Source organism: Phyllostomus discolor, chromosome 5, assembly GCF_004126475.2.
Source record: "Phyllostomus discolor isolate MPI-MPIP mPhyDis1 chromosome 5, mPhyDis1.pri.v3, whole genome shotgun sequence".
NCBI lineage: Eukaryota > Metazoa > Chordata > Mammalia > Chiroptera > Phyllostomidae > Phyllostomus > Phyllostomus discolor.
The window spans coordinates 81539215-81611303 of NC_040907.2; the positions used below are offsets into that span (position 1 = coordinate 81539215).

The 72089-nt window shown below is 40.6% G+C and overlaps 1 long non-coding RNA gene across 1 annotated transcript; it reads right to left on the reverse strand.

Annotated features, from left to right (window-relative positions):
• Positions 1 to 10207: 10207 nt before the first annotated feature.
• On the reverse strand, positions 10208 to 31171 carry LOC118500717. The gene is made up of 3 exons (XR_004903295.1): positions 31049 to 31171; positions 14546 to 14550; positions 10208 to 10218 (listed from the first exon to the last, which is right to left on the reverse strand). It is a non-coding gene; the product is annotated as an uncharacterized LOC118500717 (long non-coding RNA).
• Between the last annotated feature and the right edge of the window lie 40918 nt (positions 31172 to 72089).

A 72089-nucleotide genomic window follows, 5' to 3' on the forward strand; every position in this document is an offset into this window, starting at 1 on the left:
AAGACAAGTGGGGTGTTTGTTTGTATCAAACTGGGTCTAAAATCTAGAGTTAAGTGTACACGCTGTCAAACCTTCGGGGCATAACATTGCTGAGCAGAATAGAAAATTAAAGTGGGAAACTGGCAGGATTAGCCCAGAAAGGACGAGAAACATCCCGGGAGCTCAATGGTTGTTTCGGTGGGGCGGGAGGAAATGGTGGATAATAATATACTGTAGAGATAAATTAATAATACTAAGCTACCTCGCCAGGGTGTTATGAGTGTTAATTAATTAATTATTGTTTGCAAAGCACTTTGAAGGTGGAAAGGCTCTATAATTATTATGAATAAAATGTCAGTGATAATAATCCCGCAGAATGCGGTGACCTCATCAGCACCTCATTTGCATGGCACGAAGTAGAGCAGATTCAAGGATTCTCTGCCAAGGGGGAGACCTGCTGGGGAAGACAGATGCCTGTCTCAACGCCCTGCCTCTCCTTGCTGCATCTTCTGTCAGCCCCAGAGCTGTGGCCTCTGCTCCCGGGGCAGCAGCAGGTTCACGGGAAACTGTGTGAGGTGGTATTTTTACGAGTGTGAAAGCTACATCTGTAATCAGCTGATGACTGGGCTACTTTATGACAGGCAGCATTCTAATTTCATAGACCTGAGGAGCACTCTCCACACTGAGTAGCTTCCCATTTTGTTGGTTGTTTTGTTTCAGAGGAGATTAGAAATAGGGCAGTTTGGGTCTGCTCTTCAGGAGTGGGATGGGCAGGAACTGTTAGGAGACAGAAGCGAGGGACTCTGTGAGACAGTGGTGGGCCTTTATGCCTGCTCACATTTGGGAGAATTGGCTGTGAACAAACCATGTCCCTGGTTATGGAGTTGACATTCTAAGTGAGGGATACACAGTGTTTACATGTCATGTGTCAGGTGGCAATCAGGCAAAAGTGAGTAGAGTGCAGGGAAAATGCTGAGCACATGAGCTGCATTGCAGACCAGTGTTGGGAAAGCATAAAGGGTTGGTGTGAGGTCTTTGAGGTCTTAATCCAGGAGAAAAGAAGTTTGAGGACAGTTGTTTGCAAGCTATTTCCCCACCCCCACCCCTGAGGTTTGTTTAGATGATGAGGAAAAGGAACCTCGGAGAGTTTACGGAACCTTTGCCCTTGAGTCAGGGAAATGGCTCTGCCAACAGATTCCCCCTCCTACCCCCGTGGAAGAGAGAGAGAATGGGGCTTTAACATTAAGGAAGTGTTATCAGAGTTACATGCATGGGAAGGAAGTGACTCAAATCTGTACAGTTTCCCACCAATTTGAATCAGAAAAATAGAAGAAACAATGAACATTCCTTTTACCTGCTTGAGATAAGAGGACTCACCTTGTTTGTCGGGTGCACACCTTGTGAGAGATCCTGAGCTAATTCTAAAACTCAGTGTTGCCAGTTGAAGGGGCAGAAGGCCCACAAACTTGCATTGTCAAATCAGAAGTTCAGAGCTTTTTATCCAGCCTAGAATGTCCTCATGTTACAGGGTGCAGCCAAGAGGGGGGACCCCAAATGGGCATTTGAAATGGGGTCCAGAACTCAAGGTGTCCAGGAGATTTTAGGATGTCTTCACCCCTTCCCCCACAGGTGTGACTTGGGGGAAAGGACACACAGAGCAAGAACCTGCAGGGCTGTTTTGTGCAGCAACAGCTTTGCAGCTAATCCATGGCATGGTCATTTAACATACCTATAGCCTTTGGATGGTCGCTTAGATATGCTAAATAGCTGTGGCCTTGCTCTGGGCCAGGGGGATAGAAAGGGACTCCCCCCCACTGCTGCCCAAGATGTGACTGGGGGCAGATACCCTGAGTTATAGCGCCTGTGTGGGAGCTCGGAGAAGATCGGCTCCATGACATGGGGCCACACTTGCCCAGACCCATGATGGCAGCCAGAAAAGCTGGAAAGAATGGGAGATTGATGGCAAGTGTGGCCGAGTGTGGGAGGAGTCGGAAATGGGGCTGCAGAGGAAGATTGGTGCAGGGATTTAAACCGAGACACAGCAGCCATTGAGGAGAGAAGCATGCAGTTTTGGCAGAGTGGAGACTCCCATGGCCCTGGGGGAGATAGGACCACATGGCTGGAGTGGTGGAGGAGGACCACGCATCTTTGCCAGAGTGGGGACTCCCGCAGCCATTGTGGGGAGAATCACTCGGCTGGGGCAGTGGAGAGAGAACCACTCAATCTTTAGCAGAGTGGGGACATCCACAGCCCTGTGAAAGAGAATCACTCGGTCTTTAGCAGAGTGGGGACTCCCTCGGCCCTGGGAGAGAGAACCATGGGGCTTTGCCAGAGTGGGAACCCCCACAGCTTTAGAAGGGGGAACCACCACCTGGCTTTAGCAGAGATCCCAGTGACACAGCTGATGGTGGTGGGAACTGAGGGAGGCCTACCAGTTGAGACAGATTACTGGGAAGAACTGGGGGCTGCCTGAGCCACGGACTTCTATTTCTTTTCATGAGATATGGTACCCCAGACTGGGAAAAGGGGGAAGGAAGGACTGAGTGTGTTTGTGGGTGTTTTAAGGGACTTTGGAGTTTTGATGAAGACATTGGGTCACTACTTTAAGTTTGTATAGCATCAAATAAACGTTTCCTTTCTTTTTCACAAATCTCTGGCATTGAGAGATGTCTTTCCTCTGGTGGCGGACATAACGGACCTGGGGGCTTCCTTTTGGTAATAGCATATCATTCCAGTCCCCCTTATTGTTCTGTAACACTCAGGCAGATGCTCTAAATAGAGGTGGGTGGGAAGGCAGTGGCCTCTCCGCTCAAAGAAAGTGTCATCATTTTGCCCTCACACCCCCATGGCCATTCATTAATCTCCTTAAGCCTCAGCTGAACGAACCATTGGAATATTTCTTTTATGAGGAAATAAATCCCTATGGCTGTACAAACAATTGGGTCCTGTTACTGTGGCCTTAGGAAAATGCACACCCAGCTCCAGGCACTTTTTGCCGCACGGTGATTCTCAAATATCAGAATGCCATGGTGGTCCCCTTAAAATGCAGCTTGCGGGGTCTCACTTCCCAAGTTTCAGATTCAGAAGGTCTCAAGTGGGGCCCAGACATTTGCATTTCTTTTTTTTAACTTTACTTTTATTGTTGACACTTTACAGATGTCACCTCCCCTCCTTTGCCAACCTCTACCCAGTCCCCACCCCACTCACCCTCTGGCCATCACCACGCTGTTTCTGTGTCTGTGGGCTATGCATACATGTTCTCTGGCATCTGAATTTTTAATAGCTTCCCAGGTGATACGGATGGTGGTCTCAGGCCCATACTTTGAAAAAATCACTGTGTTAAGCACTAACGAACCTGGCTTTGGAGAGAGGCTCTAGGTGAAGGTAGTACATACAGATAAAAAGAGATGGAGGTAGAGAGCAGATGCAGAGAGTGGCGTCCAGATGAGGGGATCTCAGAGTTATGGACTGGCTGAGACTCAGGCATGACTAGGAGCTGGTAAGGAGGTGGTCCCGGGTGGGGACTCTAACTTTTCTCCCCTCCCACTCTGGGTGTGGCTGGTGTCCCCTGCATCCATTTCTCCCACCCTCTAGTAGCAGCACCTGCAGGTGCAGGGATACACTCTCCATTCTCCAGCCTCCAGAAATGTCAAATTTTGACATTGCCTGCACCTTGCAGGTATTTCCAGCATTGATAGGTGAACTTATTTCCTAGGGCTGCTGTAACAAAGTTCCATGATATGAGTGGTTCACACAATACTAATTTATTTTCTCACAGTTATGGAGGATGGAAGTCCAAGACTGAGGAGTTGGCAAGGCCGGCTGCTCCTGAGGGCTGTTGAGGGAGAATCTGTTCCACGCTTCTCTCTCAGCTTCTGGTGGTCTCAGGCATTCCTTGGCTTGTCGAAGACCTTCTCCCTGTGTCTTCACTTTATTTTCCTCTGTGTGTGTCTGTCTCTGTGTCTAAATGTCTTCCTGTTATAAGAACACCAGTCATATTGGATCAAGGCCCACCCTATTGATCTCATCTTAAATTGACCATCTGAAAAGATCTTACTGCCAAAGAAGGCTGCCTTCACAGGTACTGGGGCAGGACTTCAGCATCTTTTGGGGGACACAATTCAACCCTTAACAGTGGGGTTTCCTCTCCTCCAGGATGGACCCTGGTTGTGCCCTTGGTGGCCTGATTTCCACCTGGGAGTGGGGAGATTCTAGGGAAATACTCTCTACCTTAAAAGCCTATGTTGAAGGTCTGTGTATGCAAAACTGAGAGACTGCTGGGAGGCAGACCTATTCTGTGCTATTTCTTTTTCTTTCCATCCCATCACCAGCTCCTGCAGCTTGGTGCTGCTGAGTACAACAGAATTGGCCTTTGGGGTTCATGTGGCAACTTAGCCTGTGTACAGTGATAAAAGGCTGGACTTTCATGGAGTGGAGGGTAAACCTGTTTTGAAGTCAGACTGAGGGGTAGGGGTTGGATCCCTTTCCTCATCTCAGTTGAGGGTGACAATGTCTACCACCCGGGCTCGTCAGTGTTAAATGAGATAGTGTACAGAAAGCTCCTGGAACAGACGGGGTGCTTGGTCAGGGTGGCTGTTATTAATAATTGGGAGCTCAAAGGACATCTAACCAAAAAACTGTCCTCGGGTTCTGAGGCATTTATTTGCATTGGGAGTTTGCTAAGTTCCTCCTGACTTCTCTTCCCCTGCCATCCCCCACAATAGCTGGGAACCCTGCATGTCACAGGCTTTGAACTGGGACATCAAAGAGAAGCCAGCTCTGTTCTTCAAACAGGTTTATAAAGAGATTTTGATACAAGACAACAATACTTGTCAGCAGTGCCCAGTTATCATCCTTCCCTTTGTAGTTTTATTAGGAAATAATTTCCCAGCTGGTGAAGCTCCTGCTGGCACGTCTTGTTTCTCTATTTGCAATTGGATCTGCCCACCAGAGGGGCTGCCTCACTCGCTCCATCAGTTTTGCCAGCTGGGGGCCCAGAGAAAGACATCACCAGAAGGGTCTCCGCAGCCAATTCACCATCTGCCCCTCCCCTCCCCCTCCCCTTCTTTGTAGCAAAATTGTAATTTCTTTGACCTCTGGGGATGTTTAAAATCTCAGCCTCTTAATTACCCCTCCCCCACTCATTATTTTTTTGAGAGGGAGGAGAAAAAGGAAGCCATGGCCAGATAATAAAAGAACCATCTAAGCCCTCCTATCATGCCCTGCATTCTAGGCTGGCCATAAGGATCCCCATTAGATTAAAACTAAGGAGCCCAGTTCACTGTGGGGAATGAAGCAGTAACTTTTGTCAGAGGCCAGCTTCTTCAAGCAGAGTAGGGCGTGGTTTTCTAAAAGTGATTATTCCTTGGTGCTGTCGTGTTCTTATAACTTAGAACACATGATGAAGAGTCTACGACATGCCAAGCACTGTGGTAGGTTCTCAGATACAGACTTGAGGAACACTGGATCTTTCTAGCCGTGGGCCATGGCTCCCAGCATGGGCTGAGTGAGCTGGGTTGAGAAAAAGACTTTTCAGGGACTCTTCCTCACCGGGGCTCTGAGCAAATGGCGGAGTTTTCCTGTGCTGCTGGGCAGAAAACTCCAGGACAACTTGCCAGACCTATACTAAAGGTAGCTCTTGACTGACACTTTGAGGGAGAAGCAGGGTCCAGGGAGGACGTTTTTGGTGGTGGTTTAAGAATGGGGCCACTGGGAAGAATTCCCACAGTAAGGAAAGGGGACAGGCAGAGAGGGAGAGTGGAGATGCAGGTGGGAGGAAATAACTAACAGAATGGGGCTTGGAGAGGAGAGACGGAACAGACCTGGGGCAGAAAGGGTTATTTTGCTGCAGAGGAAAAGATGCTTCACTTCCTTTTTATGAAATTGAGAGAGATTGTCAACCATTTAGAGGGAAGGAGAGAAGAGGATGTGGGTGATTTCAACTTTCCTGCCCTTTATTCTCTCTGGGAAGTGAGTGGAAATTAAGGGCATCCACTGGGAATGGGATAGGGTGGGTTGCTTTAGTGGAACTTAGAAAGTTAGAGGCAGACGTTTCTTAGAGATCATTTTATACAATGAGGGTCAGAGGAATTGAGAAATTTCCTAAAATAACATGTTGATCAGTGGTGGAGCTGGCACTCAGACCCTGGCCTGCTGGTTCCCAGGTCAGGGACCACTGCTCTGCAGGATGTTCACTGCATCCCTGAGGATGCATCACTGATCTGCATCTACCTTGGAGGATGGAGTTTCTGTGGCAGGCTGGACCAGGCCCTCTAGGATTCCTCACCAGCTGGGTGATGAGGTTGGTTTCAATGCCTTTGGTTTGCAGGGGTGTCCAACTTGCAGCCCACAGGCTGCATGTGGCTCAGGATGGCGGTGAACTCAGCCCAGCACAATATTGTACATTTACTTAAAGCATTATGAGATTTTCTTTTGTGATTATGTGTTGCAATGTATTTAATGTGTGGCCAAAGACAATTCTTCCAGTGTGGCCCAGAGATGCCAAAAGTTTGGACACCCTTGGGAGAGAAGAGGGGTCAGTGCAGAGCAGAGCCTTGTGTGGTCAAGGGTCACCCCAGATCACTGCACAGTGAGTAGAGCACTCCAGGGATGGAAGTGGCAGAGCCCATGCCATCCCCAGACTCTGAAGCATAAGGGGGGAACCCCCAAAATGGAATCATCTTCTGGAAATCAGGTGCCTTATTTTACAGGCTTCTCTCACTAGGTCAGTATTCTAAGAACCCATCTGCATCAGTGTACCAGCTGGCATTGTTGTGAGACACTGCATTTGGCGTCAGTGAATTTTTCTGAAGACACTTTCAACACATTTGCCATTTCATGGTGGGTGATTTACAAGCATACCAGCCCACACCACACTGAGTGTTCAGCAGTTTTTGTCCAAAAACAGAATGACTCCCATGCCCCACCTCCTTATTCACCCAATCTCACCTTGAGCAACATTTTTTTGTTTGTTTCCCTGGATGAAAAAAGTCCTCAAAGGAAAATGTTTTGCTGATGTGGAATAGGTAAACCAAAAAAAGGAACAAGCACTAACAGGCATCAAAATGACTGAGTTCAAAAACTGTTTTGAGCAGTGGAAAAAATGTCTCAATAGGTGTATTGCATCAAATAGAGAGTACTTTGAAGGTGACTGAAGTTTAAACATGTAAGAAAAATATGCAATTTTTAATTTTTATTTTTAAGATATGTTATTAATTATGCTATTACAGTTGTCCCATTTTTTTCTCCCCTTTATCCCTCTCCACGCCCTGCATCAATCAACCTCTCACCTGCATTCTCCGTGCCCCCCCGCCCCCCGGCCCCCTTAGTTCATGTTCCTGGGTCATACATACAAATTCTTTGGCTTCTCCATTTCCTATACTATTCTTAACCTCCCCCTGTCTATTTTGTACCTACCATTTATGCTTCTTGTTCTCTGTACCTTTCCCCTCATTCTCCCCCTTCCCTTCCCCACTGATAACCCTCCATGTGATCTCCATTTCTGTGATTCTGTTCCTGTTCTAGTTGTTTGCTTAGTTTGTTTTTGTTTTTGTTTTTAGGTTTGGTTGTTAATAGTTGTGAGTGTGTTGTCATTTTACTGCTCATATTTTTTATCTTCTTTTTCTTATATAAGTCCCTTTAACATTTCATATAATAAGGGCTTGGTGATGATGAACTCTTTTAACTTGACCTTATCTGGGAAGCACTTTATTTGCCCTTCCATTCTAAAGGATTGTTTGCTGGATTTTTTTATAAATAAATTCCGGGGGATGGGGTTGGTGCCCCCTTGTATTTTGCTGACTAAGGATTACTCACTTTCCCATTAACAATATCCTATTGTTGCCAGAGGAAATAGTAAGTGCTTCCACTGAAAAGCAACAGAGTAAGAGTTGACCTAAAAACTAACAGATTCTGAGCAGAAAGTTCCAGACCATGAGAACACAAGTCGTCTATTGGTTACTGCCCAGGATCAATGCCAATGTTATTAAACCCATTATACAGATAGGGAAAACAAAATGGAAGGATGAATGATTTCCAGAAATTCATCCAAATACAATAAAAACCTCATAGTTCAATTTTTTACATATATTCTTGAATCTTCCTCCTGCTGATTACTTCACATTTCCATGGAATGTGCAGGAAACCTTGACTGGGATGTTTAGGGTAGATTATAGGCCTTTTTTCATGAAGTCTGGCTGGGGTCTGGAGGACCGCAATCCCAGCCACTCATATAATTTTTTGAGGCAACCAGTGAAAAAATGAAGCTGTAATAAAAATGGTTGTAACATATTTTATATGTTTGAATTTAGGGGATGGCAAACTATGACTTGCAGACCACATTTGGCCTGCAGCTTGTTTTTAAACAGCTTGTGACCTTAGAGTGGTTTTACATTTAAAAGGGCCATAGAAAACAACCCCCCAAACAAAGTAGAATATGCCACAGAGATTATTTGTGCCCACAGAGATTATTTGTGCCCACAAAGTCTAAAATCTTTACAAACTGGCTCTCACAGAAAAAGTTTATGGGTCCTCAATAACAAATGAATGCTTTTATCACAAAAGGATGATGTAGAATTGCATTATGAAGAAGACAATCATAAAACATATTAAAATATTTATTTATTGTATATACTGTATTGTATGTAATATTATAAATATTGTATACAATATTGTATAACAATATTGTAAATATTGTATTTATTGTAGTGTGGCCTCGTAATGAGATATAAATTCCAAGTTGTTTAACCCATGTTATTTTTTCCATTTGTCAACTAATCTCTTTATGTTCACTTGGACATAAGGCCAAAGTGAACAGTGGAGGGCTTTGAGATCCTGAGGCTTGGCCATGCAGCCCTTATGACCCCTGGTTCAGGGTAATATGCTCTGGGTTTTCTTTGAACTGGAAAGGAAAGGCTGCAGGGCTTGCCACTCAGGTGTCTTCTGTGCAAACATTGGCATCTTAATTTGCCTGGCCTGCAGGATGAAGCTCAGCCATGCATGGGGAGAGGGCCCCCAGTCCCAGAGAGGATGAGCCATGGAGTGCAGCAGATGGGACCAGGTCTGTTAGGAGGGCCTATGACTAATCTACATCCTGACTCCCTGACCAGCATGTGCACCAACCCTAGGGATGTCCATTGTAAATGAACTGGAAAGCCATTATGTATTGGTTGGCCAAAAAGTTTGTTACTTTTTTTCTTCGTAAAATAAAAGACACACTTTTCATTTTCACCAATAACTTTATTGATTTGGATATTTTGAGTATGCCAGCTATCTCCCACTATTGGCTTCTAGTGGGTAGAGGCCAGTGGTGCTGCTAAACATCTTCCAATGCATAAGACAGCCCCATAGCAAAGAATTATTTGGCCAAAATGCCAATAGTACCAAGAAAGTTCGCAAACCACATTTGATGTTTTATCAGTCACAGAACCTTCTCCATACACTTCACAATTTTTTTTGCATTTCAGTTGCATTTTTACCTTTTTTGAAATTATAAAGTATAATATTCCAAAATGCTGTATATCTTCTTCTACCTTCAATATTAAAATGGGTGCACAAAAAGTCACTAATTTTGATGTTTTTTTAAATGCATGCTGATATGATAGATGTCACAGTACAATCTAACAAAATTGTTTTGAATGATGTTAAAGACAACTAAGCACTACTAGAGCCATTGTACAGGAAAAACATAATGGATTTTTTTGGCCAACTCAATTTGGAACTGCAGACAAGGAGAGCTGTGATTCTGAACTGCCAAGCCCACTGGGCAAAGGCTGCAAATATGTTCTGGAACTTCCCCAGGGAGATTGCCAGGTGAGCTAACACACAGATACCCAGAAGCTGGCCAGGAGGGAACTGGGCACAAGCACACTGTATCAGGGTCATGTACAGGCTGCTGGCTCAGGGAGAGTGCACATATAGGTCTCTTCTTCTGGGAGGCAAAAAGGAAGAGCAGCCGAGGTGAAAGAACATAGAGGTGAAATCGCACTGAACTGAGTACAAATTCTGCCTTCACCATTAATTAGTCATAGGAACTTGAACAAATGACTTAATGTTTTGGACCTTTAGTTTCCTCATCTGTAAAATGCAATAATAATAGTCTTACCTCAGGGAGTTATTGGGAGGCTAAAAGAGGTATGGGATGCAAAGAAATCAGATGAGATGGCAAGGCCAAAGTCATCAGGGTCTTTGTCCTATTCCATCCTCTAAACATTGGGCTTATTTAATGCTTCACCTAAAGGTCTGAGGGTCTGAGGGTAATCTACAATAAGGAGAATGAGAGAGCTGAGATAGACAGAATTTAAGTGCTTTGCACTGTAGAAATGTCACAGAAGAGACAAATTCTGGAGGGGGAAATAGTAACTGAACAACTAAAGTTAATGAGTACTTCTTAAATTATAAGAGTCAGAGGGAAACAGCTGGCAGGTACTTCAGTGATCATGTGGTCTAACTATCTTTAGATGTTTGAGAGTGTATATTGCTTGGTGATATGTAGCCCCTGGCAGACAGCCCTGGGGATACTCCAACTGTGCCATTAGCTTGCTATGATTGGGCAGGTGATTAGAATTCTCTAAGGCTCAACTTCCTTGTCTTATAAATAGGAATAATAATAATAATAATAATGATAATAATAATACCAACCCACAAGGTTTGTTGTGAACATTAGTCATTGGCCTCAAGGCCACAGTATGAATGAAGTTGAGGACCAGGTGCCTGCATGTGCCAGGTGTGCCTCTAAACATGGGAACTGGTCATGAGACTCCATTGGTATCCCTCATGTCTAGGTCTCCACTTAATGGTGCTAAATAGAGGCCCAAACAAGGTTTTTCTTTGTTCAGAGCCAGCAAACCCTTGGAGATCGAGTTCCATTAAATGACGACAGCAACAGCTCAGAACCATCTAGTCTACGTCACTGAAGTCAAATCCATGCAGTTAATTTCCTGTTTCTGTTATGGGTTGATTTCCCTTGCTTTTGGGTGGGGAAAAATCAGTTTTGAAAACACTCCTTGTAATGGGTGTCTCACAACCCTTGAGTATCAGTATGAGCCTATTAAATTTTAACAGCTCTGTTGGCAGGTAAAGCACTTTTATAGACTTAAAAAAATAACCATACTGTTTGCCTTTCAGACTGCTACGCTATTCTGAAGAGATTTTATGCTTAAGGTTTGAGGGATGGATTTTGTTTCTCCAATTTGCTCTCCTCATGTTGTCCTTCTATGCAGTATAAATTGCAGAATTGTTTATCTGCCTCTAGCCAAAACTGGTCTTGCTAAATTCATTGCTCCTCTTCAACCAAAAATATTTATTTTTTAGTTGTCAACACCTCAAAGGGATTATGCTACCTCTGGGCTTTTCCTATTCTAACTTTGCCCAAATATTTGAATGTTCAAAAACTGCTGACAAAAAAAATCAATTCTGAGATCCCACAGGGTAGGATTTTGGCACCAAGTAAGGTTATTTGATTGTGCAAATAAAGATCCTAGGCCCAGAACTTTTTATTGAGGGAGAAGGGTGTAGAATATAAGATAGAGAGGTTAAAACAAGGTCTAGCTTTCTGGGGCAGATGGTAAAGAAGAGAATATATTGAGAACAGAAAGTGCTTGCAGGGACTCTAGGTTAGACAGAGGAGGGAAGGAAGTGGTAACACAGGCTGCCAGAGCCTAGCATAATCTGCAATATTTGGCAGAATGACCTTCTGGGGCAAAGTATTTCAAGGCATTCCAGAGCCAGAGGGAGTGGGGACAATGACATGTGAACTGTAAAATGTTGGGACTTAGAGAACTGCTTCCTAGGAGACTTAGTTTTATCTCTCTTGTTGACCTGTGGTTTTCAGACAGTGAGGCAGAAGGAATGGTCCATCTGAATACCATTTGAAGTTTTCAACATGCTGTAGAGTCATAAAATGATGTCGGAACAGAAAATGTGTTTGGACACCACTCTGTTTTACTTTGTGAGAATTTAGTACAAAGAATCAGTATTTTTCATATGGCCAGTGTCATTAAAGATATAAAACCTCAAAATCAAATGCCCGCTCTGACCACAGAGTCAGACTGTCTTAAACCATCTCTTTTCATGAACATAGAAAGATGCATCTCTCAGCATCCACTGAAAACTTGTAGAATAGATTTTCTTTCTTTATCCCTTCCTGTTATTGCTGTCAAAGTAGGTTGGTAATCTCTTCTCCTCTCTCACCCATGTTAGGTGTGTCCAGTACAAAGTGTAGCATGGCCATTATAAGTGAATGATGAGGTTGGTTGTGGGGGTTACTTCCTGACTCTACTTCCTAGAGTCAAGCTGTAATGTTGTCACCTTCATGTATGTGACCCTGAGGACTATAAAGGTTCCAGCTCTGTGAGATGAGAGGGAGACAGGGTAACTGCCTGAAAGTGCTCTTCTAGATGGCAGATGGGCAACCTCTTGGATTTCTGGTGGCTTCCCAGGAATTGCTGATACCATGTTTTTCCACATATCTCAAACCTGGTGGCAAAAAGCTGAATAATGGTCTCTAAGGATATCCACATCCTAACTGCAAGCACCTGTGCATATTGTTTTACATGGCAATGTTTTGAAGATGTGATTGCATTAAAAACCTTGCAATGGGGAGATTATTCTGGGTTGTTTGAGTGAGCCCTAAAAGTAAGTAATCATATGTATTTATAAGAGGGAGACAGAGAGACACTTCACTATAGAAGAAGTCAGTATGTTGATGGTAATGGAGATTGGAGTGATGCAGCCACAAGCCAAGGAATGCTGGCAGCCACTGGAAGCTGGAAGAGGCAAGGTATAGTTTCTTTCCTGGAACCTTCAGATGGATCCGGCTCTGATAATACCTTGATTTTAGCCTCATGAAATTCATTTTAGACTCTTGTTCCCCAGACTATAAGAGGATAAATTGCTGTTGTTTTAAATCATTAAGTTGTGGTAATTTGTTACAGCAATAATAGGATTTCCTAAGTGAGGAAGTATATCTCTCTGGTTCTCATTTGGTTGCTAATGGCACACCGAAGAACTATGTAGAATACACCACAGTGTGATCTTGGGGAGATAAAAGCAAGGGTTCCTAATTGGTACACTCAAGCCATTTTTCAGAGCAAAGTTCTGCATAGAGCAATGGCAAAACTGAGCAGATGATGGCTCTTCCAATAGAATAAATCAGTATTTGTGCTCTGATGATCTACTTATGCTGGCCCAGGTACAAGGCTTAGTTGTTCAAACATATCTTAGAAACAAATCTAATTTTAAAACTAATAATAACAGAGAATTCTTCCAAAATACAAAAACCAAAGCCCCAAAGCTTTTCAGACAGTCTGTCAGTAGGTTTAAGAGTCACCTACATTTGAAGATGCTTCATAAACTGCTAATCTTGTCCAGGGAGATACTTGAGTTTTTCTGGGGGTGTCTGAACTTTCTGAGGTAAAGAGCTACTCTCAGGAGTTGCCGTGGTGCCTCTCTTTCCTTTGTAGAATTATTTTTGCTTCTTCTCCAGTTCTGCACTTACTCCCCAATATCCCATAACACTGTCTGGTTCTGTGTTTCATTGCCTGAGAGGCCAGCATGATTAGTTAACTGACCCAACTGTTCTATGCAGCTGAGTGAAGACTCCTGTCCCATCTTCCCATCCCGGCAGCTTCTTTCTCAGCATGTTAACCGTACCCTTTACCGCTTGCTTTTCAGAGGTGAGGTTATTCTGTTTGCTTGTCAGAGTCACTGAATTTCAGAGTTAGAAAGGAACTTTATTAAGCACATCAATTCCAACTCCAGTGAAATAACTAAGATTGGGAGGTCAATGGAGTGGAGACAAGCAGTTGGGACCTTTGATTTGGGAACAAATTCTCCATGACAGCTCCTCCAGCATCTCCCTCTCCTTGTTCTTGCAGAAGTAGAAAGCAACCCCCAGACCACTGTTATAATCTGGTTGGGTTTAGTTAAACCTGGGACCCATGGGAAAACCTGGGTGCTCACTGTATTTGGGCAAAAACAGCTAAATTGGGACAACACTTCATGGAGATGCTGGGCTATATAAGAAAGGAACAAGAAGTCAGGTGAACCAGAATGTCCCATTTAACCAGCTTAGAAGATGGGCATTTTTGATGGGAGCATTAATCTTCTCTGGTCTGGCTGTCATTTCCAAATGACGGCTGTGTGCATGGCATTTCCAACAAGTCTTTCATCCTTAAGAGAAGATGGGTCACATCTAATATATTAAAAACAGAAAGAAAACCTTTAAGCAGTTTGGTACCCTTTGACCTATGGTCCTCCCCCCTAGCCCTGTCCCCCACAATGAGATGGTGCATATGTTAAAAGCCAAACCCAGAAGATGTTTTGAAAGAGCACGTTCAAAAACAACTAGCCACGACTTGCCTTTAGAAATGTCAGAACTGACTGCCCTGGTGGTTAGGCAGGGGATAGATTCTTTTGGAAGTTAGGCCCTCAATCATCTAGGATTCTTTTGGTTGCAAATGACAGAAAGCCACATTTGTACTTCCTTCATTATATGTCTCTGGCATCTGAACAGTCTCATTACAGATGTGGCTCCTAGTACGGGTGTACACAGGCTTAATGATATAACAGCATCTAGCTGGTCTCTCTCTTCCTCTGTGTGAACTTGATTTTCATGCAGGCTTTCCCTTTCTGCTTGCAAAAGACTGCCAACACCTGGGAAATACACACTTCAAGGTTCAAATCCAGTCACTGTGAGAATCTATTTCCCTGTCTGCTAACATAAAAGTTTGGAAATTAGAGCCCTTTGGTCTTAATTGGACTAATTTGTTATCTCTGGGACAATTACTAGGAAGGTGCATGTGAGTCACCTGTGAATTTTGTTAAAGGACACCTGCTCACTCAGGCCTCAGGTGGGACCTGAGATTTTGCATTTCTGATAAGCCCCAGGTGATGCTGATACTGATAATCCAAGGACCACACTGTGAACTACAGAAATATAGACTAGCTTGTTGGCTTCATCTAGGTGTGTTTCCCATCCCTGTGGCCTAAGGATAGACTCAGGTTCAGCTGAGAAGAGCTGAGAGTTGGGGTAGGGAGTAGAGGGATCATTTCCTCAAAGCAGAATAGTATTGTCACCATGTGAAAGATAGGGTGGATTCTGGTGACAAAAAAATTTCTGCTATGGGCTCTCTGGGCTTTTTTTGTGAGCTGCAACATATACCTCACCAGTGATGTTTGGGATGTCTGAGTCAGTAGTACCCCTCAAAGCAATGAAGGAAATGGCCCTTAGACGAAAGACAGAAGATAAGCAGTCTTTTAAAAGACAAGCAGTCTCATAATTATCATCACTACTATTAATTATTAATTGAGGAAGGACTAGCATGTTCTTGACGTGGGTAGAGGATGTTTAAGGACCAGCCTGTAGAGACCAGGAAGGAAAACCAAACGAGAAGCATGAATTATAAATAAAGATCCTGCCAGAGGGAGCTGGTGGAAGCATGAGCACCTGGGATGGAGAAGGCGTCTGGGGGGCTGCAGGCTCCGGAACTGTGAAGTGGCATTAATGCGCAGTGCAGGAACGTTGTACACAGCCTGTGTGTATGCTGGTTGGGGACCAGCACTCATCCTGCTCATGACAGACAGTCAATGGAAAGGCAGGAAACACAGCTTTGAGAATCCTTGGAGGAACTTATGTTTCGCTGACACCTATTATACTTTGTTTTTTTATGTAATTGCTTTGAATATCATGGTAAACAGGTAGGTGGACCTGGGGTCCTATATAATTAGTTGAAAAACTATGATAGTGAGAGAGAAAGGTGGTATTCAGGAAAGCATTTATTTAGAATGTGGCATTTAAGAAGATTAGTTGCATAATTTAGATATTTGAATATCAAAATGTAATAAATAATAATAATAATCATAGTCCCAACTTGATGGGGACCCTGCTGGTTCTAGAATGTTCTAGTTAGGTTACCAGATGGAGAACTGTAATTAGGCTTAGTCTCTGGTAATTAAGAAATGAAGGCAGTATTGCTTTTGGCCTCTCATCACCTTTCCTTTGCCTTTATTTCTCAGCATCCTGATGCCTTTTGGCTGTGGCAAGCCATCTCCCTCCCTCCTTTTATCTCTTGTTCTCTCCTGCCTTCCATACCCCATTTTTATTTCTCCTGGAGCCTAAGCTATTAGTGTTTTGCTGCCAGGAACCCTGCATTGTGCAACTTCCTTTCATGCACCTTAGCAGGTGAGCCCTGCACCATCTCTTACATCCCTGTGGTAGAAGGACGTCAAGATGTGAACTATAGCAGCTGAGTTGTCAAGCAAGTTTCTAATGCTGTAGATTTGTGTTTGGAGTGATCCTTTTCTGTCCCCCAAACCCATTCTGGTTTCCACAGGAGGCCAGTTTAGCCAGAATAATTTTTTCCTATTTTGTATTCAATCAGGAAGATAGCTCTGGAGCCTTCTTTTCACAGGTTCTGAGAAATCAGAGACCGGAGCTCAGAGACCTCCATGCATCTAGCTGATGCCCTCTGACTTCCTTCAGGGCACAGGCTTCCTGCTTCTGCTTGTGTCTCAGCAAGGCCCCCACTTTTTTTCTATTGAAAATTATCTTTCTTCATAGATGTTTCTCCCTAATTCCTCCTTTCTCTTCTCACCAGGTATTTTAAATGATCCAGCTCTTGCCCAGAATTAAGTCCATCAGGAGATACAGAATCAGGCGAATTCCCTATGCTCAGTTGGGGTGATGAGTTAACAACAGGCAACAATTAGAGGAAAACTGAGTGTTCCTGCTCTGTGGTATTAACTCTAAATAGAACCAGCCTTCAAAAATGGGATAGAAATGTGGTCCCAGGGACATGAGAAGAGACATCCACCCTGCTGTGCGGCATCCTGAGCTTCACTTCCTCACTTCACCACTCTCTCCGACAACTGCTCTTAACTGTAGGTGTGCCTCCGTAAGACAGTAAACTCCCTCAGGCCAGCACAAGCCTGCCCCTTTCACCTCTTTACTTCCAGAGCCCAGATCAGCACCTGAAACATGCACATGCTCAAATACATGTATCAAATTATTTATTTATTCCTTCATTTATTTATTTAAAAAAGATTTTATTTATTTATTTTTAGAGAGAGGAGACCTGGACTGCAACCCAGGCTTTTGCTCTGACCAGAAATCAAAGTAGCAATCTTTTGCTTGGGGGAACAACATTCAACCCAAGTCACACCAGTCAGGTTAGTTTATTAACTCATCTTTTAGGGCAAGTATACAAGGATGAGGAGTCAACTCTTCCACTTTTAATCATTCCAGAATTTAGAAAATAAAACTGAAAAAAGCAGTGGGGGGAAAGTAACAGAAATATTGAGACACTAAAGGATCCTAAAATGCCACATAATTAAAAATTAAATCACATATTATTTTTTTCTCGGGTAAATATCTTGTCAAAATACAACACAGTGCAGAATACACAGAAATTTGTAGAGTATACACATCTTGATGAATGTTCACAGAGGAAACAAACATGGGTGAAAGCCCCAGGTGAAGAAACAGAACACTGCCAGTATAGCACAAGGCCCTCACATACCCTTCGGTCACCTCCCCTACAAAGATAACTCTTATGCTGACTTCTATTACTCTACATTAGTTTTGCCTATTTTGAATAATATATAAATGGATTCATATAATATACTCTTTTGTGCTTAGGTTCTTTTTATGTGTGCCATTATATTTAACAGTTCATTGTTTTTCATTGATGTATAATTTTCCTTTGTATCAAAATGCTGCTATTTAATTGTCTACTGTTGATGGCAATTGTTTTGTGTCCAATTTTTGCCTGTTAACAACTGCACTATTATGAACATTCTTGAATGTATTTTGGTGCTCATACATTAGGTATATCCCTAGGAGTACTAATGCAGGATTGCAGGGTAAGTACATTTTCAGCTTTAGTAAATATTGCCAGTTTATACACCTACCAGCATTTAGTAAAAGTTTCAGTTTTCCCATTTTCTTGCCAACAAATTAATCTTTTTAATTGGGCCAATCTGTTGGGTATGCAATGATATCTTTTTTATGGTTTGATTTGCATTTTCCAAACATCTAATAGAATTGAACACTTTTTATATGCTTATTGGCTATTTGCAAGTCCTTTTTCACTATGTGCCTGTTTATGTCTCTGTATATTATTTTGCATATATTTTTGGCATTTAGCAATTGTTCATTTTTTTGAAAGTTGAAAGGAGAATTCCTGTTGAGGGACTTTAGATCTCATAACCTTGGCTTTCTTACTGAAAAATATCTCTCTTATAACACCAGAGCCCTTTCTTCAGATGAAATCTTAGGGAGAAAATCAACATGCAAAGTAGATCAAAGCAGAGAAGTTCTCATAGAAAGAGGGAGGAGGATCTCAGATCCTTTCCCACCTTTGTATCCTAATGGATTCCACTGAACCTGAAAACACTGCCTTATGGCAAAGACAGTTTTTAAGAACCAACATAACAAGCGAACCAATAAAAGTCCTCATAAATACTTTATAAAATATTTGCTAGAACTGAACAATAAAGATGACAGGAAGAGTAAGAATATGAAAGGCATTTACACCACATAAATGGGTTATAATGGACATTATAATATTAATTCTCATTTACACTCTCTTGCTCAATGGAGACTTTTCATAATCTCTTCTGCTTAGTGTTACAGAGGCTTTCAAATTTATTTTGATTCATTGCTGAAAATATGCATACCATGAGATAATATGTGTGCGTGCATACTCCCACACTCCTTTCATCTGCATGTTCAATGCTTTTCTGATTTTATAACTTAGACTTGGTTATTCCCATGTCCTGAATCCTTCCTTGGTCTCATAGACACAAAAGTACTTGGCTATTTCAAGTGGAAAAATTTCCAGTAAGCCTTATTTAACACAGCTGGGTAGATACTTTTTGTTTCCAATTGCGGAACCCAACAGTTGTTAGAGTGAAGAACATTTACTAGTTAGTCCCTTTTAAACTCACCTGATCTTGCTGCTTCACTACACCCCAGAGGCCAATGCAGGGGCTCCAGCTTCCTTCTTACCTTCCCTTTATCTCTCCCAGAGCTTCATGCCTAAACTTCTACTTCTTTGCTGCCATCTGCTTTACCTCCCTTTCCATTTTCTCCATCCCTAGTTTCCTTTTTTCTAATTATTCCCAACTGGAGTGACTTGCAATATGTAGATATAAGAAGCTAAAAGAAGTAAGGAAATAAATTTGCACACATTGGAATTTGGTAAAGCAAAGGAGCTTGAAGGTAGGAAGGGATTATTGCAGTCTTTCCAACAGTGAGCAGTCTGTGATACCAATGGTGGTACTGGGAATGATTTTAGGTAGTACACTCAGTGAAAAAATCTTTAAAAATTTGAGTAGTTACATATTTATTTTAAGGTTATTAACATATCTTACCCACTTGTACTAAGATATACTCACTTTTCAGTTTGATAAAGGTCCTTTTAAATATTTAAGTTTAAAAATGACTGTTTCTCTGGCAAAACTTGTAAATTAGTGGCATTTGAGAAATGTTTGAATATTCATGCTCAATAAATCAAAACAATAATTTTATTAGAGGATGTCCTTCTCTCATCAGATCTAGATAAGCAGAAATGAGTACACAGTATAATGAATCTTGTTCCCTCAGTGAAGTAACAACTTTTGTTATTTAACAAATATATATAACAATGTATAACAATGGTTTTTAAGGTATAGTTCAGATCCCTTGGGGTCCCCAAGATATTTGTCCATGAAGTGAAAACTATTTTCATAATAATACTGTTTTTTCTTTTTTTTAATTAAAGATTTTATTTATTTATTTTTAGAGAGAGGGGAAGGGAGGTAGAAAGAGAGAGAGAAACATCAGTTTGTGGTTGCCTCTTATGTACCCCCTACTGGGGACCTGGCCTGCAACCCATGCATGTGCCCTATATGGGAATCGAACCAGAGGCCCTTTGCTTCTAAGTCCAGCAGTCAATCCACTGAGCCACACAAGCCAGGGCTAAGGGGTTTTTCTTTTTGAAGTGTGTTGACATTTGCACTGTTTGTACAAAAACAATGGTGGGTAAAATCCTGATGTCTTGGCACGGGTCCAGACAGTGGCACCAGATTGCACTGGTGATAGGAAAAAGAGAAACTAGTGTCTAGTGATGCTCAGAAGTGACTTTGATAAAGTAGTTAAATTATTAATTTCATTAAATCTCAACAATTTATATCTTTGTACCATTCTGTGTGACAAAATGGATGTGTGAACCAAACATTCTGCTGTGTGCCAAGTACCACAGTTGTCTCCAGGAAAAGTGCTCATTTTGAGTTGAACTAGCCCACCCCCTTTTTAAAACACTATTTCTGTTGAAAGAAAAACTGACAAACTATGGTTAGTTCTCAAAAATGAACAAAGTGGGCCCATTACATCAAAAAAAATAACTGACAGTATGTATAGCCGATGATAAAATTTGATTTTTCAAGTGCAAAGTAGAATTTTGGAAAACTTATATTCTCTACCATAAAGCCACTTGACTACTTTTTAATTCCTAAAGACCAACAGTGAGATTGTTTGTGATATTTACATCTGTGATTTTTTTGTTATTTTTTAACAAAATGTGTCAACATTTGGAATATTTGTGTGTTTCAATGAATCGATGTTTTTTTTCCAAATGTCCAGTGTGTGATGTTACAAATCATGTATTGATAAAAGGTCCATTTTAAGTGTAAGACCAGTGAATTTTAATGTAACAGAATATTTAAAAAATATATTTCCCTTGAAATAGTTTCAGGTTCCGTCCAAAGTCTATAACCCTTAAGAAACTAGCATTGTCAAGTTTTGGTGTGGTATAAAAAGAATATCTCCAATTACATTAAAAGTCTATTAAAATATTTTTCCTTTTATAGCAGCATACCTGCATGACTGTATGAGGCCAGATTTTCTTCCTGCACTTACACCAAAACAACATATTATAAAGTTTGAGTGTTGAGGCAGGTAGCAGAACCCAACTATTGTTGACTAAGCCAGAGACATTAAAGAGATTCTAAAAATGTAAAACATTGCTATTCTTGTTAATATTTTTTATTTTGAAAAACACAATATTTTACTTTTCCCCAAAACATTTGTTAACACATAATGGCTTTAGTATTTTTAAAAGAACAAATACATATTTAATTTTTTTCAGTTTATATTTCTAACATAGTACATATGACTAGATATAACCTAAATAAACATAAGCAAAAGCTCTTTAGGGTTCTCAACAATTTTTGAGAGTATAAAAGGGTCTGACACCAGGAAGTATGAAAACCAGAGTCCTGCAAGACAGGATTCTTGTCCTGTGTGATTAAAACACTCCACTTAAGTGATCATGGACAAGAGAGAGAGAGAATGTGTGTGTAGTGATGGAGGTGGGTGACAACATAGGATCTTTGCATCATAAATAATTTAAAATAAGGGGATATAATGACTGTTAAAGGTGAGGGGCTAATTCTAGCCAATTTTATACAGAAAATTTCTATTGACATGTGAAGATGTAGATGACTTTGGGTGACGCTGATAGTTGAGATAGAAACAAAGAGAGAATATGAATGTTGATTCCAAAATAAAAAAATATCGTGAAAGACATGAATCATCTTCCTGTTAACAATATATTGGGACAGGCAGCCTCCAAGATGACCCTTAATCCCTGCCTCCTGCTTTTTATGCCACGGTGTAACCTCCTCCTCTTCGTATGGGCTGGACCTAGTGACTTGCTTTTAATCAATACGATACAGCAAAAAGAATGAGGTGTCCCTAGTGAGATTAGATTATTAAAAAACTATGACATCTGTCTTGCTCACCTTCTCCTATGCTGTGGGCTGGTCCTGAGGGAAGGAGCTGCTCTGGGAGAGGCCCATGTGGCAAAGAATGAGTAGGTCCCTAGCTAACAACTCTTGAGAAACTGAATCCTTGCAACAATCACAGGAGTGAGTTTAGAAGTGTGTTTCCTTCTTTAAGGCCTTCAGATGTGACCAAACCCCTGACTGGCACTTTGATTGCTACATCATGAGAGTCAGAGTCACCAGCTAAGCTACATCTGGATTTCTGACCCATAAAAACTGTGAAATAATAAATGTTTGTTGTTTTAAGCTGCTAAATTATGAAGTAATTTGTTACACAGCAATTGATAACACATGTATATATGCATATTCATAGAAAACTGGCATGTAATCGTAATAGACTTTGAGAAATCCCGAAGCCCATTAATCAATAGTGCTTGGGCATTGTCAATAACCCCTAGTCTAGGAAAACATAAAAAGCAGCAAAGAAAGAACAAAAATAAGAACAGAGAGTAAATAGTAGAAGGAAAAATCTAGTGAGTATAATCAGAGATAGTTACATGAGGGAAGTAAAACAATAACCCAGTGCCTTAATGAGAAAAAGATTTCACTAGAATTTTCCAGGGTACAGATCCCTGAGGAGAGCAGCTAAATTGGTGAGGCAAGCACTTTCATCATGAAATGAAATTGGCTGGACCTGTTACTAAGAAAAGAAAACACCAATATTTTGTGTTTGGGTATGTGGGAAGGAAGTTTTCAACCCAGCTTATGGGCGGATGTGTTGAATAACAAACTGATGTGCCTAAAAGTGTGATCAATTGACTAAAAAATATGAATGTCATAGAAAGTTGCAAAAGGTCTTGTAATGGTCTGTGTAATTTGAAAGTACAGAGGTTGAGCTGACCTCAGGCATGACTATATCCAAAGATTTAGATGAATGCCATCAGGTTTCCCTACTTATCTTTTCTGTCGACCTTCAAGCAGAAGGCCAAGGGTTGGTTGTAGGGTATGCAAGTCTGCAGGGAGAGAGAGATCCAGATTTTATAAAGGCACAGAGAGTGACACTCCAAGGAAAAGACTGTCTTCTCTCAGTATCCACATGTGAAATCTAGGGAAGGGCTCTGATGACCCTACCTGGAAATCCTTTATCTCCCCACACACCCAGCAGCACATGGAGTGGCAGAGGGTAATTACCTAAAGGAAAAGGGGGTCTTCTTGTCAGAAAGGAAGAAACAATGATAAGATGACATATGTCTACTGGAGTGACTGACAATAACCAGAGGCTGGGAAGATTGTTTAATATTTAAAGTTATGCCAACTAATACAATAACTTAAGTCATAAGTTATTAAGCTGTATGTTGTTTGTGTCTCAGCAGTCCCTCATTACAGGAAATTTGTGTTGTGTATTTGAATTGACTTGGGATGATGGAATGTAATGAATAGGGTTCTGTCTGGCAGGGGTGGCACTGGAGAAGGGGTTTTGGGATGAAACCATGAATTCAGAGGCTCAGATTTTTAAGGAAAAATTTGGCCCTTCCCCTTTGTGCGTCAGCATCTGTTGTTTTTCTTCTAGAACACCAAGTTGCTCGCAGAGCCCATATTCATTTGAATAAGTCTAAAAAACCACTGCAGCAAAGGCTTAGTTGCCAGATGCTCTCTGATGTGACTCAGTTTAATTTCTCCCACTCCAGTTTCTCTGGGTGAGGACTTGGCTTCTCTGGGGACTCGCAATTTATTGTAATTGGGAATTTGGCTCCAAATGGCAGAGATTTAATTCCTAAACACACAAAAAGAGATGGTGACTGCTATTCAATTTAGATTTTTTAAGTTGCGAATAAAGACTTATGATTTACTAAATTAGGAATCATTATGAAAAAAAAAAATGACCATTCAGCTGAGACCAACAGTAATGTAGAACTTGGCAGGAGAGGTCTCTTTGGTGGGCCATCTTTCTTCCCAATTTGCCTCCAAAATGTGTCACAATGGGGTTTGGTTGAATATGGGAATATGCTAAATAACATGTTAAATAATAAATATATAATAAGGTAACAAACTTCTAACTTTTGTAAAAATTTTCAAATGTTAAGAATCACCATCATGACATGTAGACAATATTAATGTTAGTGATCAACTTAAAAAATTACATTGTACTGAATTCACATACTTCAAGAAATGAAAATATAACTTTTAATTAGAAAGATATGTCCTTGATTGCATTCAACACCCTTGTCCTAAGGCCAGTCCCTTCTGCAAGTAGGTGGCATTTTATTGATAGCTCTGTTTATGGGTACTCTGCCTTTCCCTTGTTGTCTAAGGCCCGTTGTGGGGACACACCATTTTATCTATTTTCTCAACACTTGGGTTAAGCAGAAGCCTGTGTGTATCCCTGATACAAAGTCAAGGAATCTGATGGCAGTGTTTCCCACTTGACATGCCTATCCTGAGAATCACGTAAGACATTCATGATGTCCCTCATGTAAGCTTTGCCCTTTATTCAATATCTATGTGTCAAACTCTACTTTTGTATTTTTACCAACAGTCTGCCCAGTATTATGGTTCATAAAATAAGTGTTTTGAATACATATATTTGTGTTCCATGGCCTGCCTCACATTTTCCATGCATGAATACCCCAAAATTATAAGAGGAAGAGGCCACAGAAGTGATTATTTGTCAGTAACCACTCTTTCAAAGCTGGAGGAACTTGCCTTGAACCTTCTGAAATATTCCCTTTGATTTCTGGAAATTACTGCCTTGGAAGTTCTTTCCAACACTGACTTTTGGGAAGGTGGGAAAGAAACATTCACATGCCCCCCTAAATGTTCTTTTTGTGGCTTTTCTGGTGGTCAATTTTGGATCAATAATGATATATCGAATGAACAGCTTGCCACCACATTGCCAGGCACCAAAGACACAGATACAACTCTTGCTTTCTGAAACATTATGATCTGTAGAAACAGAATTAGGGGAAGGGGCTGAGGGAACTGGCACTTACTGGTTGTCTAACTGTAGGTGAAGTTCTCTCGAGCACTCACATGTATTGCTTCATATCACCTTCAGAAATATATTATGACCTTGGACATCACTGTTCTCATTGTAGAAGCTCAGAAACATTAAATATTTTTCTAGGCCATACAACTAATATGTTGTGAGTTAGGATTCAAATAATATTTAATTTCATGTTTATTTTTACTATTTTATACTATTCTTTCCTCCAGTACTGCTCAGTTTGCCCTACAATTAAGTCCTAGGAATTCTATATCTCTCTCACTGCTAAAGTTGAAATCTGATAATGTTAAGGATAGTTGGGAAAATGTTCTTCTTTAGGACCTAAAAACTGGCCAATTCTTATAGGTTGTGAATTTTAAATCTCATGTGAACCTTTTGGGATTTCAGTTCATTTAAAGCTGACTTCCTATTTTTGAAGAAAAAGTATATAATGATAACATGCACACATATGGCTTTTTCACAAAATATGTTTTTAAAGGAGTACTGTTATGTTAAAATTGAAAGAGCTTGTTGGGCAATAAATAAATTTGCAAGGTAACATTTGGAAGCATTAAAAATCAGAAATTAAGGACATAGGTGCTGGGAAAAATTTCAATATATTCTACAAACCTTAAATCACATCTGGATTTGACTAGCATTGTCAGCAGTATTTTAATTTAAGCCTAGTTTATCCAACAGATTTTGTCAAATTAAAGGGCTCAATCACATGCCTTAGAATTAACATTAGAGAAACTATTTCTAAACTAGGGAAGGCAAGCAGAGTTCACGTAAGGCACTGTTTGATTTGAATATGGATTAATCAGCAATTTGTATTAGTGAACACAATGCTAACATTCATTATTTAAACAGATAGGAATAATTGTATGACTACAACTATGTAGCATGATGGACAATTGGGCTATTTCATGAATAATATATTAGTTAGTGAGCATTTAGTTTTATTTATCATTCAAGCTTAGGAGTCCTGGTCTGCTTCTCTGGGTCTAGCCTGCAGCTGGCACTCATCCATAACTGTCACCGAGTCAAAGAGAAGCGTGTCCAGGCTGCAGGATGGAGCCTGTGTTTGTTTAAGAAAGAGCCTGATGACATCACGTCGGCCTCACACTCCAGAAGGCTCAGGAACCCGTGAAAGAGCACAGCCTCCCAGCAGAGTTAATGCAGACCTACTGCAAGGATTTCCGTTCAGGTCTAATTTCAAGGTGAACCAGGTTGGAGAATTCAAGGAGAGACTATAGATTTTTTCGCTTCCCACATTGGTTGATTAGCCCTGTACCTGGTATTTGATTAATGTCTGAGAGCTCTAATTAGTTATGGCTAATCAGGTCCACATACACCAGCATATTGATTCCTGTCTCCAGAAAACTAATCTAATTGTGCTCCTTAGCAAATGACTGGCATATTGAGATGATGACCCATCTGTATGTCAGAAAGACTGCTCCATTATGACGGATTTGGAATGGTGTTGGGGGTGGGGGGTGGGAGGAATGGAGGCTAGTCTAGAAATTACCATCCAGTGGTGTTAGGAAAAAACCTCCTGTTTTATCTCTTTGATACTGTTTTGATTCCCAGAGGAGAAGAGCCACAAATACTCAGGATGAAATTTTCTTTTTAACTTCTTCCCCCAAGAGGAAAATGAGTGTAAGAATCAAATGCATCATTTAGACCACAGAGAGGAGGAAGAAGAGCAGAGACTTTGCTGACATCTCCTGGTTTCTCAAACAGTTAACTGTTGACCCGTGCCTGCCTTCCTGCCCTTCTCAAAATAATGGCACTTATTCTACAGTAATTAAGGCCCCTACTCTCCTCCTTTTGGCGGCTCCCTAGTTTTCAGGGATTGTAATGAAACATATTTCTCCCAAATAATATTAACAGTATTGTTACAGGACCTAAAAATGCGTACAAAGAAAACAGTTCACGTTACTAGGTTTTATTTTTTTTATAAAATTTGCAAACAGATTTTCAATGGCACTTTAAATAAAGAACAACATCCAGTAAAGATGGTCTGCTTTGTTTCTCTAAACATAGCACTGATTTTCCTCCAAAAAATATCAAAATCTAAAATCTAATAATTTGGAATGTTTCTGTGGGAAAGCCCAAAGGGGCCATAATCCAGCCACAGCAGCCTAATCCTCTGATAGCCGTGTCTGCTTAGCGCCACCCTGGAGCGAGTATTACCCGCTGCTACCCTTGTGCCATCATTCAGACTAACACCTATTCCTCTGAGAACACTTATCACACTGTTTGCAATTATTTGTTTATCTGTCTGTCTCTCCTCCCAGGTTGAAAAGTCCTGGAGGGCAGAGGCTCTATCTGATTCATTGGTGCAAAGACTGAATGTCTTAGATGCTTGTTACCAAGTGGTAAGGTCACCTTTTTATTAACTCTATAGATTGCATAAATAGGTAAGAGCCCTGTCTCATTGGCAGCACCCTTCCCCCACTCCCTGATGTCCCCTGGCCTCTACAGTGTTCTCAGAACATCTCACGATGTCCCATGTTCATGGTGCTCAGTTCAGGTAAGTCTGTGATGCTCCCTCTGTCTCACCTTCATCAGGGTCTTCCCTGAGTTCCCACTGTTGTCTTCCAGCAGGTTCAGGACCACCCACTGCTACAGCATAGGGGGTATAGTGGTGACACTTTCCTCCCCTAAATGGAAGTCATTATGGCAGATGTGAGGGGGAAAATGGTATAAAATGAAAATAAAATTCAAGAGTCAGTTGGGAGCTAGGCCTGCAGACATAGCAAGTAGTTTGGTTGTTAGTCCAAATGCAGCAGGAAATATTACTCTAACCGAGTCATGATTTGATAAAATTTATGTAAAAGATTACTCTGCTGAAAGACTAGTGGAGTAGTTCAGCAATATGTTAAGCAGAGACACCAGTGGGAGATTATCAAAATAGCCTTTGAGGCTGGTGGAAAACAGTGGGTGTGCATTGGAGATAAAACTGATGCAACTTCATGAGCAGTTATGAATATGGAAGAATAGGGAAGAATTCTATTCGAATCCTACCTTTCAGTTGAACAAATGAGGGGGTGAAGGCACCAGTTCCTTAGAAGGGGAAAATTGGTGGAGAAATAGGTTTGGGGCCAAATCAAGTCTTTATAGATGTTGAATTTGAAATGTCTATTGGGTGTCCAAGTGGCCATGTCAACAAGGTAGTGGATATGCAAATTTTGAGTTTAATGAAAAGGGCTAAGGATATAAATTTAGGAGCCAGCAAAATACAGATAGAAATAGAGAAGAGAGAGAGAGAGAGAGACTACAGAAGAGAGAAGGGCCTGCAACCAAGCTCTGAAATAATTGAACTTGAGTGGACAATAAGACTGAAAAAGAAGTCTGGACAAAAGCATGTACTTATGAAGGAGTAGATTGAAATGGGGTGGTATTTTAGAACTTGGGAGAGAATTTCAAGAGCGAAGATGTAGTCATGTTGAATGTGAGAAATTTGAATGAGAAGACAGAGAAATGTTCATTGTTTTCCTCTTCAGCCCAGCTTGAGGCTACTTCCCAGGCTCTGATTTTATATTCAAAGGTAGTGGGCATGGTCCTAACAGGGCTCGCACATTGGAAATTCATGCCACATTGATGAATTTCCCAAGGTGTATTTTCTTTGGTTTTAAATAACAGTGTGCAGGACACCCACATCCTAGTACAGCCTGAACTACAAAGAGACCTTCATTCTTTCATCCTAATGTTAGGATCATGCCTGAATGTCCTTCTCTCCTCAAGAGAAACAAAGATTTACTGGCACAGAGTATGCTAGAATCATAGAGAGAAAAAGCATATTCCAGCTGCTCAATCTCTAAAAAAATAAAAAGAACAACAACAAAAGAAGAAAGTCAACAAAAGCTTTGGCTCAACCATAGGTAAAAATTTACAATTACAGAAGGCTTTTGTTCTCATTCTAAAACATGGTATTATTCTCATTTCCCAGCTTTAGCTCTGAATAATGAGTGTGTGTTTGCTTTGATTTTGGTAATTAAAGAGTCCACCCAGGTTGTTTATTCTGAATGTGGGAACAATCAGACCCAAAGGTGACTGGATTCCTGTCTCTGGCTCTTTTGCTGAGTTTGAAAATGACAGTTTTTGCAGCTTCAAGCCATGTTATTTCCTAAGATAGTGCCTGGAGTCTAGTATGTAATCAGTTGCTATTTGTTGAATGAATGGGTGAACAGGAGGCCAAGAGATGAAGTGGGAAAAACACTTGATTTAATTAGAAGATCTGGATTCTTGGGAAGGTCATTTATACTCTCTGCATCTGAACATTCTCAATGTGCCACCTTAAAACCCAGGAGTTTTAAAGTGATGTGTTGAAAAGCACAGTTCAACAGTCAAAAATAATTAAAACAAATCCTATTAATTTCTCACATCTCTCAAATGAATTTAAGGGTGATGTAAATATACTGTTCATAAAATACATTAAAACCCTCTTCTATCCCATGCTGCGGCAACTCCAGTGTCTCTCTCCTTCACCGCCTCCTCTCGAAAGAACTTCTCTTCCCTCCTAACTGGAGCTGCTAGGACTCTCCTTCATCCCATCTTGTCCATCCTCGGCACTTCAGGTTGTGCCTTTTTCTGGAAAGAATGCTACATCATTAGGAGGGGAAAGAAAGAGCGATATTGGACTTGCACATAGCAGGTTAGTTTTGGCAGTCTGGAAGAGGTTAGTCCTGGATGACTCCCAAGTTAATAGTTTTTGCACCATCACATATGCATAACGGGAAAAATAATGCCTGCTCCCTGGGATTGTTGGGAGCATTAAATGAGACCTGTATGTGTCACTGTAAACCTTCCACAATACCTGGTGTCATTGACCTATGCTGCACTAGTGTTAGTACCCTAAGTGCAAATTCTTTGATTTCATTCTCTCAAAAGATGTTTTATTTTCACAATAAACATGCACTTGCTTTCTTTAAAAAAACACCTTTCTTTTTAAAAAAAGTAATCCTCCATTATTTTATCTTTTCTTTAAAGATTTTATTTATTTGTTTTAGAGAGGGGAAGGGAGGAAGAAACATCAGTGTGTGAGATACATTGATCACTTGCCTCTCTCATGCTTCCAACCTGGGATCTGGCCTGCAACCCAGGCATGTGCCCTGACTGGGAATCAAACTGGTGAACTTTCAGTTTGCAGGATGGTGCTCAATCCATTGAGCCACACTAGCTAGGGCTAAAAATAAATTTCTTAAGGTAAAAGCAGAATGATGTCCTCCTAACAAAAGAGCCAATACAAGTGTCTAGGAGAAGTTTTAGATGCATTGTTAAGAAGTTTTTCAGTGTCAGCCATACACATAGCACAGTTTAGAGTAGTGAAAAATCTGTGCTAATTTTACCACACATTTAAAAATAATTTTAGTTACCATGTGAATTTATTGAGTATACATAGTACCTTTGATGAGTAATTGATTTAAAGGGGCCAGATTCAGAATTGTTTCTTATGTGAAATTCAATGATAAAAATCTGAGTGCTGTCCTTTACATTGAAAAAGGGATTTTTAAAAAAATAAAATCACTGATTTTATGAGCATTGCTGATTATCTTAATAGACAGAGTAGAAAACCTGTTCAATTCTATATTAGTTCTCTATTTTCGCAAAACAAATTAGTCTAAAATCTGGTTAAAACAACAGACATTTCTTTGTTCCTAGTTTCTATGGGTCAGGTATATGGGAGCGGCTAAACTGGGTAGTTCTGGCTTGAATTCTCCTTTTGCAGTCAGACTACCAACTAGGGTTTCTATCATCTGAAGGCTTGACTGGGGCTGGGAATCTGCTTTCAGGATGGCTCATTCTCATATGGCTGCTAGCAGGAGGCCTCAGTTCCTCACAGTACGAACCCCTCAGGGATGCTTGTGGGTCCTCATGACATGGAAGCTGGCTTCTACCAGATGGAGTGATCTGAGAGTGAGGGAGAAGCCATGCTGCCTTTTATGTTCTAACCTTGGAGGTCATGCCCTGTCACTTCTATACGTTCTATTTGCTAGAAGTAAATTGCTAAGCACAGCCCACAATGAAGGGAAGGAAAATTAGACTCCACTTTTTTGACAAGATGAGTATCAAAGAAATTTGTGGACATATTGTATAATGAGTACAAGTTATTTAGCATAAATTGCATTTTTAGTATTTATGTTCCAAACAAAATATGTTTTTTCACAATAGAGATCTCTATTTATATTATTGGGTTCTCAGAACATAGTACATAAATCTTTTTACTGATTAGGAAGAAATTGAGTTCAGAAGCATAAGTAGCTTCTTTCAGGTATAGAGACTTCAGGTATTTAGACTTGGATCTAGATTTTCTGATACATGAGGTCTGTCAGGAAAAAGTCCAATCATTGTTAATGTAATGAGAAATGCTTGCATGATATTGATGTAACTGGGCAGCCAAGGAGACTGGACTGGAATGCACATGCATGAACAATGACAACTTTATCATACTAGCCATTGAGTGAGCATGTCTACTGTGTGGCCACCATATTCAAAATGACTGAGCAAGTAGAGCAATGAATCTACATCAGATTTTTCATTGTGTCAACATTCCTCTGTGGAAACTACCCAGATGATTCAAAAGGCCACAGCTATGGGAAACTAGTAATTGGTGGCTTCATTATGACAACGTGCCCACTCATGCATCACATTTCTCATGCAGAATTTCTTGGAGAAACATCAAATCACCCAGGTGATTCAGCCCCTCTATAGCCCAGATTTGGTGCCCTGTGACTTCTGGCTTTTTCTAAAACTAAAGTCACCTTTGAAAGGGAGAATATTTCAGACCATCAGTGAGATTCAGGAAAATATGATGGAGTGGCTGATGGGGACTGGGAGAACTATGTGAGGCCCCAAGGTGCCTACTTTGAAGGGGACTGAGGTACGATTGTCCTGTGTATAGTATTTCTTTTATCTTGTATCTTCTTCAATAAATGTCTCTATTTTTCATAGTACATGGCTGGATACCTTCTGGACAGACCTGGTATAATTCTGTGTTCCATCATCTCACATCTAAATAATGATAGTAAAAACCAGACTCCTTTGCTTTACTGTAATTGGTTTTTCCAACTTTTTTCTACTTACATGATCTCAAACATCTGGGTTTAAGTTGGAAACATCTCATTAAAAACCTAGATGTTTCCAAATATAGTTTAAAAAAAGCTATTTAAACTCTTTGGTAAATAAGTAATTCTACATGCTGAATGGCTATTCTTTTAAAGAATTAACTCTCCAATGTATGTTAATTTGTGTGGAAAGTTTCTAACGTAATCAAACGTTAAATTGGAAGTTTGGACTGAGGCAACAAGACATCACAGATAGCACCTAGCAAGATGAGGTGTGAGACAAGGCACTGAGATGCAAAGACTGAAAGAAAATGCCTAGAAACTAATTTCACTACTTCTGTGCCCCTCTTCCAGGGTCCCCTCACCCAGGTTAGTCAGTGGGGAGAAGAGGAGGGTTTTTGATTAAAGCAATCAAGCAAGGAAGAGTTTCAGTGAGACAGCTTAAGGTCGTTAAGTGTCTTCTCAGGCAGAAGAAACAAAGAATGGTCCCTGGCTCCTGATTATAAGACATGACCTAAGAAAACTAGAAAAATCATGGAGGGATTGAACAAAAAAGAAAAAAAATAAGAGAAAAAACTCATGGACATGGATAACAGTGTGGTGATTTCCTGGGGCAAAAGGGGTGGGAGGAGAAGAAAGAGGGTAAAAGGGAGATAAATGGTCATGGAAGGAGACTTGACTTGCGGTGGGGAACACACAGTACAGTGTAAAGATGATGTGTTGTGAAACTGTGACCTGAAAGCTATATAGTTTTGTTCACCAGTGTCACCCTATAAATTCAATAACAAGGAAAAAAAGTCATGGAGATTTTCTAAAGTTTTTTCCAGGAACAGTTAAATAGTAATCCCACAGAACAGGTTTAAAGGGGTAGTGAAAAGTGAAAATAAAGAAGCTTTTATGGTTAACTAATCTGTTGAAAATATATCATAGGCATTTCCTGCCTTTTAAACAGTGCACAGTGAGTTATTTAAAAAGGGTTAATTTTTCGATTCCCAGCAGGGGTACATTCCTGGGTTGCAGGCCATAACCCCCAGCAACCGCACATTGATGTTTCTCTCTCTCTCTCTCTCCCTTCCCTCCCTAAAAATAAATAAAATCTTAAAAAAAAAAGGGTTAATTTACCTTTAATATTATCATGGGCAATGCAATAATGAAAAAAACTTGAGCTCATATACAACACTGTTTTAAAAAATAATCAATATAGTGATGTCCCCAAGGTTTATGGTGATATATGAGGTAGTCACTCCAAAGTCACCATTCTTATAAATTTATTTCCAATTTTCCTGCCACTTTATTTGGTTTGGTATTGTTAGTTGTCACTTCTCACTTTTTTCTGCATGCCTTTCGATTTCATTTTCTTTCTCCTTTTAATTGATAGTTGGTGGGGAGATAAACTTGTTGGAACTGTGAATTAAATAAAATTAAATAAGACCATGATCTTGTTTTTCTTTGCTTGTTCACCAAAGTTCTACAGAGAAGGTTGATGGAAAACTGGCTTACGGATACACAGTTTTGACTCAACTTATGTATTAGGTAAATCACAGAGACAAGTACACATTAGGTAGTCACCGATATTAAGTATTTGTTGAAGAAATTTGCCTTTATTTTTAACAGGATTTTTCTCTACATGGTTTTTATTAATTAGTTGATACATCAAGTGTATGTTGCATGCCTATAATGTGTCAGATGCTGAACTTGGATCACTTAATGCTAGCATGAATTGAGCTATTTATTCAACTGCTTCTATTCAATTTCCTGTGCTTAATCATAAACACTGTTTCTTGTAATTGGAACCAAAAATGGATTTTCCATGCTATTTATTGTTTATTTATTTATTTGAGAGAGATTTATTTCTTTTTCCACTTATTTATGCATTCATTGATTGTTTCTTGTATGTGCCTTAACCAGGGATCAAATCCTCAACCTTGGCATCACAGGATGATGCTCTAACCAACTGAGCTACCCACCCAGGGCTGGATTTTTCATGTCTTTTAAGAAAGGCCAATCTCTTATGCCACTTAAACAGATGAAGAAGCAATGAATTAAGTACCAGATGGAGAATGAATTCTAATCCCACAAATGACAGAGAATTTGCTGGGTGGCCTATTAGTAATAAAACTAAACACTTTAGTATAAAATTTTAATTTTCCCTATTGTTTTAATAACTATCTTCATATTGTACTTTCACAACAAATTTCTGAATGAGGTAAGACAACAACTCTGAACTCTGTTACAAGTGAGGTTAGGGAACCTACTGGCTGAAAGCTAGTGGCCCACTTGGGGCTAGAGCTCATCTTTATTCTCTGAAATCCAGTCTTTTCTCTTAAATCAGTGCTCTCAATGTCACTTCTTAGTGCCTTAATTTCTGCTTATGTAGTATTGGGTTGATGTTGATGCATTGTAAATTAAATATTTGGAGACGTGAGTGAACATCCTTACAACCAATGGTTTCCTCAGAACTTGAAATGTATCATCAGTGCCTCTGTTTTGGAGCCAATACATTTCTGACTTTCTGTTCTGCTTAAGCAGAAACAGAGTTGAGATACCAGGAGTGGAACTGGAGTTCAAGACTGATTTTTGTGCATTGAGTCCTTGGCAGCAAACCTCTGCCCTTCACATGCCAGGAAGCTAAGGAAAAGCCCCCAGTGGCCAAAGACTCCATGCTTTGGGAGGAGTTACTCTTCACCTCTGGGTCCTTATAGATATCTCTGCTGAGGCAACAGGGAAGGACTGATGCTGGCTCCAAACCCCCCTAGCTTCCAAAGTCCTGGCTTCCACGGTAGAGTGAAGCCACAGGGAAAAGAATATTTGCCAAATAAACTGTGATCTATCCAGGCAATGAAATATTATTCAGGGCTAAAAAGAAAGAAGCTATCAAGCTATGAAAAGACATGGAGGAAACTTCACTGCATATTACCAAAGCAAAAGAAACCTATATGAAAAGGCGACATACTGTAGGATTCCAACTCTTTGACATTCTGGAAAAGGCAGAACTACGGAGCCAGTAAAAAGATGAGTAGTTGTCAGGAGCTGGGGGTAGAGGGATGAATATGTGAAGCACAGGGGAGTTTTAGGGCAGTGAAAATACTGTGTATGATACCATAATGGTGGATGCATGCCATCATACTTTGTCCAAACCCATGGAATGTACAACACCAAGAGTGAACTGCCATGTAAACTATAGACATACAGACTGTGGTGACACTGATGTGTCAATGCTGGTCCATCAGTTTTAACAAGTGCACCACTCAGGGGGATGTTGTTAATGGGGAAGGCTGTATATGTGTGGGGGCAAGGAATAGATGGAAAATCTCTGTACTTCCCTCTTAATTTTCCTGTGAACCTAAAATTGCTCTAAACATATAAAATCTTTATAAAGAAAGAGAGAGTTTGCCTGCCCTAGTAGTGTCCCACTTTCAGAAGCTCAGATTCTACCTAAGGAGCTGTTGGGCTCCCCTTTCTGGTCAGCACAGGAAGTCAATGACGAGCAAGCCATCCAGGCTGGAACACATTTTGGGTTTGCAGCCAACTCCTGCATTTCCCTCATTGCACATATTGTTTTGGGACAATGGTCTGATCAAATGTTTCCTAATTTTATTGTGGAATTTCTCTCTAATGAATTCTTTTCTCCCAGCTCTAAATAAAGAAGATGCTAAAAACGTGACACACTACAGATGGGTCACCCACATCTGGGCTTTTCATTTTAAAGGCTGGTGGGGGTGGGGAAGACAGTAAAGCAAGACGTGGCTGGCTTTTCTTATAAAAGGGGTGAGTGGGAGGGGCAGGGTAAAGAGATGAGGGGGCAAGACTGAATCATCCACCATTGTTATTGAATGATAGACATATCCATTGGGACTAATTATGATAATGATCCTAGTCCATAACTGACTCAAAGACTGAGTGCTCCTCTGTATGCCAAGTTCTCAAATTTGGGCACCTGTATTGCACCTATGAAGTTGGCATTTACCAAAGAAACCATGTACAGATGGATATTTGCATATGAAAACTGGGTAATTGTGCATGTGTGTGTGTATGATCAGGAGCTTCTGCTCACAATTATCAGCCTCTCCTTGACATGTTGGGGGCAGTTTCTGGTCTTTGGAAAACTAGCCTGCAATTCATTGGAAGGCTAGTTTCTAGTTTTGGAAAACTAGACTGCAATCAGATTTGAAGTCTGCGCATGTATGAGATATATGCCCACATTTCAGAGAGTACCTCTGATGTGTTGTTATGTATGTGTTGGCCAGGGCTGTGACTTAGTAAGAGTTCAGACCATCAAATGGAACTGGATTCAAATGCCATCTTAGCTGCAGCATTAACCAGGGTGAGTCAGTGGGTAAGAGTGGAGTTTGTTTGAGAAGTTGAAAATAACTGAATATACTTGAGTATTGGGTCTGAGTGGTATTGTAGCAGTCTCATGTAAGTCCCTAAGGAAACTGAGAGTTGGAGGAGTGAAGTTAAACCTGTGCAAAGTAGAATTTGAACTAGTACTGTCCCTTTGAACTGTCTTGTGCTCTGCTATCTCCCAAGAGTGCTCACTGGGTACTTGGTGAAGATAGATGAGGTCCAAAGGACAAAGATGTCTGTCTGTCCAATGTTCTTCCCCTCAAGATTTTCCCTCTTTTGTGTATAAGCCACAGTGGGTCCCAAGGAGAAGAAATCTTTAAGCCCAGCATTAGAGGCATGTTTTCATGCCTCTAATAGAGGGCCAATTTTCACAGCTACTAATTCCTGTGGTCAGCACTGAGGATCATAAAGCCACGAGAGCCAGCTGGAGTGTGTCAATCTTCTACCTTGTATTTGACTGTGCCTTTGGCTGACCACTTTGCCTGGAGTGCTCCTGTCTTTCCCTTTATTTTTTATGTGTTCTACTCTTTTTTCAAATTCAGATCAAAGTGTATGCTTTCCTGAAAAAACTACCCCATAAGAGAGGTACTATTCCTATCCACATTATGTGAATGAGGAACTGAGCCCCAGAGAGGTTAAGACTGATCAAAGATTGTACAACCAGAAAGTGACAGAGAAGCAATGTGAATACTGGCAGCCTGCCTCCAAAAACCAGTGCTCCTAACCATTACACCATGCACCTGCTCAATTAGAATAGTCGTACTTTTATATTTATAAAACAAGCGCTAAGGCCCCTTGGTAGTTTTAGACCACTTGGCCATCCTGACAAGCTCAATCTCTTGGTAGTTTTAAAGCTTGTGGTGGAGCTAGACACTCAGTGCACTCAGTGAATTTGTCACCAAGAAGATGAAGAGTTTGTTCTGGACCTGGATGGGTCACTACCAGCCTTATGTTGAAGGTGCATTTTGACAGTTGTATAATGTTACTAGAGAAATTCAGTCAACAACTGGGAGGGATGGGGGACTGTGGGCCTTGCAGATTGTTATCAGCTGGCTACAGACAATGTACTAGGCCAAAGTAGTACTTGGCAGAGGAGCAGCCAAGCCCAAGGGAAAAGTGACATTATTCGTGCTGCGTTGTAAGAGATGTTGCAGACCCACATACTCTTCTGCCAATTTTGGTCCAACTTTAAGATGTATTTTCTATTGCAGCTCTGGGTTTTTCCTAAAATCCTACTTGGTTTCCCACGGTCTCTTTTCCCCACTCTGCAACATGCTCCAGGAAATCAATTCACTTCTCTCACCTTTGAAAGCTGCCACCATCCTTTAGAGTTTGTTTCCTTAATACCCTCTGAAGACAGACATGAAGGGCCTTTTTATTTTTAAGGTTTCTACTGATGATGACAAAGGGAAAAAAGGATATCAGAAAAATAACAAAGATGGGGAAGCAGTAAATAGTTCAACATCTTACAAAGTCTTTATTGTCTTGATCTTTTGGATCTACTTTTAAGCTCCACCTGGGATCATGACTTGGAGCCTCCAAGGTACCTGGTCTTATCTGAAGGTTGAGCTCACTGAATCTTCTCATAGTCTTCAGATTTCTCCCTTAGTGACATTATAGGGATCATTTCCTTCACACGACTCATTCCCAGACTGAATATGCAGCCTATCTCTTGGTTTCTAGTAGGCATTTGAATTTTCTGAAGACCTCTAGAGTAAGTTACACTTACTGGGTTAGTTGACTATTGCCTCCCTGGGTCTTTTCCTGTACTCACATGAGCCCTCTATGGGCAGGAGCCATCTTTCTGCTCTTCTGACTCCCTGTTTGTTGATGGGTTCATTGCCCAGAGCCCGTGCTTATTGTCTACACAAACAATGTGTACATAGTTTATGGCTTGAGTTGGGGCTTTACCATTGAAAGGCACCTAATTCTCTGATGACAAATTTACACTTGTATTCTTATCATGAACAAGGACATTTAGGGAGTTGTATTTTCTTTATTTTTTAATTTAAAAGCCATCTGCTAGTTCTATACTAGCAAAATACAGGAGTAGACGAGTAGGTTAAGCTAGACTGTCCGGAGTGAGTGTCTGCTTAGAAATGGCTTACTAGGATTTGCTGTCTTGAGTAAGGAAATAAGGAATCCCTGGGATCAAAGGAAGCCCAAAGAAAGGGGAGGAGCTACAGGAAGAGAACATAGTAATGTCATTCCTGTTTTTACATAATTCCATGTACTTGATGATTTGGTGTCAGAAAAGCGGCGAGACACAGCTGGGAAAAGGCAAGGAAGAAGAAAGTAGGGTCAAAAGATTGAGGGAAGAAGCAGCCAGGTTGGAGAGGCAAGATTAGGGACCAAGCATCACACATAGGCTGGGAAAGACAGCATTTCATGAGGCAAGAAAAAGGGGGAAGCAATTAAAATATGACCACATACCAAAAGGATGTCAAGTGAAAGCCAAGAGCCGTGTGAAGAAAACAAGGAATATCAGTCCCAAGATTTACTCCTCTCTCAGTATGGGTGGCCTTTCCTGTTCTCTTGGCTGCACTTCCTCAAGCAGTTGTGAATGATGAGGCCACCCAACAGAGACAATAAGTCCCCCAAACCTTGCTATTGTTACAGTCTTTTCCAGCTAAGAGATTTCTTGACAATAGGGGGCAGAGGGTTGTAGGAACCATTCCCAGCAGACCACCATGAGCTTCCCTTGGAAGAAGCTGCTTTGGAGAGATACAAGACTTAGAGCAGATTATGATAATAAATATCATCATTTGGCAATCATGGAGGATTGCACATATAACACTAAAACTCTTACAGTGCTGATGATTTATTTTCTGGGAAATTGGCATTGATTCAGAAGACAGTGATTCTGAGCATTCTGCAGTCAATTCTAAATCTCTAATTTCAACAATTTAACATACATGCCCACTAAAAATTATGTCAAGACTATAGTAAATGAAATAATAATAATAATAATAATAATATCATAATTTGAATGTGAATTTATTATCTGCTCAGCACAGGGCCTTTAGTCCATGAAGTGCATTAACATTGTCTATTGTACAGATGATAACATGGTGATGCAATACAATGAGCCACTTTGTAGGTTTCTCATTAGTATCATGAGATGTCCATTAAATATATGTAAGACCAGTTAAGTGTTTCTCCAGTGCCTTTTCACTTAATAAGGTCTATATTTTAAGTCAGTCCATTTATGCCTCATTAGGATTGACATCTTCCTCAGGGTCCTTCCTTGAGGGATTCTGATATATGGTCTCCTGGTCTTCTCCTTAGCCAGCCTCCTTCTTTTTAACATGGAAGCCCTATCCCTTATTTCAAGCTCTAAATTAGTCTTCATTTTGCTTTAGGTGCCTTGTACCTCATAACTTGTTTTGGATGTGTGGTCCAGCTCTGACTAGCTACCAGATTCTCTTTCCTGAGTATCTCCACCTAGAGTCCCTGGACCTTCAACTCAGAATGCTACCTTTTAATTCTCTTCTTACCCAATCAAAAAGCTGGGTGCTTACTTCTCTCTGAGCAAGATGATCTGTAACATTGGATCCTGTGGGGAGGTCCATGGAAGTTGTTTTTTAGAAATTTTATTTTAGAGTATTGTGATATGTATATAGTTTAAAATGCAAACAAAACTCTTACTAGTGTTAATAAGATTCAACCCCCCTCCACTTTCAATTCTTGATACCTTAAAGCAAACATTTTCCACTTTCAGATGTTTCTTCTGCTGTATTTTGTTATATGTTTATGTCTCTATAATCTGATTTTCAGCTTCTATACTACTTACTGACTTTCTTCTATGAAAAATAACTATCTTTTTGCACTTAAAACAAACACACACTCTCACACAGAGCATATTCTTTGTCCTCTAATTTTCCTAATTTCATTATGTATCAGCTATCTACTATTGCATAACAAATTACTGTAGAAGTTAGTGCCACCCTATAATAAGCATTTATTATCCCACAGATTTTATGGGTCAGGAATTTGGGGGTTCTGGAGCTGAAGTATCTGATTTCAAGGCCACTCATATGGATAGTCCTTTGGTGTTGTTTGGTGGCCAGATACCTCGTTCTTCTCTATTTGGGCCTTTCTACAGGTTGCTTGAGCATCCTCATGACATGACAAGCAGCTTCCCCAAGAATGAGTGCTCCAGGAAAGTGTAAGCCAAAGGTCTAATGTATTTTGTGACCTAGCCCCAGAAGCCATACACCGTCACTTCTAGTTCCTTCTATTCATTGAAAGTGAACCACTAAGGGAAGACAATTATTAAGAGAAGGAAGGTCAAATAATTTGTGGATATGTTTTAAGATCACCTCAAATTCTTCAACATTTTTTATTAAATAATACAGGGGTGGGCAAAAGTAGGTTTACAGTTGTTAGTATGTGAAACAGTTTATTCTTGTATTGTTATGTATTCATTATTGTATTATTTTCCACATGAACAACTGTAAATCTACTTTTGCTGAACCCCTGTATCCTTTGATTATATTATTGTGACTATTGTATTAGTCTTGTGTTTTTGCTGTAACAAAGTACCACAAACTTAGTCGCTTCAAACAATATGGATTTATTTCCTCACAGTTCTAGAAGTCAGAAGTCTAAAAAGTCTGAAATGGATCCTGCTGGGCTACAGTCAAGGTGTTGTCAGAGCTGCATCCCTTCTGGAGGCTCTAGAGAAGATGTTCTGGCCTTTTCCAGCTTTTAGATGCACCTGCGGTCCTCAGCTTGTAGGCTCTTTTCATTTAGAAAGCCTGCAATGATGGGTTGAATCTTTACTCACGTTGTAGCACTCTGACTTCTGCTTCCCTCGTATCTCCTTCTCTGACTCTGCCCCTCTGCCCTGCTCTCTCACTTGTGATTACACTGGAACCAGCCACATCCTCCAAGATAATCTCCCCATTTCAAGATTAATTTAATCGCATCTGCAAGTCCTTTTTGTCATGCAGATAACATTCACAGGTTCCAAAGGTTAGGACATAAACATCTTTGGTGGCCATTATTCTCCCTAATCCAACTATGTCAATAGTGCTCTCTTTATTATACTATAATGTGTGTTATAATAAATCACAATTATAGGTCCTTTCTGTATAATTTTAATTTTCTTTGGAGAAAATAACTACCACTTTTCTACCATCTACTTATTTTTTAAAAATATTATCATTAATTTACCCCTAAGCTGTCTCATAGAGCTGATAATCTTCTCTTAATTCCTAATCACTCCAACTCTTCTTTTAGCTTTACTTTCTTTTCTTGGCACCACTCTTCAAAAGCACTCTGTCTTCTCCAATTTGGAATTTTGCTCATTCTGGACACAACATAGCTATTTTCTAGGGGATTCTCTTCACTGTCACCCTGGGATTTTCTTCAATTTTGTTCCCAGGATATTGTGTTCTTTTTCTTATTTGGTTTGTTCTCCCATTTTACTGAACCATCTCTCTCAGTGGCCGCCTGAGCAAGAATACACATGGGGGTGCTAAAAGCTCTCCAACTGGCATTCCAGGACACTGTGCCCTGGAGACTGGCATTTATGGAGACTTCATCAGTAGGCTCCTTGCCTTCTGCCCTCCAGTTGACTTTGGTCCATGGAAATTATGAAAGTCAAGTGGGAGGAAAAGGAAGTAGTATTTGCTCCCCAGTCTATTCTTGTTGAGCTGTGAGTTGGTGGTGACCCCAGCTGCTGTCAGGTGGTTGACTCCTATGGCTGTAGCTGTCTCTCCAGGTTCAGGAGTGATTCCTCCCTTTGTGCCTTCAGCACTTAGCTTTGTAACAGCTCCCTGCTCCTGCCGGCTTTGGGTACTTAGAGTACCATTCCTGGATGGATTCCCTTAACCCCGACCATACATTTGTAAATAGCTACAATAGCTTCCGTCTGAGTGAGCCCTCTGCACATTGAATGAAACAAGTACATTTCTGATCCATTTTTGAAAATGTCTTTATTCTACCCCCACTTTTGAGTAGAGAATTTTAGGTTGAAGTTCATTTTTCTTTAACACTTCAGGGACATTCTGCCTTTCAGCTTTCAGTGTCACTTTGGATGACATGAGTGTGATCTTGATTTCTGACCCTTCGCATGTGACTTGGTTTTGCTCTCAGGAACACCTGAGGACCTTTTCTTTATCCCCGGTACTCAAAACTGTCGTGATGAAGTACGCACATTTTATTTCGTTTTATTTATAGTGCTGTCCATTCAGCGCCCTTTTTAATCTGGATAGTTCTTGACAGTCTCATTAAATTGCTTCTCTGATAATTTTCTCCCTCCCTTTTGGTTTCTCTCTCTCTTTTGAACTTTTTCAGTTGAAAGAAAAATCTCATGGAGAAATCATTAATTTTCTTAAGTTTCCTCTTCTATTTTCAACTCTTTTTTTTGGTATTCCAAGAGTCTTTACCATCTAATCCATTTCATTTTTTTATTTGCCTATCATAATTTTATACACTCAGTTTCCTTTCATGAGTGCAACATATGTAATAGTACCTGCTTTTGTCTCTTCATGGTTGGGAATTTCCTCATTCAGAATTGCCATTTTATCTTTAAGAATAAGACACCAAATTTGTGACTGCAAGCTCTGTTTGCACGAGTGGGGCTTGTTAACTGTTGGATTTCATCTGGGTGATCTTTCTGCCAGTCTCTGCAGGTCTTTTCTCTCAGCCTGGTCAGTCTCCTCAGCGCAGCATGCTTTAGTTCACTGCTGTCCAGCAGAACCTGTGGTGATGGAAACATCCAAATGGTAGCCACTAGTCACATGTGGCTACTGGGTAATAACAATGTGGCTGCTGCGAGTAAAAAAGAATAAAGTTTTAATTTTATTGAATTTTACTTAATTTAAACTTAAATAGCTATCATATCAAACAGCTTCACTCTAATCTTTTACCTTGCTGCCAATCTTCTCCCACTCAAGGTGGAGGAAAATGAGGGTCTCTCATGTTCAGAGTGCAGTCTTTCACCTGAATTTCCTTTTTTCAATAAAGCTCTCATTGTGCCTCTACCTATTTGGAGTAGAGGCACAAAACCTGTCTTGTTCAACCTCTCTAAACTTCCCGTCTTTTGAGGCAATAGGGAAAGGATAATCACCTGAAGTTGGGTTCAGAGTTTGGGGATGTAAATGCTCCTTACAAAGAAACACCTAGGTCTTTCCAGGATTTTTCAGGGGGGAATCAGGTAGTTTTTGTGGCTTACTCTGCTGAAGGCTTAAGCTTTCTGTGGGTCTACAGAGTCAGCTGCAATCTACCTTCCAGCTCGCAGCTTTTGTTGACATCAATTATGTGCTGTCATCTCCTCTCTAAGTCTCTTTGTTCATGTGGGTTTGAGCCACATTTTATTTCTTGCCTCCATTTTAGTGAGGTTTCAGCAGGGAGAGAAGAATGGGTGTGTCAACACCTCCATACTGGCAGCTGATTACTTGGTCCAACTTTTCTGCCAAAAGCATAGGATTGTTTATTTTTCCTACAGATTTTTTTGATGTTCTAAAATGGAGCTATTGTATTAGTTGCCATTACATTATTTACTTTAGTAAGTTGTGAGCTATCTGGTCAGATAGCCAGAGTGTGTTGCTCTATTTTTATGGCATTATCCTCAGACTTCATCTAGTGGCTCTAACAAGATAGTCTAGGGTGTTTGTTTAACAGAAATGTCTCAGTCTCACTTGTCTGCTCATACAAGTGAAACCATGCTTATAAAAAGACTCTTCCTAACTGCAGAAAATGGAATTGCTTCCAAGATTCTTTTCTCAATTATTTTTTTTCCCTGAAAATCTCTGGGGATGTTCAGAGGTGTCCAGAAATCAGTTCTGGTCATTTATGAACTTATTGCTGGCCAAGTCAAGACCACACAATAGCTCCAGGCAGGAAATTTCCACTAGGGTGTCACTCTGCAGTTAGAATCTTTCTTCCACAGCTGGTGCAGAGAGTAGTGACATTGTTGGTGAAAACAGGCTCGCCTTCACCCTCTCCTAAAGGCAGAGAAACTGGGGCATCCCTCTTAGCCCCCAAATCAGTCACCCTCAGGAGGTGAGAGACAAGTTCCAAGTTAAAGCACTTGTGACTGGAAGTTCTCAGATCCTTCTGCATTAAGACTTACCTGGTATCCTGGTGTGGCTGAGCTTTGACTTTCCAGGTGAAGCCCTGATAGACCTGTAGGGATGGGGCTCTGACCAGACAGTGACCCCTACAAGCTCTCAGTAGATCTTTATCAACCTGTCCAAGTAATGTCTCCACAGTAAGATAGAACACTCCCTTCCCAAATTCTACATTATATCATCAGGAATCGTGCGGCAAAACTGCCTAGACTGAATATAGTCTGGCTCTATCAACTCATACAGTACTTATGCCTCCACCCCAGCATTTACCTTCCTCCCACTCTTCACTGAGTTCCCTCTCTGAGACCCCGTGCTCTCTACCCAGCTTCAACCTGGGGCTGCTACTGATTATTGGACATGCTTCTGTATTCCAGAAATTCAAGGGACATCAGAGTCCAACTGACCTTGTCCACCATGGAGCTCCTTAATAGTTCCTACATGGATATCTAAGTATGAATAGACTAAGGGAAGACTCCCTTACTCCCAGCCCCTCTGACCCAATGCCACCAGCCAGATGTGTCCCACTGGTAAGTCCAACTGAGTTAAGTGGAGGGTAATTTTATCTAAGGCAATGGTCTCCAAAGTGAGCTTCATAAGCTGATATGATAATTAAAGAATAGAATTTATATTTATTTTTAATATTATGTTTTAAAATTTTCTGCATGCATATGTAAACAAACATACATAAATGTTATAATACCTGGTCAAAGGTTTTTCCCAATGGGGTACAGTTTTATTAAAGTAGGCAAATCAGTAGTGTTCACAATATGGACTTGGGGGACCCAGAGGCCCCAGACACTTCATTATGTTAGTGTACTTAATAATTTACATTTGAAGGTCACTGTGATACAGTTTTGTGTGGATATTATGCTGTTTACCCTTTCATATTTATCAATAGGATGGCAAAACTATTTTGCATTCAACTTTCAGAAAATTTACACAGTGTTTGTCTACCAAGAATTTTAGGTACGTAAAACAACATTAGAATTTAAAACATAGCATCTAAACTTACGCTATTTTTACTATTGATACCTAAATCTCACTGCCTGCACTGAGATAAATTTTCAGTATTTTTTCAACTTGTGAAACAACTGTTTCCTTTATGTTTCTTTATACTTACTGTGTGGTTAATTCTTTTCAGTTTCAGAAAGCCTAGATGTTTATCATTTCCTCTTTGAATTAAAGCTTCAAAAAATTGGGACAACCCTGACAAATGAACCCATTCATCACAGTAAGTGGAACTCTATCAATATCAAGGTCCACTTGTGTACTGCTGAGCAGAGGTTGCTGACTTACCAGACTCTGGGGCTAGCTTACCGGTGTAGAATCATGTGAGGTCACTCGGAAGCATGCAAGAACTGATTAGGTAGAACAAACCCTGAGCCACAGTACCACTATGACAAAAGAATGTGTGTGGAAAGAATGGGAAGGGCTTGACTTTGTTAGTTACATAATACCTTAAAGTCGATGACTTATGCCATCAAGGACGAAATTCAGAGTTTCTTCTGTCTAGAAGTGGTGTGTTTCATTCCTTACCAGCTTCTAAGAGAGCCCCCAGGAATCCCCACATCCTGAGACTCAGACCTTGTGTTGTCTGTCTCCTTCCACACTGGACCGCGGGTGATCTGTGCGAGCAAGACAGAATGTGGCAAAAGTGATTGTGTGCCACATCCAAGATGAGGTTCTAAAAGACACTGTGGATTTTGTCTTGTTTGTTCTTCCTCATTTTTTTTTCTCTCAGGCCATCTATTCCAGGGGAACCAGGCAGCCATGTCACAAGTAGCCATGTGTCAAAGCTGTGCTAACCACAGGTATACCAGGTAAGACACATGCCCTCTTTTTAAAGTAATTTAGTCTCATGGGAGAAGCAAAATGTTCTCAAGCAAATGCAGTGCACTCTACTAGATACTATAGCACTGGAATGGACTAACCATCCACCGAGTCTTAGGGAAGCCATGTTGCAGCTCTGCTTTTCTGGAGGATTGCCTTTTGAATGGGAAAAGAAGAACATAGATGCCCTTGAGGCAAGTGAAGAAATGGGAGGAAGAAGGATTCCTTTCAAGCAGACACCTGGGTATACAAAGGCAGGTAATTGGGTTCAATGAATATTTATTGTGAATAAAAGAAGTTATTGAAACTTTTTCTCATGACCCCCCCTTTGAAAAAAATAAATGACGTGTGAGAGAAAAATGTCTGCCCTCTGAATTCATGTATGTTACCAAGACTTGAGGCCATGAGATCACTTGAAACTCTTAGACTGATGCTGTTCAATATGGTAGCCACTAGATACACGTAGCCATCTGTTCTTGAAGCGTGGCTAGTCCTAACTGAATGTGATGTAAATATAAAGTACACATGCAAACTTGAAAACTCAACCCTAAAAAAGGTAAAGTATTCAATGAGTTACTTTTTATATTGCTTTCATGTTGAAATGACAGTTTTGATAAGTTGGGTTACATAGAATGCATTATAAAATTGATTTCATGCTTCTTTTCATGTTTTTAAAAGGTGGTGCCAAGTTGAAGTTTCTCTGTGTGGTCTTTGAGGCTCCCATTATCTTTCTTTTGGACAGCCCTGGTTTTAAAGCTGCTGCTGCAATAGCCTCAGAGAAGCTCTGACATGAGCACTGTCGATGAGAAAGAAGGACTGTGTTCAAGAGATGAAGAGAGGACCATGGCAGATGTACTCTCCCTACACTCACTCTGTGCTGATAAGGTCTAGTGTGAGGCCTGGGGAAAGCTTATCTGGAGATGAGGTGGTTTCAAGGCTCAAAATCCAGAGGGTTTTGTGTGGGCTGAGCAGTCCTATGACATGTGGCGTTGACATGCATTCTTAGAGAATAGTGTGTGATAATGCTTTAATTATCTGCATCTGAAGCTTTTTAGTTCACAATGCTCTGGAGCATCTGCTTTTCTTTTGCTTCCAATATTATAGCATGGATGGGAAGGAGAGAGAAAAGGTCCATCTTCTTTGGAGGAGTTGAATATCTTCCTGGACATATTCCACTTGCTCTTCTGGAGTTTCTGAGATTATAGCAAGTGTCTATCACTCTGTAGAATTCAGATTCTTGCTAGGTAACTTCTGGGGTAACCCATGTCTTTTTGACTTGTGAAAGACTAGAACTGGGTTTTGCTGGGCTGGCAGAGACAATAGTGGCTTCCTAGGCCTAAAGACTCTACCCACTGTCCCGTACCTCAGAACTGACAAAGTTAACTTGGTGGAGGTCATCTGGGCCCTTGATTATGCTCTGCAATGGGCATAAATTGATTTTATCCCAATCTCTGGCACAGTTTGCTATGGGACCTTGCCAAAGTATCTCTCTGTGTCTTTATATTCTTATCGGTTAACCAGTTTCCGGATCTGAATAGCCAGAGTGCTCTGCAGATTTACTTCACAACATTTTTTAAGTGCAGTGTCAATAAAAACATTATGCTTTTTCAGAGAGAGGGCACTTTGAGGAAGAATAATGGATGGTATTCCAGGACCTCTCTGTGAAACTGAAATATTAATAGAAGAGGACATTGCTTAATTCTGGGAATGTTGCAAGGGGTAGAAAAGAACTCCAGGTCACAGGATCTCTCTCGTCCCCTGCATCTCATCCCAGACAGTTAAAGAGTATATGGTCTGTCCTAGTTCCACACAGCACATCCAGGTGCGCTGTCTCTCCTACTGTGAAGACATACATAGAGTTGTAGGGAATAACTGTTGCAGGCTGTTAGGGCTGCCGTAACAAAGTATCACTTCTTGGGTGGCTTAAACAACAGGGATGCATTGCCTCACAGTTCTGGAAGCTGGAAGACTGAAATCAAGGTGTAGACAGGATTGGTCCCTCTGAGGGCCATGAGGATAATCTGTTCCAAGCCTCTCCCCTAGTTCTGGGTGGTTTGGTACTCCAGAGATCGCCCAGATCTCTGTCTTCATCTTCACATAAGATTCTCCCTTTGGGCATGTGCCTGTGTCCAAATTTTCCCTTTTTAGGAAACACCAATCATGTTGGATTTTGGCCCACCCCAATGACCTCATTTTAACTTGATTGCCTTATAAAGACTACCCATCTCCAAATAAGATCACATTCTGAGATACTAGAGTTAGGACTTCCACATGTGAACTTTCAGGGAACACAATTCAACCCATAATAAACTCCATTCAAGGTTAGTATTGATTTTCTTTGCTTTATTTTATTTTTATGTACACATAGTGGGTTTGATTAACTTCCCTTTGTTGAAGGATGAGTGTGAACTGACCTTACTTTTCTATAACTGTTGCCATTTGTATTCTCTCAGGTGTTCCTCCTGCTCTGTGTTCTGTTTCCTTAAGCACCTTTTACTTTGATTCCTCAACATTTTGTTTATTAAAATGGCCTCATTTGGACTTTGTTTTTGGTGGTATGATAGGTATGGTGGATTCCTTACAGAACTCCCCCCACTGAAACAACTAAAATGTTGGTTTTAAAAAGAAACATCTTTTTAAGTGCACTACTGAGCTGGAATGAAAGAAAGAAATCATCAGAGTTTTCTTTTTTTTTTTTTTCGCAAAGACAAAGTTTCCCTGTTTTTTTTTTTTTTATTTTTATTTATTGTATTTTAGACAGTGGAGGGGAGGGAGAAAGAGAGGGAGAGAAACATCAATGTGTGGCTGCCTCTCACGTACCCCCTACTGGGGACCTGGCCTGAAACCCAGGCATGTTCCCTGACTGGGAATTGAACTGGTGACCCTGGTGGTTCACAGGCCTACACTCAATCCATTGAGCCACACCAGCCAGGGCAGAGTATTTTTCTTAAATTTTTTTATTTTAGAATAATTTTAGGTTTACAGAAATTTGCAAAAATAGTAGAGTTTCAGTTTTGGTTTTCCCTAAAGTTATCATCTTACATCCCTATGGTTCATTTGTCAAAACTAAGGTAATGTCATAGGTACATTACTATCAGGTAAACTTCAGGCTTTATACAGAGTTCACCAGTTTTTCCCATCCCATAATCCAGTCCAGGGTACCACAGTGCATTTAGTTGTCATGCCACTCCCTGCTTCTACCCCCACTTATTAAGCTCAGAGCCCAAGAAGCTACAGGCCCCATTAGAATATTTTAAAATAATCTTCACTGATTAGGAACAAGGAAAGGGACAACTAGAAAATGTGTCTGTCACAACCCTAGGGTAGAGAAAAAAAGAAATTTTCTTATGAGATCTGTAATGAAAAGCCAACCTTTACATCAGTTTTTAGTCTAAATTCACACTAGCTGTGTGGGCTGAAAAAACTTCACACATAAAAGTGTAATTATAAAAAATCCTGGGTTAAAATCACCACTAGGTATAGTCAGTATTATATTTAATATTTATGTGGTATAGAATAGTCCATATGTATATTATTTATATAGCATAAATAGTCTAAAACCAAAAAAATGACAAGTGAAATTTTTCAAAATCAATGATCAAACAGGCTGAAGAAATTGAGAAACTTAAACCAGAAGACTGATCCTAACATATCACTCAGTCTGTGCTCCTGTGAGACAAAGATTTGGAAACTATGAAAGAAAGGTTAGGAGAAAATAAGAACAAAATGAGAAAGCCGGCCAGTACTGTCCAAGAGAAACTTCTCTGCTAATGGAAATGTTCTCAGAAGCCACATGTGCCAAGTGACTGCTCGACTGGACATCACAGGTCTCACCGTGTTGCAGTCAGTGCACCAGAAGATGGTAGTTGCAATGGTGAAGAAGTACATGCAACGAGATAATGGTTGAGGATTTTCCCTTACTGAGAGACACCAATATTTATTCTAGAAATTTCCCCCAAATTTAAGCAAGATAAATAAAAAGAACTATGTACCCATGGTCCATCATAGGCAAACTGCAGGATACCAAAGGAAAAAAAAGAAGGCTTGTACAGAGGAAGTAGCCAGTGGGAAAAGCCAGATAATCCACAAAGGAATGCTGATTAGACGGATGGCCGCTCCTCTCAGCACTGGCGGAAACTGACTGCTGGACAAAGGAACATTATCCTCAGTGTCTTCAGAGGACACCTGTCGATTTACTGCACTTTCTCCAGTGAAACCACCCTTTAAGGATGAGGATAAAGTAACGACATTACAGATAAACCATATCTGACAGAGTTTGCCAAGGAAAGACCTCCACCAAAGGAAATTCTGAAAGATTATTTTAGGCAGAAGGAACATTATTACAGATGAGAGGTCCAAGATCCAAATAGGAATGATGAGCAAAGATGCTGATAAGTTTAAATAAAGACTTTAGAACCATGAAATGATGTCCAGTTTCTATGGGAAATTAGGTTAACTAAATTAAAATATTACAAACAGCATGTAAGATGGGAGAGGCTTGATTAGAGAGAGTGAGAGATATAGACCATTATCTTATTGGAGCTGAAAAACAGACCACTTTTAAATTTCAAACATCTACAGGCTAAAAGTAAAATAGAAAAAGAAAACAATAATAACCCATCCAAGGGATACAGCGTACTTGGATAGCACAATTAGCAACCTTGATCAAAGGGACCTACTTAAAACATGCACCTCGCTGTAGGAGAAAATACTTTGTTTTCAAATACATGGGCTATTACTTCAGATTGCTTCAGCTAGGCTCCAGAAATGGATTACAAAGGTCTACTCACCCATAATGTGGTCTCAGACACAAATACATTTAGAAATAATATAGTGAATAAAATCTAGAAAAACCCCATTCATTTGGAAATTAAATATATATACCTAACATACATACATGATTCCAAAAAAAAAACTCTATAGGTCAAAGAAGACATACCAATGAAAAATTTAAAATATCTGGGACTGAATAATGAACAGACTGTAAATCAAAACTTGGGAATGCAATTAAACCAATACTTGGAAAGTTAGTTTTTACATTAGAAAAGCAGGAAGGATCAAAACTATGGAGCTAAGCATCAAACTTAAGACGTAAGAAAAAGAACAGCAGAATGAAACTCCCAAAACAGTAGGAAAAAAATCCCAGATATCTATTAATATGACATTGTTATTATCCTCCTTTATTCACCCAATACTTACTGGGCACTTGGTGCATAAAAGGAAACCACAAAGTCCCTTCACCCTCAAGGATCTCTTTTGGTGGGAAACCAGACAGTATATAAAAAAAGAATGAATGAATGAATGAATAGCATAATTTCAAGTAGCAAGAAGTATATTAAAGATGAAGAACATACAGCAGAGGAAAGGAGTAGAGAGTGAGTTAGTGGTGGGGAGTTGGTTGTGGCTATTTTAGACTTCAGGATTTCTTCCAAGGACAGGAACACATGTAGCCATTAGGAAATGGAAAAACCCCACATCCTAAATAATAGAATAATAGTGGGCTTCTAGCCTGATGCCTCTGCGTGTGACCCTTTGTAGCTGGGCCAGGGCTGTGGGGAGGGAAGTTGACAACATGGGCAACAGAATGAGACAGGTAGATAATGACTTTGCAGGACTTTGGCTCCAGAAACTCTTTCAGAGCCCTCTCCCTAATTCCTTCCCTGCTGCAGACCCATGTCCTCATGTTGCCCCTGGCTGTCCTGACTGCTTGGCCATCCCACCACCCTTTTTTGGAAGCCCTTCACACTCTGACTGTTGCCCCTCCACCTGCTTCTGTCAGGCTGTGTCCAGCTTCTCCAGGAGCCTTGAGGAATGGATGGAATATCAGAAGGGTAGTCATAGCATTTGGTTCTGAGTCCAGCTTTGTGACATTGGCTAAGTCACCTGCTAGGCCTCTTTCCCCTCATCTCTCAAACATGTTGACCAGTTCAGGATCTGTAGGGGCCCTTCTAGTTCTGTGAGCCCACAATGCTGGAAATTTAACTGGTGCTAAGAAAAACCTGAAAATGCAGCAATGTGGGGAATGCATATCCCTCCCAGAGCACATTTACATTTTTTATTTTTATTTATTTTTTATATATTTTTAAATATTGTGCTATTTTTATTTATTTTTATAGATTTTATTTATTTATTTTTAGAGAGGGAAGGGAGGGAGAAAGAGAGAGAGAAACATTAATGTGCGGTTGCTGGGGGCCGTGGCCTGCAACCCAGGCATGTGCCCTGACTGGGAATCGAACCTGTGACACTTTGGTTCACAGCCCGAGCTCAATCCATTGAGCTACGCCAGCCAGGGCCACATTTACATTTTTAACAATGTGTTTCTACACCTTAGCCCATAGAAGTGGAGCCCCATCAGCCTTTCAGGCAAAATGAGGAAGATAGGGAAGGGAAAGGTGATGCTGCCTTTTTGTGTAACCCGATGGCCTCCTTAGAGAAAAGAAGCCACAGCGTGATTGCAACAGGAAAGATCGGCAAAGACTTCATACAGAAGGTGGCATCTGAATAGGGTTTTGAAGGACACTAAGACTTTTATAGGGGAAAGCCTTCTGGAATAAGGGAGTGATGTGAACAACAAGGAGGTAGGGGAGTGGGTGGCACACATGCCCCATGCATCCCTGGGCAGGGCAGGGCAGGCAGCAGGCAGGCAGCAGTCGAGAGTTGCCTGTAGGAAGTGTATAATAAGAGAAACCTTTGTTTTCATGCCAGGCACTGCAGTGTGATTTACATACTTTTAAAAATTCAGTCCTCAAACCAGTTCTATGAGGTTGGGTACTACCATCATCCAATTTTACAGATGATAAAACTGAGACCTAAAATAATCTCTAAAATGGTAAAGCTGGGATTTGAATGCAGGTGTAATTATAATTGACACCAGAATTAAAGAATTCAACAGAGTCAAGAGGGATGAACGAGCCAAAGGAGCAAGCTAGGAACTTGGGGTGGGAGAGTCAGCAGATGTGAAGAAATGCTGGGTCTGTGCGTGATGTGACCAGTGAAGTCATGAGTTGGCTGACTTTGGCGGTTTGGTGCCTGTTTTGGAGTGAAAATGTTCATAATGGAAGTTCTGCTTGACAGATGATGATGGCTCTGGAGGGAATCATGAAGGAAGACAAGTATGTACTCTGCGTATTCTAAATGCAGTTACTGGGGAGAGAGGAATGTCACCGGGCTTGTCATTCTGCCTCTTGGGCAGGCAGCTGTGGTCGGTGCAGGGGTAAGCCACTTTCTGAGAGATCAAACACACACACACATACTGGCACTCCTTGATTTGTAGCATTAGCTGACTTCATGGTGTAACTCTCCCCCATAGCTTATTTCAAGGTACCAGCATGATGTTACTAAACATGACAGGTGCACAGTCACCTGAGAACCTCTGCAAGCAGGTCAGCATTCCCCAGGGCTATGTCATAGGTCTGGTTGAGGTGGTAGAGTGGTGGGCTCTACAGTGCATTGCTGTTCACCCCTATATCTTCTTATCCAATGGAATGCCTCTTTTCTTCTGTGGAAGGATTGGCTGGGAGCATAAAAGGAGATGTGAAACTGAACCTGGCCGGGTAGTTCAGTTGGTTAGAGCGTCATCACCATATGCCAAGGTTGCGGGTTCAATCCCTGTTCAGGGCACATACAAGAATCAACCAATGAATACATAAGTGGAACCACAAATCAATGCCCCCCCTTTCTCTTTCTTTCTCCCTCCCTCCATCCCTCCCTCTCTCAAATCAATACATAAAAATAAATTATAAAAGAAGATGTGAGACTATCAAAAAGAACAAAAGTGAGATGCTCAAGAAATAAAAGTTGACATGAATGAAAGAATGAACAAATAAACCTACCTCTGAGAAGATCAGTCTCTCTCTCAATGTGTAGCTGTGCCAAATCTGATGTTTCCTTCCACAGCTTAAGGATGCACCTCCAGGAACTTGGAAGAAACAATATTCCATAGTGGTCAAGAGCACAGTCCTGGATAGAGACTGCCTTGGTCCAAGTACAAGGTCTACAACTAAGTACAAAGTCTACCACTTATTTTTTATGTGACCTCAGACAAGTGCCTTAAACCACTCTCTGCCTCAGTGTCCTCATCTACAAAATGGGGATAAAGTGCTCATATTACAGGGCTGTTATTAGGGTTAAATGATCATCTGTAAAGCCCTTAGATTGGTGCCAGGCACATAGTGATTCTCAAATCATTGTTCTCATTGTCTTCATCATCATCATTTGTGATTATTACTCTCATTTTCTGGTTTTCTCTTTTCTGTGTACATGAAAGCTATAATTAGCTCATACAAGTTACAGTTTATTTGCCTAACTTAAAAATACCCCAGGTTTAAAATAACTTCTTAAATTGAATATTCCTTAGATATAACTTCTCCTTTCTGGGGCTCAGAGTTGGCCATCATAGCCCAGTGTTCTAAGCATTTGATATGAGTGCTTGGGCAGTGAATGAGTGATTAACATTTTAGCACAGAGCATTAAGTTCAGCATCATTTAATAAATGTGCAGACATGCCTATATCTTGTGGTAGTGGGGGTCTAGGGGATAATCTAGATAAATTAAATATACTAATAATCCCCAGGCCTTATTTGGCCTCTACTTCACTGTCTTGCTCATGCTAGGCTTATGATTTTTTCTAACCTAGAACACCAGACAGATGGTTTAATATCTGGCTTGGTAGGGTTCTCCCCTCACCCCACCACTGAGTGTTTTGGAACTGCTCTAACAAGCAGCAGGAAGCTGGGAGATTTCCCACCTGGGACAGAGAGCCATTGCGCAACTGAAGGCTAACTCACTTCTGATGAAAACCCTGCTTCATCACCAAGATACCTGGAGAACACTCTCACATAAGGAAAACATGTAGCGGGTCCTGTTCAAATTAGCCAGTGTGTTTATGACACTCAGAGACCTGGTGATACCAGAAAAGACAAGTGCCATTTTTCTGGATTAGATAGAGCCAAATACAGCTAATCAGTTTCTGATATTTTCACAAGCTGTTGGGGTGAAATAGCATGGGGTGGTGTGGTTGGGTAGAGTCATCTCCCTACTCTGTCTCAAAGGCCCTAAAATCAGGGTTCAAATTTAGGCTCATTTGTTCAACAAAATGTTTGTTGAGCCAGAGAGTTTTAGGCACTGAGGACAGTGTAATGGATAAGACAGACAAGATGCCTGCCTTCACAGATGTTACATTCTAGAAGAGACCAGAACGATAACAGATCAATATAGAATATGACCTCAGATGGTGAATTAATGAAGAAAAGGGAAGTAAAACAAAAGGGAGTGAAAGGGAATATGGAGAACTATTAGATGTGATGGTGTGGGAATGTCTGAAACCTGGGTAGAGACCTGTGTGAGTGAGGAAACAGATCCCGTGAGGAGCTGTGTGAAAGAATAAGTACAAGGGCCCTGAGGCACAAAGCAGCTCAATACGCTGAAGGTATGATGCAAAGCCCAGCATGTCTGGAGCAGGGTGAATGAGCAGAGAGCTGGTGCTTTAGGCAAAGGAACTGGAGCTGCAGGCAGGGCCCAGACCATGCTGGGTGTGGGAGGGCATAGGAGGTAGTTTGGATTATCTTCTAAGTGTGAGCAAAAATTTTGGGGAGTGATGAGTTCTGATATATGTTTTAGAAAACTCCCTCTGGCTACTATGTAAAGAATAAGACTAGGGAAGGGCAAAGTGAGATAAGCTAATTGGTTGTTTTAAGTGTACCCAGGATTTGTTTTAATTAGATTTGGTAAGACACATGGGCACAGAAATGACTGTCTTGGGAAAAAAAAGTTTATATTCACAGTTTTTTAAAATAAGAGGCACAGCATGACATGCAGGGCCACATGGGGAAATACCAAGGTTGGTCAGAAGGAAGAAGAAAGGGGGAAAATGTAGGCATAGCATTCCTTGTGGTTTTCACAGGAAGAAATGGGAAAGACAGGTAAGCAGACTTAGGACTGGCTCCTTTGAATAATTTTGATGAGCTCTGGGCATAGGGTCTGTCCCTAGTTTTCTGGGACACGGCTCTGGAAAAATTAGGGTAGATGGAGCATGGACCACAGTGGACGGACACAGTAAAAGATGTAGTTGAGGGTCTGAGATTTAGGTTGGTTACTTTGCATTTGAAAAGTATGGTTGCCTGTGAGTTGCTTACTATCTCTAGGAATTGGCTCATCCTGAGAGGACAAGTCCCTTCAGAGTCAGCAAGCCCCCAGACGTTAAAGCATCTGAATACAGGAAATAAAATATATAGTTAACACAGTGGGAAATGATGGTTTTTAAAGACCCTGCCAGGAAAGAGGCAAATGAATAATTACATAGAATAATAAGGCACTGTCTTCCAAAGAATGAGACATAATCATGTCTGTAGGAGAAATGTGCATTCCTACACTTGAATTCTTGGTATTTAGAAGATGTTTTGACCTTTTTGCAGTGTTAGGTGTATTTTCTTCAGAGTCTTTCCAGGGAACATGGCCAGAGTCTAGTCAGTGGAGAGAAATCAAGCTGTAGGTAAAATCAACTCTTCATTCCCTACCATGTGTCCCCATAAAAATTTCTGCTTCCATTTCCTTCTAGCCTATTTTCACCAAAGAGCCAGCAGGCACCCAAACTCACAATGGAAGAATCCACTGACAGCCAGCTGAAGCTTAAGGCAGCAGAATCTTCAACCTGCAAGAAGAAACTGCACTATGTTAATGGAAGGGTGCAGGGGCTCTGAGGATGAGGGCCTCAAGAGCATACTGTGAGAGAAACTGAGCAAGACTAGAGGAGTCAGGAAATGTGGGGAAGAAGATGTCCATGTGGGCTCCCTGAGGAGGCTGAGAGAGTGAGAATTTGTTCCACTCCCTCAGCCTCTATAAAAGAGAGAAGCTAAGTCAAGGTATGGTTCCTATCCCCACCCAGCCCCAACTCTGAGATACTAACTTAAACCCTTTAATCAAAGATCAACTTAAACCTCCACTCGCATTCACTCTATATTTAGTCTGGGCCACACTGGCACAGTGGAATTGGGAAAGGGATAGCCCCTTTCCAAAGTCATTTAGTAGTCAGTGGACTGTCCCATTTTGGATTGCTGGGTGGAGAGGACAAGACTTTGTTCTGGTTTTCTACCCAACACCCCACCCTCACTGTAGCAAGAAATACTCACCTTTTCCCAGCAACAGAAGTATGTTTAATGTGCTATACAAGTCTATTCTTTATTCTTAGAGTCATAACATACCAGGATCTAAATGTTCTCTAAGGCCATACAGTTTTCTTTGATGCCTGATTTTCCTGTACATCATCTCTTATAGTGAGCACCCAGCTCCTGGCCTAATATAACCAGTGATGGAGAACTCAGCTTCCAGAGGGAGCTGGTTCGATTTTCAAATAGCTTATTGCTAAAATTTGGTTCTGAATATGGAAAGTCTTTCAGCCTTCTGAAAGCTTCCAGGTACTTGTTCTAGTTTAATCACTTTGGAACAGACAAGATAAGTTTATTTCCCTTTCTATAAAACAGACTTTCAATTATTTGAAGACAGGACTCATCCCTCTATGGCTTCTCTTAATAAGCAAAACAATTCCTGAATTTTTTTTTTTGACAGCTTGGTTGTATGTTTCTTTTCACCTTGCTGGTGATTCTTCCTGAAATATATTCCAGATTTTATGCCTCACTTTTAACATAGGGAACCCAGAAATGAATGCAAAAATTCCAAGTATGATTGGGGCAACACAGAGCACAGGGTGTTCATGCCCCGCTTTACTAGACATTCTTTACTTATATTAGAATTGTAGGTGGTCACTTTCAGGGTTTTTTGCAACCATATTGTTTTTAGCTGGCATTACATTAATTCCTTACTAAGATTCCCAAGGCTCTTAAAAAATGTCATCTACTTTCATGTTGAATTTCTCCTCTACGTGTACTGTAAGATTTTAGGACTCAAGTGCTGGCCAATTAACCTTCTTAAATCTAATTATTTTGGGGTTTTGCTTATCATTCCAGTCCATCAAAATCTTTTTAGCTCTGATTCTTCTCTTAAATATCTACATTATCAACCTAATCTATGCATCCTGTAAAAGTGATGAGCATGTCCTTTGAATATTCATGTAAGTCACTGGTAAAAACATTGAGCACACACAGAACTATGAACTATTTCTTTGGCAGATCACCAGGATTCTAGGAAGCCCTCACCAGATATGACATCAATCCATTAATGAGTATTCTTTGGAAATAATTTCTGAATAGTTAATAACTCACTAAAATGTTCTAGCATCCAACTCCTTTTTCTATATCTTAACCACAAATATGTCATTAGAGATATCACTCATTGTTTTGCTGAAGTCCAGATGCCTGAATAGAATTGTGTGTACATTGTCTTTATCTTCTACCCGCCCCCCCCCCCCAACTGAGGATTGCAAATGGGCTGGACTTGCTCCTCAGAACCCATGCTGGGTCCTATAATCACTTCTTTGTCATTTGGGTGCCTATTATAACATCACTTTAGTAATACATTCTGGAGTCTTGTCTGAGATCCATATCAAGCTCAATCATCCATAGTTTACAAAATCAATTTTCTATCCATTTTAGAAAATTTGAAAAGTATTTACTCATTTCTAGCCTTCTAAGCTCTCTTGTCTTCTTCCCAAGTATCATGCCTATCCTGTCTCTCTGCTCTACAACTAGTCCCAAATATAGCTGAAAAAATATTTTGTTTCTGTTTTTGTTGCTTTATTGGTTTGCCAGCCTTATGTCATTTTGATAAAATTCTGTCTGTGTCACTTTCTTACACATTTATTTGGTTTATGTCCTTCTTCCTACACTGTCCTTTAAAATCTAAACTTCCAGAGCAGTGGTTTGCAACCATAATTGGATATTGGTATTGCTCGGGGAGTTTTTAAAAAATGGCTCATGCTGGAGCCTGGCTGGGTTGCTCAGTTGGTTGGAGTGTCATTTCCATACACTGAAAGGTTGGGAGTTTAATTCCAGTTTGGGTCACATACCTAGGTTGTGGGTTCAATCCCTGGTCAGGGTGCATGCAGGAGGCAACCAATCTATGTTTCTCTCTCTTTCTCTTCTTCTTTTCCTAATAACCAATAAATATATTCTCGGGTAAGAATTTTAAAAAATGATGCATGCTTGTTTCTCTCCCTAGACAAATAGAATCAAAACTTCAGGGAGTGGTGGGAGCATTGGTATTTTTTTTCAAAGTCCCCTAATGGACAGTCAGTGTTGGAACTAAAAGGGAGTGACATATTAATTTTGTTTGTTTCTGCTTTTATTTGCTGTTTTTTGTTATTTTTAAAAATATTTTCTTTCTTTTTATCATTTACTTTACCTGTAGCTGCATTGTGAGATTTAAATGTTGGGGGAATTTCTGAGACATTTTGAGTACAGTGAACCTTCCTTTTTCATGCCACAGAATTATGCTTTTCTGTACCTTTGAATTTTTATCTCTGAATTATGCTATCTTCATATCCTCTGGCTCACACTATGTGATCTCAGTGACCTTTTCCCTAAGACCTTTTTCTCATCCTCTTTGATAAACATTATTCTAGTAGGTAAGAATTAAACCTAGGAGAGTAGTTTTTCCATTTGTGTGCTTGTCTTTTTAGGAACTTAGCAACACAACTTTTATGTTGCTAAATGGGGCTTCTAATAGATGTTTATATAATTGAAATCCCCCATCGTTACCAAGTATGCCAATATGGTATTAAAAAAACTGTGTTAGGAATCCGTCATCCCTTTTATTCACCTGGCCCAGGAGCCCAGTATGTATATTAAAGATTCACATACAGAATCGATCCTTAGAACAACTTAGAGAGGTGTAAAAATACAAATTTTAAGATCCAATCCCTGAATTTATGATGTAGTTGGGGCTCAAGAAATTGCATCTTAAAGGTTCCCTAAACAATTCTGATGATTGGATAGATTTAAGATACACTGAACTATTCCACAACAATATCCCCTCTATTCCTATCCCTGTATCTCTTTGCTCATCAGTATGCATCCATCTTCAGGTTCATGGATTTCCACAAAGATGTCTGTCTTCTTGACATAGCATTCTCGTCAATCTTTTTTTGAACAGGCCTATTTGTCTTGAGTAGAGCATATGCTTCCATCAACATATTTCAATTTTGTGTCTCTTTTTCCCAAGCTTGGTGAGACAAGTTCATGTTTATTGCCCTATGCTGTAAGAATTTCTTTTAAATTATCTCCAATTCATTTTGTTATGCTCTGCTGACTGGCATAAAGTAAGACTTCTAAGATTATAACAATTTTTTTCAGTCTCCCACCCCTACTCAATTGCTTTCTGGTTAAAAAAAAAATAACCAAATACTTTCTAACTTTTATTTATTTCTTTTCTGTGCTATATCTTCTAATTTTTGCAGCAATTGGTTTTATAGATTTATTTGGACATTTTTATTTCTTCTCATCTATAGTTAATGTTTAAGATATTCTTTTCCCCTTTTGGTTCTCTTTCTCTTTAAAATCTTTTTATTGAGAAAATACTAAAAATAAAATTACAAAGTAGAGAGAATAATACAATGAACCTTCATGCATATTACTTGGCTTCACTGGTATGTCAGTTGATTCCTTTGGGAAGCAGATGTTGAGATGGAGCCAGGAGAGTAAAAGTCTAATTGGGAAGTTATACCCATGGAAGGAGATGAGAAGAAGCAGGATAGGGCAGAGGGAGCCATTAGACAGTGATACAAATCTGACAAAGTTTGTCACAGCTCAAAAGGATGTTTAGGACAAATACCGTCTTTGGAGGAAATTGGCAGAAGTGGCTGTGCCCTTGGACCACAGTCTTACTTAATTATTGGCTGTGGCCACTCTGATGAGACTGCGATATCTGACGTAAAATGTCTTCAAGGTTTACTCATGGTTTAGCATGTATGAACATTTCCTTCCCTTTTAAGGATGAATAATATCCCACTGTATGGATATACCCCAGTTTGTTTACTCATTCATCCTTGTTTTCAACTATAAAAATAGCTATATATATGTACACATTCATATATATCACAATAATAAAACAAATATGCAACTTCTGAGAAATTATACATATCTAGCAGTATGTTTTATTTTATTTTTTATTATATTATATTGATTATGCTATTACAATTCTCCCAATTTTCCCTCTTTGCCTCCCTCCACCCAGCACCCCCCACTCCCTTAGGTAATCCCCGCACCACTGTTCATATCTATGAGTCATGAGTATAAGTTCTTTGGCTACTCCATTTCCTGTGCTGTACTTTACATCTCCATGGCTATTCTGTAACTACCTATTTGTACTTCTTAACCCTTTCACCTCTTCACCAAATCCTTCAAATTCCCCTCCCATTTGGCAACCATCAAAATGCTCTCCTTATTCATGATTCTGTCTCTGTTCTTCTTGTTTGCTTAGTTTGTTTTTTAGATTCAATTGTTGATAGATATATGTTTATTGCCATTTTATTGTTCATAGTTTTGACCTTTTTCTTTTTCTTAAATAGGCCCCTTTAGCATTTCATTTAATAATGATTTGGTGATGATGAACTCTTTTAATTATTTCTTGTCTGGGAAACTCTTTCTCTGCCCTTTGATTCTAAACGATAGTTTGGGTAGAGCAAACTTGGCTGTAGGTCCCTGCTTTTCATGATTTTGAATATTTTTTGCCAATCCCTTCTAGCCTGCAAAGTTTCTTTTGAGAAATCAGCTGACAGTCTTATGGGAATTTCCCTGTAGATAACAATTGTTTTTCTCTTGCTGATTTTAAGATTCTCTCTTTATCTTTAACCTTTAGCATTTTAATTATGATGTGTCTTGGAGTGGGCCTCTTTGCATTCCTTTTGTTTGGGACTCTATGCTTCCTGCACTTGCATGTCTATGTCCTTCACCAAATTAAAGAAGTTTTCTTTCATTATTTTTTCAACTATATTTCCAATTTCGTGCTTTTTATTCTCCTTCTGGCACCCCTTGGATTGCTTAAATGTTGTCCCAGAGGCTGTTCACACTATCCTTTTCTTTTAATTCTTTTTTCTTTTAGTTGTTCTGATTGGTTGTTTTTGCTTCCTTATGTTCCAAATCATTGATTTTATTCTCATCTTCATCCACTCTACTGTTGTTTCCCTATAAATTGTTCTTCATTTTAATTAGTGTATCCTTTCTTTCTATCTGGATCAATCTTATGTGATTAAGGTCCTCACTAAATTCCTTGAGCATCCTTATAACCAGTGTTTTGAACTCTGTATCTGGTAGATAACTTATCCCCATTTTCTTTTCATTCTTTTTCTGGAGTTTTGATCTGTTCTTTCATTTGGACCATGTTTCTTTGTGGTTTCTTTGTGGACCATGTTTCAATTTGGCAGCCTCTTTTGTTTCTATGTTATTTGGTAGAACTGCTATGACTCCCTGTCTTGGTAGCATGGCTTAATGAAGTAGGGGTCCTGTAGGGTACAGTGGCACAGTCTTCCTTGTCACCCAAGCTGGGTACTTGAGGTGTGTCCTCTATGTGGGCTGAGTACACCCTCCTCTTTCAGTTGAGCCTTGATTGCTGTTGGCAGATCAATGGGAGCAATTTACCTAGGCCAGTCAACTTCAAGGATTGGCTTGGTCCACTGACCACCAACCTCTGCCCTCTATGGAGGATGAGCTGTGTGGGGGAAGGGCAGAGGTGCTCCAGTGTGATCTGTAGCTATTAACTGGTTGCACTGGCTCTGGGTTTTCCTGGTTGGTATAGGCCAAGATCAGCCCCAACCTGTGCTCTGCCCAGGGCCACCCTGCCTGAGCTATTAAGCAACCTGAGATGGCTGCTACTTATGCTGGCTTGGATATTCCCAGGAGAAGCCAAGCTGTGAATCTAGGCTGGTTGCTGCTAGTGCTGGTCCTCTGGCCACTTAGCCAGAGTTATGGGGGTTGGGAGCTCACTGAAGCTAGCTGTTGCTTGTTTGAGAGGATTTTGGAAGTTGTAAAGCGTGAGCCAAGACCAGCCATTCATTTGGAAAAGACGCTTGGGTGGGTCCATAAGTTGGGTGGAACAGGGTCTCAGGGGATCTCTATGGAGGGGCAAAGAGTGTTAGCTAGGTTAATGGAGTCTCAGATATGGCACTTGACTGCCAGCTTTGTGGCTCTGTTGGAAAAGGTTCAGAAAAGAGTCAATGGCTTCTGGTTGCCTTTTTGTCTGGGAGAAAGCTGTCTCCCAGTTTTTGCCTTGATGTCAGACAGCTCTGTTCCTTGCTGTATGCCACTGGTGCCTTTAAAGCTGCTACCCTGGTGCTAGAGCTCAGAGGGAGTGAGTCTGAGTAAGTCCACATGTGGGTTCTTAAGAGGAACTACTTGGGAATCCAGCATTTTCTTCCACCAACTCAGTCCTTGCTGGTTTTTGCAGCAAGTTATGGGGATTTATCTTCCTGGCACTGAATCCCTGGGCTTAGGAACCTGGTGTGATGCTGGGACTTCTCATCCCCCAAATATCCCTCCAAAATTTTTATCCATCACAAGTGGATGTGGGACCAGCCTGTTCTGCATCTCCACCTGTTCTACTGATCTGGATGGATGTGGTTTCCTTAATTCTGTAGTTGTCAGACTTTCATTCAATTTGATTTCTGATGATCCTAAGTGATGGTTGCTCTACAACCTATTTTTTTTTTAATTTTGATGTGGTGTGTGGGGAGGCAAGCCATGTTTACCTATGCTGCCGTCTCGACTGGAAGTCACACTACATTCATCCTTTGTGAACACATGGTCTAAACTGCATATTAGTGTCTGCTTTCATTGGACCTCTCCTGGTACCATCTCTGGGATGCAGATGCTGAGTGAAGTTAGAATGCAATACATCTGTGAAAGAGAAATAGGGAAAGCAGGAATTGGTAGAGAAGCTGTCAGATTCCCAAGCCCATCTGATAGAGTCTCTACCAACCCAATGGAGAGTTTTGGAACAAAGATTGCCCATAATAGGAGTCACAGTTAAGTTTAAATAGATAAGCCCTTGAATCACAGTCTTGCTCAGCATTGACTGGGGCCACCCTGAGAAGAGCATGGCCTTGGCTCAAAAGCTGAGGGGGACCTAAAATAGTTAACTTCTGAAGGCTGTCTCTAACCTCCCTCTTTGCAGTTAGGCCAAGAGTTCCTTTTTAGAGGTAATCAGCATATCTCTCTGTCTTACCTAAAAATATTATAAACATTTTGCCAGTTTTGAATTATTAAAACATTCTTGATTGGGCCAGTGAGGCTCTGAAGAAATTCTTTCTCATTTTCATGAAGTGTGTTCTGTCTTCAGCCAAGATGCCATTATTTTGGTATCTTAAAGCATGGTGTAGCAATCTAGATCTTGCCCACATTGCCACCTGCAGAGCCAGCTGATCAGCTCTTCGGTTTCTCCCTCCCATCCTAAAATCTAGCTACTGATGTAGAGGAGCAATGAAAATACTACCTGGGCTTCTAAGTCCTTCAGTTCTTGTTTCAAATTTCATAACCCTTAAAAATATATTCCTGGTCACTTTAAATGACATTATATGTATCCCTAGGAACAGTAGAGATAGCTGTAGTTTATAAATACAATAAATCTTGGAGGGCTTTTGGTCATCCCACATACTCGATCCAAGAAATTCAGTCATGGCCATTCTACTAGAAATTTGCTCCATGCCTCAACAGAGTTTCAATCCCATAGCATGCCCTTTTTGTCTTAAGCCATCAGGGAGTTCCCTTACCTTATCAAGGATTGGTCTGACTCCTCATTACTCCACTTTTTTTTCTGTAAGGTTGGGTCTCACCTTCACTGAACAGTCTCATATACCTGCAAAGCTCTAAGGATAAAAATTTTCTTCCCTCAGGCATTTTCCCTTTAGGTTACATTTCCTTAATCTCTTTCTCTTGACTCCAGTTTTAATTTTTTCCCCACATTTTAAACTTTCTGATTTTTTTTTGCATTATCCCTTTCATTTTTCCCAAGAGTACCCCTAATATGTAGTATTCAAAGAGAGAGTTCTTGCTTCCTCCTCCTGGTCCTCAATTGTGAACAGTGGTTTGCATTTGTAATGAATGCTGCTTCCCCTTGCAAACATCTTCCATGCAGTGCAAGTCACAGGGAGACTTCTTGCTGGCTTCCACTCTCTCTATCAGGATTGAGAGTCCAAAGGGAAGAATACCCATTCCAGAGTCTGGAAGATCTTGCTATTGGGGCTACTTTTTACAGCCACCCCATCACCTGATACTCTCGCTATCGCTCTGGTCAGAGAGAATCACTTGGTAATTCTGCATCATCAAATTACCACCAATTATAAATGTTTGCTTAATGTTTATTGAATTGTCAATAATTAATAGCACTCTGTTACAGCTACCAGATTGCAAAATGCTGAGGACCCAGAGGGAAAATCTCTAAGGGTTTTAGTGATTCCTTCACCTTCTCTCATATGCTGCCTCTGCTGCAGTGTCACATTTAATCTCTGTCTCCCTGGGCTGAGGCCAGCAAGAACAATTCTTCTAAATTGACTATCTGCACATGCAAAATGGGATCAACATTTTTGTCTGAGTTAAACAATCAATTCTTAGAAAAAGGTAAAACAATCAGTTTGACTCTTTTTCTTCCCACTTAATTGTTGAACTGAATTGACTGATCAAATAGCGACAGATTCTAAAGTAATGAAAACTACCTTTGGCATCTAGTCACATAATGCAGGGAGCTCTCCTCCAGGAGTCCTGACAGATTCTTTATTATCCTGCCTAGTCTACAGGATATTTGAATACTTCCAGTGATGGGAAAAGCCTACTGACACTCTACTGAATCCATTTATTAATAATTCATCTGGGACAAGTTGTCCTGGACTTGGTATGGAGACATTTAATGGACACACAGCTTAGTTTTATAAAAAAGCATTCCCTTCAGTTTAGTCTCCTAGAACAGAGTCCAGAAACCATAATTTCACACCTATCTGAGGCGTTTCCTTCTGGGTCCACAATTTTGCTCTGGAGGACTCCTCCTAGTGCCCCATAGCCACTCCGACCCACATCTCAATGATCCCTGGGACCTTTTCACTGTTTCTCAGAACCACCTGGACTCCATGCATGTAAGGGCCCGTTGAGCAACACCAAGCACTCTCTACACTTAAAATCTTCCTGTGAAAAAGGGACGCCCAAGTAGTGACACTATCCTCATGTTAATGAGGAGGGTGACGGGGCTCTATGACATGATGACATCATCATACCACCATCACCAGCAACCACTGAGAGGCTTATGGTACTATTTCATTCATCCACTTATTCATTCTCTGTCTTAGCATATAAGGCAATGTACATGATGCATACGATAAAAGAAAAATTTAAAGTGGTTATTAAAAAATGACACGACCAAAATTGAAACAGGTTGAAGGCTAAGAAAAAAATATATATTACAAAGCCTTATACTTTTGCTTATAATTTAATCACAGGTTTCTTTCTAAGCTTTCCTGTAAGATGTTTTGTTGGTAATTAGCAGGGTCCATGAAAGTTAATGAGTACTTATCGCATACTAAGTGTTTGCTAGGCATCATGTTTGCAATGAATGCCATTTGAGTTATGAGTCAATTACAAAAACAAAGGTTTCTATTTTTCAACCATTCTATTGGCAACAATGAAGAAGAATGGTAACACCTGGAAGGAGGTGTGGGCATAGGTACTCTCGGGCTCAGCTGTTAGGACCAGGAAAGTGCTGCCTCCTTGTATCAGAAGCGCAAATGCCTTTCAGCCCAGGAAGTTCATTTCTAAAAGTGGATCCTAAGGAAATTCTGGATGAGTGTACAAAGATATATGTCAAATAGTATTTATTGGTGTCTTTTTTTAATAGTGAAAATTGAAAACAATCTAAATGGATGTGCTGACTAGAAAACTATTCAGTAACTTAAAATGAAACGTGGCTATATCTACACTGCCCTGGACAAATATCCGTGATACACACCTTTTTTAAAGGTTGACAGATTATGTATAGTGCAATCACTTTTTCACAAAACAAGGAAAAAATACGTAAAAATATCTAAAAAACATGCATCTAAAAGGTAAATAGTGGTCATTTCCAGATGGTGGGATCTTAAAATAATTTTACTTCTTGGTATTGTCCTAATTATTTTACAAAGAGAATCTACATTACTTTTATTATCAGAAACAAAAAGGAAATGTTTCTGGCTCTGAGGTGATAGAATTCATCCAGCTGAGCCTCCTTATGTTATAGGTGAGGAAACTGTGGTCCAGAGAGCTGATGATAAGTCTTTCATTAAATTTCTTTTTTTTTGTCCTGACTGGTGTAGGCCAGGTTGGGCCTTGTCCCATCAAGTGAAACCATCCGGGGTTTGATTCCTGGTCAGGGCTCATGTGTGGGCTGCGGGTTCTGTCTTGGTTGGGGCCCATATAAGCATGTGAGAAGTAACCCATTGATGTTTCTCTCACATTGATGTTTATCCCCCTCTCCTTTCTCCTCATTTATCTATTATTAATAGATAAATGAAATCTTTTAAAGAATAAAAATAATTCTTTAAAAAAATTTTAATCAGTGAGTGATAGGGCAACTTTATTGATTTCTTGATTGATTGCTCCCTTGTGAAATACTATTTGGCAGTATATACTTAGGTTTGTTTTTGGGCTTTCGATTCTATTCCATTGGTCTATGTATCTATTTTATACCAGTACCGTAAGAAGCAAATATTAACTAAAGGATTGCAACAGTAAATCTATAGCGTAAAAATACTGTAAGTGCACAGTGGAGAGATGCACGGTGGGTTATACAATAAGGGTATCAGCCTTCCTATGGAGGTCTAGAGAAGGACTGAGCATTAGTACTTGCCCCATTTAGTTCAAGGAGCTGACTCCAACTCAAATTGACAAGGCCTGGCTATGATGGCACTCAGGAATGAGGGAGACAAGTCTGTGATTTATTGGTTGCTCACTTTGTGCCAGTAGCTTCACACACCTTGTTCATTTGAATCTCAAAAAGCCCTGTGTGATGGGAACCATTATTCCTCATTGACAGATGAAACCCTGAGTCAGAAAGGATTGACTCACCCATGGCCACATGCCTTGTGAGTAACAGAACCAGGGTTTAAGTCTAGAACATTATAGCAAGTGGGATTCCTTGATTCCCTAGTGAATAGGAAGCCATTGCTCTTTTGGAAATTTAGGGAGGACATGGAAGCATAAAGGTGGAAGGAGAGAACAGAGTTCCCAAAGAAGTGAGGGAAGAGAAAGGATACAGAATTGGGACTTGGTTAATTTGAAGGAAACTACAGATTGTGCAGCAAGGTCAGCCCTGCCCTATCTAACCATCTGTCTGAGGGCAAAATAAGAGAACTAAAAGTCTTGTCATAGGTGGAACACCACAGTGACAATTACAGGAGTGAGAGTAAATATATTTACCCACTGGTAGGGCACAAACACCAACTAATCAAAAGGGTTGGCTGCCCAGGGCTAGAGTAGGCTCCACCTGCCCTGGGGTGGGGCGCTTCAGCCTCAGAACCAGGTGAGATCCTCCAGGTCCTGAGGTAGGAGGGCACCTGGAGTGGGGACGCTGAGGGTCGCACTGGGGATGGAGATGGGGGGGAAAGGACAGTATCCATTGACCAAATAGCACAGGCAAATTTCAACATTTTTATAACTGTACCTAGGCCCACTTGTTGATACTATTTTAATGACAGCTTAGCCAGAGGTAAAGAATAAAAAACAAAAACCAACAAATACATCAATGTTTCTTGGGTGGAATTGGGCCTGAAATCTTGTTGTTTACCCCATAGGGTAATATAAAGATATATGGACCAACCTTCAAAATGGGGAAAAAGTCTGTTTTCTTTAAAAAACAGATCACATGGCCTGGCATTGACAATTCCCATCTGTCTATAGTTACCTAGAGCTGAGTAGAAGCTCCCTCCTGTTTACAGGGCAGGCTTCTCACGGTGACCATGATGGCCAAGCATGGGTGGCTTTTCAGCTTGCACAACCATCTCACTGTAGAAACAATTTCTCTATGTCTATATCTATTTCAAAGTAGAAAGCAAAAGAGACATAAGAGCAGGCTATCTCAAGAAATAGGGAGATAGCATGAGGTCTGTCCAAAAAAAGTACAACCATTATTATTATAACAAGAACAATTTGCACAACACTGATATAACCTGGCAGCCAAGGAGAGTGGACTGGAATGTGCATGTGTGAATGATGACAACTTCACTGTACTAGTCAGTGGGGGTGGTAGACACTGCTGAGTGAGCATGTGTACTGTGTGGCCATCACATTCAAAATGACTGAGCGAGTGGAGCAATGAATCTGCATCAAATTTTACATTAAGCTTAAACATTTCTATGAGGAGACTATCTGAATGATTCAGAAGGCCACAACTGTGGGAAATTGGTGATTGGCAGCTTCATCACAACAATGCACCTGCTTATGCATCACATCTCATGCAGGGTTTCTTCAGAAAACTTCATATCGCCCAAGTGACTCAGCCCCTCTACAGCCCAGATTTGACTTTTCCCCAAACAGATTGTCAATGAGACTTAGGAAAATATGACAAGGCCACTGATGGCCATTGGGAGAACTGTGTAAAGTCCCAAGGTACCTACTTTGAAGGGGACTGCTGAGGCATCATTGTCCTGTGTACAATGTTTCTTGTATCTTCTCCAACAAATGTTCCTATTTTTCATAGTACATGACTAGATACTTTCTGGACAGACTCATATTTCTTTATAGAATAGAAAACACTTCCTACTCATTTTTAATATTACAAACTTGTGTCTGTGCCAAAACAACAGACTTGTCCTACTTATTCACCTATTCCCTGCCTGGCTTCTGTGGGTGCTGAGTTTGTGACCTGTCATAGACTAAGTTACAGATTGTTCTTTTGATGCCCCCTCTGCAGTCCAGCTTGGAGAAAGCTAGAGATGTGAATCTGCATTTTAACACCATGATTCTCATGTAGGTGGCCCAGGTATCACACTTGAGCAGGGTTGGCTAATATCTTTCTATAAAGGGCCAGAGAATAAATATTTGAAGCTTTGGGGACCATATGTTCTTGGTGACAAGTATGCAACTCTGCCATTCTAGTTAGGGACCCACCCTAGCTGGTACATAAATTAATCTGGCTGAGATCCAGTAACTCTTTATTTACACAGTGGGATCCAGGCAGGCAGAGTTTGGCCCCTGGGTTGTAGTTTGCCTATACTTTTAGAGGATAAAATAAGACAGCTTATGACAGTGCTAGGTACAAGGTACTTTAAATTAAATTAAATTAAAGTACAAGCCTGTTTCCCCCCAGTGCAGGACCTGAGGCAAAGGCTGCATGCCTGGTGAGTGGTTTACTCAGCAATGGATCTCAGGAGACAGGGCTGAGGCAGGGCCCTACAAGGGAGAAAGGAGATTCCGTACAAAGATGTATCATTGATTTGGCCATCACTGGGGCAACTGGCTGCTTACTTTTCAGGACTCTCTGAGAAGTCTGATGGAACATATCTCAAAACTACGACACTCAAGGGATGTCCATTTATTGGACAATTCATGTCCTCCATAAGCTAAGTTTTGCCCCATAAGTTTTCAACTCTCCTGCACTTCTATGTGCACTTGTAGGTGGAGAGTGAGCCCTGCAGATGTCCTGGAGTTAAAGAAGCCCAGGGCTAAAAAGCATGAGGTACATGCCTCTTGTGAGGCACAATGTGGTTGTGCTGGCAGGAAACCTACCCAGATGGGTCATTACTGAGGGAGTGACTAGGATTAAGAGGTAAGGCCGAAAGGATATGAAGCAGTAAATAAGCAGGGTTTGATTCAGTGACCATTCATTTACCCTGAATTTTAATTCATTTAGTTATTTTAATTAATTATTAGTACTTTAGCTTATTATTCTCAGGAGGGGACCTAAGAGGATGGTGATGGTGCCTTGTCCTGCCTGGAAATGGTGCCAACCTTTGAGGCCACATGGAAATCTCAGCTGTAGAGCTGTCTGCCTTTAAGAGTAGCAGAGAACTAGTTTTTATTAAAATATGTAGACATTTCCTGTTTTTTAAAAATTCTACTGTAGTATTCATTTACATAAATATTTATTAAGCATTAATCACTGCAACAATCCTGCTTAACAGTTACTGTCGCTTGTATTCTACAGATAAAACTGGAGCACAGAAGAGTAAAATAGCTTGCCCAATTTAACAAATATTTCTTGACACTTTACATGCTAGATTCTTCAGTTACTAACTGGCAGAGACTTTAGATCCAGGCCTTCTGATTCACATTCCTTATTTTCTCTACTACAGATTTTGAAGGAAATGGAGAGACCGTTCACTTCAACCTTTCACCCAGTAAAACAGTTTTTCTTGGTGCACCCCTGGTTTTGAAGGAAATGATAACTTTCTGGCCAGCTTATTTTCTCTTTAAAATGTATTTAGTGTCTATTTACATTCTTTATCAACTTTGATTAGAACTCATCTGGACATAGGAGAAGATATTGAGGTCCAAAGGGAGAACCATACACCTAGTCATTTACATGGCACGTGTGAGGCCCTTAAGATGAGGCCACTATGTGGACAAGGAGCCTGGGAAGCAGAAAAGAGGGTAAAGGTGGGTGCTGGCAGTGAGCAGAGCTGTGCAATGGCCTCAGAAGGCCAGAAGTCCTAGGATAACTGTTGTCTCTGTTAAAGGCATGCAAGCTCTTTGAAAGTCACCTCTGTTGAGCTTGGAGCAGTCCCTGAGAAGAGAGTTCTACTGGAGTCCCTTCACTTGGGCCCTCTGAGCCACACTGAAAATTAGATGGGGTAGCAAAAGGGCAGCTCATGGGGACCAGTATCTGTGCGCACATTAATGCCGACCTTGTTGGAATAACTTGCACTCTTCAGCGTTCGCAGCTGTGGAGTCCCCAGGGAGTTGTCTGGCTACATGTGATTTTACATATCTGACAGCTAAATCAGAGATCCAAATGCCAAATCCGGTGCTCAGGAACATTATGTGGATTTGTGACTCTCCCAAGGGGACGCTGGATCCATAAAGCAATGAATGGATTACAATGAGGCATAAATATAGCATTTTCATCTGACATACAATCCCGCTCTTTTATTTCTCACATTGTTATGTGAAGGAAATCTATACCCTCTCTTTCAGG